General features: G+C 49.8%; 14 protein-coding genes across 14 annotated transcripts in view; 4 read left to right on the top strand and 10 right to left on the bottom strand.

The window, feature by feature from the left end:
* Window positions 1-3,934: 3,934 nt before the first annotated feature.
* B0H18DRAFT_1123314 (uncharacterized protein) lies at window positions 3,935-5,518 on the bottom strand (the record flags this gene model as incomplete). Its single annotated transcript, XM_048034674.1, has 1 exon — window positions 3,935-5,518. The coding sequence occupies one exon, from the start codon at window positions 5,516-5,518 to the stop codon at window positions 3,935-3,937; it is 1,584 nt and encodes a 527-aa protein (XP_047888641.1).
* Window positions 5,519-15,044: 9,526 nt separating this feature from the next.
* Window positions 15,045-15,513, top strand: B0H18DRAFT_958148 (uncharacterized protein; the record flags this gene model as incomplete). Its single annotated transcript, XM_048042666.1, has 2 exons — window positions 15,045-15,062; window positions 15,160-15,513. The coding sequence occupies 2 exons, from the start codon at window positions 15,045-15,047 to the stop codon at window positions 15,511-15,513; spliced, it is 372 nt and encodes a 123-aa protein (XP_047888640.1).
* A 1,658-nt stretch (window positions 15,514-17,171) lies between these two features.
* On the bottom strand, window positions 17,172-17,612 carry B0H18DRAFT_958147 (uncharacterized protein; the record flags this gene model as incomplete). Its single annotated transcript, XM_048042665.1, has 2 exons — window positions 17,172-17,440; window positions 17,492-17,612. The coding sequence occupies 2 exons, from the start codon at window positions 17,610-17,612 to the stop codon at window positions 17,172-17,174; spliced, it is 390 nt and encodes a 129-aa protein (XP_047888639.1).
* A 483-nt stretch (window positions 17,613-18,095) lies between these two features.
* On the bottom strand, window positions 18,096-19,176 carry B0H18DRAFT_958146 (uncharacterized protein; the record flags this gene model as incomplete). The annotated part of the gene is made up of 4 exons (XM_048042664.1): window positions 18,096-18,533; window positions 18,560-18,668; window positions 18,714-18,961; window positions 19,015-19,176. The coding sequence occupies 4 exons, from the start codon at window positions 19,174-19,176 to the stop codon at window positions 18,096-18,098; spliced, it is 957 nt and encodes a 318-aa protein (XP_047888638.1).
* Window positions 19,177-19,558: 382 nt separating this feature from the next.
* On the bottom strand, window positions 19,559-20,615 carry B0H18DRAFT_1123311 (uncharacterized protein; the record flags this gene model as incomplete). Its single annotated transcript, XM_048034673.1, has 3 exons — window positions 19,559-20,095; window positions 20,153-20,385; window positions 20,435-20,615. The coding sequence occupies 3 exons, from the start codon at window positions 20,613-20,615 to the stop codon at window positions 19,559-19,561; spliced, it is 951 nt and encodes a 316-aa protein (XP_047888637.1).
* Window positions 20,616-28,116: 7,501 nt separating this feature from the next.
* On the bottom strand, window positions 28,117-29,161 carry B0H18DRAFT_958144 (uncharacterized protein; the record flags this gene model as incomplete). Its single annotated transcript, XM_048042663.1, has 4 exons — window positions 28,117-28,456; window positions 28,527-28,793; window positions 28,825-28,919; window positions 28,976-29,161. 4 exons carry the CDS (start codon window positions 29,159-29,161, stop codon window positions 28,117-28,119), a joined length of 888 nt encoding a protein of 295 aa, XP_047888636.1.
* Window positions 29,162-31,117: 1,956 nt separating this feature from the next.
* Window positions 31,118-31,318, top strand: B0H18DRAFT_863936 (uncharacterized protein; the record flags this gene model as incomplete). Its single annotated transcript, XM_048039744.1, has 1 exon — window positions 31,118-31,318. A coding segment is annotated over one exon (201 nt), but the record flags the coding sequence as incomplete, so codon positions are not given.
* A 178-nt stretch (window positions 31,319-31,496) lies between these two features.
* On the top strand, window positions 31,497-32,172 carry B0H18DRAFT_1123309 (uncharacterized protein; the record flags this gene model as incomplete). The annotated part of the gene is made up of 3 exons (XM_048034672.1): window positions 31,497-31,616; window positions 31,668-31,741; window positions 31,968-32,172. The coding sequence occupies 3 exons, from the start codon at window positions 31,497-31,499 to the stop codon at window positions 32,170-32,172; spliced, it is 399 nt and encodes a 132-aa protein (XP_047888634.1).
* A 3,349-nt stretch (window positions 32,173-35,521) lies between these two features.
* B0H18DRAFT_958142 (uncharacterized protein) lies at window positions 35,522-39,726 on the bottom strand (the record flags this gene model as incomplete). The annotated part of the gene is made up of 15 exons (XM_048042662.1): window positions 35,522-35,782; window positions 35,837-35,925; window positions 36,047-36,463; window positions 36,684-36,701; window positions 36,934-37,040; window positions 37,082-37,137; window positions 37,260-37,365; window positions 37,465-37,634; window positions 37,716-37,734; window positions 37,759-37,809; window positions 37,982-38,611; window positions 38,685-39,064; window positions 39,263-39,389; window positions 39,589-39,647; window positions 39,697-39,726. 15 exons carry the CDS (start codon window positions 39,724-39,726, stop codon window positions 35,522-35,524), a joined length of 2,520 nt encoding a protein of 839 aa, XP_047888633.1.
* A 357-nt stretch (window positions 39,727-40,083) lies between these two features.
* Window positions 40,084-42,331, top strand: B0H18DRAFT_958141 (uncharacterized protein; the record flags this gene model as incomplete). The annotated part of the gene is made up of 7 exons (XM_048042661.1): window positions 40,084-40,460; window positions 40,603-40,637; window positions 40,709-40,782; window positions 40,873-40,982; window positions 41,020-41,159; window positions 41,398-41,738; window positions 41,903-42,331. The coding sequence occupies 7 exons, from the start codon at window positions 40,084-40,086 to the stop codon at window positions 42,329-42,331; spliced, it is 1,506 nt and encodes a 501-aa protein (XP_047888632.1).
* Window positions 42,332-51,039: 8,708 nt separating this feature from the next.
* B0H18DRAFT_958140 (uncharacterized protein) lies at window positions 51,040-53,196 on the bottom strand (the record flags this gene model as incomplete). The annotated part of the gene is made up of 9 exons (XM_048042660.1): window positions 51,040-51,208; window positions 51,376-51,526; window positions 51,580-51,762; window positions 51,810-51,857; window positions 51,921-52,112; window positions 52,172-52,336; window positions 52,402-52,466; window positions 52,778-53,022; window positions 53,047-53,196. 9 exons carry the CDS (start codon window positions 53,194-53,196, stop codon window positions 51,040-51,042), a joined length of 1,368 nt encoding a protein of 455 aa, XP_047888631.1.
* Window positions 53,197-56,332: 3,136 nt separating this feature from the next.
* B0H18DRAFT_862067 (uncharacterized protein) lies at window positions 56,333-56,533 on the bottom strand (the record flags this gene model as incomplete). The annotated part of the gene is made up of 1 exon (XM_048039727.1): window positions 56,333-56,533. A coding segment is annotated over one exon (201 nt), but the record flags the coding sequence as incomplete, so codon positions are not given.
* Window positions 56,534-67,765: 11,232 nt separating this feature from the next.
* On the bottom strand, window positions 67,766-69,315 carry B0H18DRAFT_938117 (uncharacterized protein; the record flags this gene model as incomplete). The annotated part of the gene is made up of 2 exons (XM_048041830.1): window positions 67,766-69,000; window positions 69,088-69,315. 2 exons carry the CDS (start codon window positions 69,313-69,315, stop codon window positions 68,005-68,007), a joined length of 1,224 nt encoding a protein of 407 aa, XP_047888629.1. The 3' UTR covers window positions 67,766-68,004.
* The window catches only part of B0H18DRAFT_851264 (uncharacterized protein), a gene marked incomplete at both ends in the record, with an annotated part of 741 nt that continues 606 nt past the window's right edge, over window positions 69,283-69,417 (bottom strand). Inside the window, one exon of the mRNA XM_048039611.1 lies at window positions 69,283-69,417. This exon is cut by the window's right edge and continues 606 nt beyond it. Coding sequence (XP_047888628.1) covers window positions 69,283-69,417 — 135 coding nt within the window.

Here is a 69,417-nt window from a genome sequence, read left to right as displayed (position 1 = left end):
ACCGTGCTCCAAGTCTCAGTGGCCCCATGCAATGATATAAGAGGTGGCACATGCCAGTCATGGTGTAGTAGACCCTAACTATTTGTGTACTAGTACTAGTACTAGTATACTCTCTGGGACCCATCTCTCCAGCTGACCAGCTCGTCCAGTGCTTGTGGCACACTTTCGGGTATTGTGCCTCCGCAGTAATGAACAACTCCCAGTGCCACCTGTTCACGTTGCACCTGTTCAGGAGCATGCACTTGCACTCCCAGTGCTGCATGGAGCAGTAGTATCACTTGAACTCGAGGATCTTGACCAGCTTTTGCTCGATCTCATGATCTAGTGCAGAGCAGGGGTAAATCCCTGGATACTCCGAGGTATACCCGCACCCGTACCCGTGCAGGGTATGAACCCCGCCGGTACGGGTATGGGTTTGGGCGGGTTCACACGGGTTCATGCAGGTCAGGGGTACTATTGTCGAGACATTGTAGTAACTCATTATATGTATGCATAACCATCAGTCACCGCGCGCACAGATTTCAGCTCCATCATCAGTCTCCACAACCACAATGCGCACATCGTCATCTTCGACAAGCCCAAGTTGGCTCCAGTCACCGAGGCACAGCAGTGCACGGACTGACTGTGCATCAGGAAAAACCTACATATCTTTCTGGTCTTGTACAAGTACCAGAGAACACTTAAGGGACAAAAGGGCCTAGTGTTTGAAAGTCCAGTCCATGGACTGGAAAAAGACTGGGACTGAACTGGGACTGGCCTTGGAAAGACTGGACTGGACTGGTCAAAGTAGGACTGGTCCTACCCAGTCCATTTGCAGTCTTCCAGGGTTCGGCAAATTGGAGGGACTGGTCAAAAGACTGGTTGCAACCAGTTGTGACTGGTCTTTGGCCACCCCCCTAATATGCTGGTGTACATGGCCAAATGGAAGGTTTTGGGGGTCATAAATAGCAGTAATACATAGGATATGCACAACATGGTGGACATATTAATGATGTAACCTATTTAGGCAACATGTATTGTCCATCTATGCACCTCCACCTATGCCTAATTAGTATGGTAGGTATACCTGTCTCACCCTTACTGACATCACATGCCTTGCCTGTATCAGTCATTATGGACTGAACTTGCTGGGGAGAGGGCCATGGCTGGCAGTACGATCCCATTGGTTTAGACACATTGAGGTGTGAAGAATTCAGTATTTCCCATTTTCACTGTCTAGTTGCTGCCTGGCAGCCCAAATACTCTATGCATCCTGTTTATCTACATTGTTGATTTCAGTGCTCCATCATGAGCAATATTACAATTGAGCAAGTAAGCCACCATGTGTTGTGTGTCATTGCTATATTCATAGGAAACTGTCTGTGAAGAGCACATACTTACACTGAGACTTGCACATGGAATCATTATTGCCTTTGCTCAGTATTCCAGTAATGCCTACTCAATGGTCATGGTATCCAGTCATAATTATCATGAACACAAAGGTTTTCAACCTTTGTGAGATAACTTTTGGTTTCATCTGCTGGCTGACACTTACTTCTTTTGTATGCATGCACAATTCACCACCATATTGCTCTTGTTCAACCACCCTCTCAATATATACAGATTCTCTACTGTGTATTTGGAATGGCAGGTACTCCACCAGATATTACCACAATGCACCATGTGTAATAATACCTGCTTCTTGGACCCTCCCATGATATATACAACACTGTTAAAATGGCACACGTGTTCACTCCTGGGTCTATGGTGTTATTGTGTGACTTTCCATATACCATCAAAGAATCCAGCATGAGTAGCTGACATTTTATGCTAACATGTGAAGGGAAATGTTGCTGCCAATGAGAGTGATCCAAAGTCACTTATTATTGACTCGAGATCTAGAAAAGGTCAGTCAGATATTTGCCTAGAAGTCCACTATAAGTATGGTCTGTTGCTGGTTGCCTAGTGGCAGTCTGAGTGACAGTAGACATTGTACAAATAGACATCATCAATACATGGTACAATCATTCCCTGCCAATTATATCACCCAAGGCTCATTGCGTAACTTGAACAATAGGACCTGGTAACACATCAGCCTATAATATGATGGTAGAGGTTAGATATGCTCCAAGCAATTATCATATGAGGGAATAGAGTTGATGTCATCTCATTCTCCACCATTTGTCTAGCACTGTAGCAACTATGAAGGGCTGGGATGTATGGTAAGTCTGCATGTCTAGTTTCTCACCTCATGACACTGGTAGTGTATACAGTTCTCTAGTAAGAGTAGCAAGTGCACAGTACAGTGTCTCTGTGTCACTTCTAGGATCAGTACAGTGTGAACAAATTCTGGAACCCATATTTGTGATGGCTATGCCATTATACAAGGGACATGCAAAGCAAAGTCAATGTTATGAGTGTTTCCAGCATTGAATGGTACCTTTGTGCTGCAGGTATTCATTGTTGAGTGATCATGGTCCACATAAGGGGCTGAGAAGCCAATTACTAGTTACAGCAAGTAGTACAAGGTGGGAATCATACATAACATTTCCTTGTTTTGTCTGCATTTTCTGAGCCCAGACTCAACAACTAATTCAAACTTTCCAGGTCAGCTACTACATAGTATTCACACAATTCATAGGTAATTGGTAAGCATCACAGGAAACACAAACAATGTCAAAGAATGAGTGTGAGGCATGTGCTTTTTATTGTTCTTTGTTGGATGGTGCTATATTAATATGAAAGTATGGGAAGGCATACTATGTACAGACTCTATGACACATTATATGTGACTGAGAATATACCCAATCAGTTTTTTCTTTACATTTTTGGGAGGCCACAGCACAGCAAATACATGTCACTGATGGGCTTGTGGCTGGCATTCAAGCTGAACTCCAGAGTTTGGCAGCCTGTCTGTTCAGGGCCTGTTGAACTGTTGAACAAAACACAACAGCTTAGGATCCTGTTAAGATAGGCCTCACTCATAATCCGTATCTTGTGGGGCCGGGCTAGGCGCACGTGATCTGGCATACCAAATCGGGAAATAATGTGGCTCGACGCTGCGCGGGTGGTGTTGGACAGTACATGCGATGAATGAGTAGCTTGTCGAAGTAGTGGAATGTAGTGTAGTTTATTGTATATACTCAATGATCTCAGTCTGGGTCCATCTGGTCCAACTCGGTGAAGATCGAGTCGGGAACAACCCGGTGTCCATGGTATTTCTTCCCCGCATATGCGGCCTGCTTGCCATTAAGCCCCTTGCGATATGCGTCCATGAAACGGAACGAACGTGTGCAGAAACTATCAGTGAGTGTCAGATTTAGGTATCCAATAGCTGCATGGACACATACGGACGAATAGAGAGGAGAGGCACATGCTCGAGTGCATCCCTGACATTTGGCTCGAGATCAGCCTCTTTCGATGATGGAGGGCAGCGGCGATAGGTCCGCTTTGCGTGGCCCCAGCATTGCTCAATCGGGTTGAGCTCTGGGTGAAACTTCGGAAGAAACAACACATTGAAGCCACGCGCATGACATGCTTCCTCCACCAAGGACTCGACATCAGCAAAGTCTTTCTCGGAGAACAACATCCGGCGACAGCAGCAATCACTGTGCCCCTTCGTGCACTTGAAGCCCTCACACTGGGCCTTGAGCTTCCGGATCGAAGCTTCCTTGCCTGGATAGCGCTCGATAAGAATCTGGGCCATGCCCTTGAACTTCCCTGCGAGATCGGGGTGCTGAGGATAGACGTCGGGATAGTATAGGCTCTGCGATGTCCCATCTTGGAACATCGCATCGCTCATCTTCATGCGCTGCTTCAGCGGCTTTCCGTTCGGGCCATATACAAGGTTGCTGTTTTGATCATTGACCTTGACATCAACACCGAACCTCTCGTTGCCCGCTCGTGCAGGGCTCGGGCCCTTGGGCATCCTCCGTGCCGAGATTGCATCGTCTGCTCACTTGAGATGTGTCGAGGCATTGTCCAGGACGAAGAGGTGGTCTTCATCAGGATACAGCTTCCGAGCGAGATCCATCGCCTTGCCTAACTGCTCCGTGATCTCCTTGCTTGTGAAATACCCATCTCGTTCCTTCCCTGCTCGAAAGTAGACACGCGCGGAATTGGCTGCGTCATCTGAGCCGAGAAACCCATGGTCTGCAGACACAAAGTCCACGACCATCAACGAGACACCCTCTCCCTTGGGCTGCGGAGTTGCCTTCTCGTCCTTGTGGACCCAATAGGTATGTCGGCGATCATTGGCATAGAAGGTGCTCTCATCGTGGAACCATATGACAAGGCGCCGATGCATAGGACGTGGACCTGCATACGGGATCTCGGTCCCATCATCATTATACACCCGAAGGCGATCATCAATGTCCGAAAGCGCGGGGAGGAAGACATCTTGCCGGTAAGTGACAACATCCTCGCGTTCATGGCCATCGATATATTGACCCTTTGGTCCGACCCCCCAGCGGTAATCCATCCGATCCATCCATCGTTGCGCAGTTGCCACCGACGGAGCCCAGCCATCGAGGTCGTACTTGTCCTGGATCTCAGGTGACTGGAAGAAATGGACAATGTCCATTGCTTTCCGATGTTTTCCGACCCCCTGGAGGTGCAGGTGAGTTTCGGCTGCCAGTTCATCGTCATCCATGATTGACACATTCCATGTGCCATACGAGTTGTACGGCAGGTCTGTGCGATCGGCGATGAATGCACGGCAGTATCCCCGAATCGTCTCCGCTGTCGTGCGACCCTGATCAAATGCGTGTGCTGCATCAAGGGATGCTTTCTGCCAGGTATGTCGGTCGATATCGCGGGTGTAATGCCACAACATGTTCTTCATCATCTCGAGCCTTCTCCGCAGCAGATCATCGCCCGAGAATGCTTTGTGGCCTTTCCCACTCGCACGCCATGGCCGAAGTAAGTTGCTGATATCCTCTAGGGCTGCTTTGGCGTCGTGGATGCTCGGAGCAGGGACATATGGGTGACTCGGGTGAGAGGTCTTTGCTTCCGAGTCATTGCTCACTGGTTGACTAGCACTGGCAGCTTCTTCGTCTTCCGGGACATCCTCAACCTCGACAGCATGGTTCTCACACATACCATCACCTGCAGACCCCTCTCCATCACTGCCTACACCCATGTCAATGTTGTGGGCCTCGGACACACGTTCCTTGGATGGTTCGGGTGAATCTGTGGCTTTCGAACCACTCGCCACCTCAGATTCGCCCCATGTCGGCTGCGCGATCTCATTGAACACCGACGACGAGCTTTTCGCCAGACCTGCCAACTGTTTCTTGGCTTTACCGAGGGTGGTATAAATCCGCTTTGTTTTCGGAGTGACATCGGGATTCAGCAAAGCTGGCTCATTGTATGTCAGCGGCGGTGTCTGCGGTGCTTCGGATGGTCTACATTCGAGTGGTAAGTGCTCATTCTCTGGATTTGGAGACTGAACTTGCTCCTCAGTGACTTTTCGCTTTTTTATTGCATGTCTACCCAGATTTACGATAGCTTGCAGGAGCTTGCGCTTTTTTTGTGGCATTTTACGATGGTTTTCCGGTCATCGAGCGACGGCGCTTGTGCGATTGTTACCTGCGCGCCCTTGCTTAGTCAGAGCGCTACCGTATTTGTGCATCAGTCTATGAGACTCCATCACTTACACAGGGCACTGAAAATTAATGTGGACGGAACTTTGTTAGATAATGTCTATTTGAACCACATTTCGGTGGGAAATTACTTCAGAGTCCCTATTGAGTGCAGAGAATGCATTCGCGAAGTATGCACCCGCCAAAACCGGCATAAGCGCCTAGGGGTATTCGCACGTGATGATACGGGTTATGAGTGAGGCCTATCTTAGGAGTTGCCAGTTCCTGACAATTCCAGGTGATACTGGTGGTTACAAGATATACAAAGACTCACTGAAAGAGTGGCTTATATCAGGCCATGCATGGGAAACTCTGCACTATCATAGGTTTTTTACCACATGTGAGCCTCAATAGTGAGCACAATATGAATGTATAGTACTCCTGGATTTTTCTCTGATTTTCCTGCTATTTATCCAGTACTGCAGAGGCCATCAATGGCCAACTTCCTAAATGGGCAGGAGACTAACCATATATGGCAGGTTTCCATGTCTGCCTCAAAGACTCCCCTCATACCTGTGGAGCTCTCTAGTAAACATGCTTACCAAGATCTGCTCATATGCCTCAGTATCACTTCTCATGGTCAGTACTCTCAAAGATACCTAATATGGACACCCATCAGTATCCATGAAGTATCCCATGGAGAAGGAATATTTGGGTATTTATTTGAGTATTTTTGCGCATTTAATGGGGCTCTAGTAAGAGCTGAGTTAGTGTGGCTGAGAGCCATCAAAAAACTCGGCATGAAGAGCTGAGATTGCTGAGATTGAAAGATTACTTTAAAAAGGAATATTTGTCAGCATCCCAGCCAATGGGAATGTTCCAAAATCCCTTTTGAATGACCGGAGTCGTCGACAGGCCGGGAATTCCGGCCTGTCGACGACTCCGCTTCGGCAACGGGCGCTTATTTGCGCGCTTAGTAAGCGATGTAAGTGTGCACTGTTTCTGCAGCAAAACTGACTTGTTTGGGGCTCAAGAAAGTCCCAGAAAATCGGATAATGTTCTAGAAGATCTGTGGAATATCCCTAAGCATCTTAAAAATAGATAGAACCTCAATACATGGTCATTCAGTAGTGGGAAGTCAACACAGGCATGTTATGACAATATTTCCCCACTCATAGCAGTGCTGTGCACATTCCAGACACACTCATGCTGTGTGGACTATGTGCATGGTCTATACAGGTCATATCAAATGTGTTTCAGAGACAACAACCTATTCATATTTGGAATCACTTTGCAATTGTCCACAGAGGTTCTCTTTTCTGGATTATGAATATATAGGCAAGGCATGCTGGTTATAGACTCTGAGGACTCTATACAGAATCAATTTCTTACATACAGCAGGCATCATGGATTAATTCAATTGTACATAATATTCCCAGATTTTATCAGCATTTTCTGAGCCCAGACTGAGCAGCTGAATGGAAACTGCCATTTTTGGAAGGCCAGCTTCCCTATATAGCAGATCCCAGATGTCAGAGAATCAATGGGCAGTCTACAGGCTTTGATAGAGTCACTTTGAAGGTTAAAAGCAGTGCACTCATGTGTACAGAGGCATATGTGGGTTTTTGAGTTTTGCGAATTGTGCCATAACCACTGAAGTTGATGGGCAAGTCACAGCAGCTACAGACTCTATGACATCATACCTATCAGAGAGAATATTTTGGGGATTTGTTGTATTTGTGAAGGCTACAGTACAGCAGATACATGGACTTGAGAGCCTTTGGCCAAATACAGCAAGGCCAGTCAGAGGCTAATTCCCTTAAACAGCATATTTCAGTGGAGTCTGGGAGACTACACTGCAAGATGACTCGTCCACAGGTCAAAATTTTGACCTGTGGACAAGTGAACCTCACATGGCATGTGGCTGAGCCTATTGCACCAGACTCTGTGTTTCTGCTATCCATCTCCTCCACAAGTACTCAGCATCACACATAAGTCCTATCAACCCACAATGGGACAATAGTGTTATCTAATGTTTTGCTCATTTTCCTGCCATTTATGCAACACTGTAAAGGTGATCTATCATCAACTTCCCAAACAGGCAAGGGATCTACCATATATGGTGATTTTTCATATCTGGTAGCCATAGACCCCTGCATAAGATTGTCAGCCTGTAGGACTCTCCAGTAAGGGCAGTAAATGAAAAACAACATTTGTACATATGCCTCTGCATCACTTGCCTTGGTCAGTACACTGTGAACAAGCACTGGGATACCTAATTTGGACCTCCATACCTGTGTGCAAGGAGCATTGCATGGGAGTCAATATTCCAAGATTTCTCCACATTCAATGTGCTCTAGTCAGAGTCTAGACAGTGCTGCTGACCACATTGGGCAAGCCATCAAAAAACTCGGCTGAGATTGAATGATTCCCTTAGAAGGCAAGGTTTGCCAGTGGTTCAACCAATGACATTGCTCCAAAATCCCTTTTGGGTGACCTGAGTTGCAGAGAAATGCAGGGCTGCAGTTGTATACAAGTCCGCTTCGGCAATGGGCGCTTAATGAGCGCTTAGTAAGCGGTGTCAGTGCAGACTGTTACTGTGTCAAGAGGGCTTGTATAGACTTGAAAAAAAAAGCGGAATATTCAGAAGATATTCAGAATGAATGAGGTCAAATCCTTATAGCCTTCCATGATACAATTGTTGCATCAACTAGGGCAGTATACTCAATAACACAGTGAAATTCACATTCAGGGAGCTCATATAAGCCTATGATCACAGTGTCTCTGCAGCATACAAAGCCTGACATCATAGTAGCATGGATACATATGTATGTATGGCCATTATATATCCCCAGATTGTGTCTATGTGTCTATATGCCAGCTACATGCCACAACTACCATATAGAGTAGGTGTCCTGCCCAAAGAGGAAGTAGGACAAGATGTGGTGCCCATGGAGGTCACAAAAATGCAGAAAATCTGTCAAATATACAGAAGTACCCAATAGGAGAATCTGAGTGCTTGGGATTATCATAGACATCACTACACCATGTAGATGGACTACAACATGTGAAAAGAGGGTCAAATGGCTCATTGTGGCTGATTTTGGCTGTAGTGCAGCACCCACTGAGTTGTACAGTGTCTGAATCACATATGTATGTCATTACAGACATATGGAACACATCTGAGGCACAAATAGGCACTTTGACATCTGCAGAGGCACATGTGGATTTTTTTATTTTGCATTTTCTGGACCAGCCAGCCACTCTAGCTACTCAATAATGATAGTGTATACTCTCTGAATGAAGGGCTATCAGATCAGTATACTAAGTCCATTCACAATTGTTACTAACTAGGGCTATGGGGCAGCCTATAAGTGTGAGCGCTAGCAGTGAGCTGCCTGGCTGCCAGTCACATGACATGCTCACCAGTTGCCATATTGGGTGCCACTCGAAGTGTTTCTTGGGCCCTCACCCCAGGACAAAGCACTGAGCCACAGCATTTGTTTGGTGGTGTTGGTGCAAGTCGCGTCGTCTGGGAGTCTGAAAATTTTGAACTCCGCTAACTGACCATAACAAATGTTAACTATACATGGTAAGCTGGGGGCAAATGACTGTACCTGTGGGAAAAAACTGCCGCATTGGGCGCCACTGGAAGCGTTTCAGGCCTGTCCATCATAAGAACGATACCTTCGTACCTCAGGGATCGTAAATATGATGCTCCCATGGGATACACACTACTGCCTACCATTATATACCATATTACAATAGTACAAGAAGCTTTGTAACCAAACATGCAGACATGATTGCTGAACAAACCAGTTGCAACTGGCAAAAGACCAGTCAGGACCAGTTGGGACTGCATGTGCAGTTGCAACCAGTTGGGACCAGTCTTTGGAGGCAACTGGACTGCAAAGGACTGGTCGCAGTCAGTCCAGTCCCAGTCCTACCATTTTGGGGTCAATCTAGGACCAGTCGCAGTCGCAGTCTTTCCTCTGAGGGGTCAAAAGACTGGACTGGACTGGACTTTCAAACACTACTGTTCACTCAGCATGGCCCTGGATATGGTAAGTCATCGGCCGGCCGACACAATCTCCCTTGATACACAATAGCATCCCTGCTCTGGACCATATCCCTGGCTGAGGGGAGAGTTGATGGTGTTTGCATTTTCCACCGCGTGAGTAAATCCCACGGTTCATCCTGTCCATTATCCTGACTAAATGTTGCAGCCACGCCGAGGTAGTGCCCTTCTGACTGAATGCATACACAATCAACTGGTATTTCTTCGGGCATGTGGTCATGTCGGTGACCCATGAGAACAGCTGAGAAAGTGTGGAGATGCCTGATATGGACGGCCGGCTGGCATTCCTCATACCATTTGATTGATACCTGAGTTGATGTTTTCTCATCTTGCTGTCTTTTGTAATTCATCATGCTGTGCTGCCTACTTCTCACAACTGACTTGCTGGGGAGAGGGCCATAGCTGGCAGTACGATCCCTTTTGTTGGATACATGTCAGTTTGTGAGTAAAACATTTTGACTACATCAGAAGTTAAGCTCAGAAAGACTGCTAATATATTGCCTGCATAGAGTACTGACATATCTTCCACATTTTGCACCACCTAGCTGCCATCTCATGGCATAAACATTCAGAGTAGCCTGCTAATTTATTATGTTGTTCTAATTTGAGGAGCATAGTTTGCAATTATGAGCAACATCCCAGTTGAGTAAGTATTTACATATTGATATGAGACTCTCCATTGAGAACACAGACATTATGGATCTATTTCTTACTTGATGAATTGCCAAGTTAATTACCAATATTACCAAAATACTAAGGAACAGTGTTACTGGTTTGTGTTGATATCAACAAAGAGAAAATAGCTTGGAAATGTTGCAAAGAAGTATGCCTCTAGATCAACTAGAACTCAAGGAAGGGGAATCTGGGAGGTTGACTACAGTAACAACTACTCAGCTGGGACTTGCTGTTGTACAAGTATTAGCCCTTGATCAGAGAGAACTTTTGATACAGAAGGATGTCTTTCAATAGATTGTCAACAGTACTTCCCCAAGTACAAACCAATCAACAGTCAACAGAGAAGTATACCAGTAAGAAATTCTGAAAAAAGGCCCTTCCAGAATTGTCATGTTATACAAGTAATACAACCAAAGACTGTCCAGTTTGCTCTCACCATTTGTACACTGAAGTGAACAGTTACCAGGCACTGACCAGTAGTACAAAGCCATACTAAGGTATGTTACTGGATTGGAGCTCAGCCAATAGTAATGGGCTAATGTATGATGTGAATCAATGTACCACCATGGTGAGTGCCATCAAGACTGATAGAGTCATGGGCAGGATTGATCACTGATGAATTGAAGGTACATAAGAGCACAGAAGCAAGTGCTAGATGAGTCAAATGTTTCTCTTAGGGATGCTCCTTTTGTGCATTTCCCAAGTGCACTCCCTCTTAGCTACATAAATACTTCATAGAATCCAAATAGTAGAAGACTCAGTACACCACTTTCCCAGGCCATTCAAGATGCACAATAAGGCTCAAAAAGTAGTGAAAAAGCAAGGCAAGGGTATGTGTGTTTGCCACTGATCATCAAGCATGTGCTCTGTGAAACATGGGACCACATGGATGTTAACCTGAAACACTAGTGTAGCCCTATGAAAACTCAGAAATAGTGTACAGCTTGATGAGCCACTCATAGATTGCCTGCCACCTGGAATATTATCATCAATATTCTGAGCTAATAGTCACCCAGTAACAGCTTTCAGATCATCTGGTCACAAGGGGCCTAAGGAAAGTACTCGGAGCCTGGTAATAGTCCAGTCAGTACATACACAATCAAGTGCTACAAAGCATGACAATGTGAGAAACAAAAGATCACCTGAATGTGGTGAGAAGGCACTGTGAATACTACAGTGAAGTCCATTAAAAGGAAATCAAATAAAGATAACAAAATGCAGGAATGATAACAACTGCTGCTTATCCTATTCAAAGATCACATACAGTCATCTACCCCCTGGTGAGTTGCTACCCCCCAGTGGGTTGATTCCCTTACGTGGGCAAGTCTGCATCCATTTGAGGGAATTTATTCGCACGCCTGGTCACGAGACACTGCCCGAGGATGTTATCTTGTACTGATAAGATTGCTCACATCCATATATGGCTCTTATCACCCGCAATAGGCAGTTGACCCACCAGGGGGTAGATGACTGTATGTGGATTTCCTTGTAAAAATGCCTTGTCCCTAACAACAGCCTGCATACTAAGACTTGCACATGGAGTCATTGTTGCCTCTTCCAGGTATTCTAGTAATGCCTAATATCAATGGTCATGCACTCTGGTCATAAGTCAAGGGATTTCTATACCTCCAGACACACTCCCAAGGTAATTAATTACCAGTGCCATTTTCTGGGGGACTGTGTGTGCACATACAATGGTACTATATTGGGATTAGACACCATATGTTGATATTGACATTCCTCTGGCATGGCAGGTACAATCCAGGATGAACTGCCAAATTGGGTGCTAGTAGGCACACCACATATTCATATTTCCAATGCTGTTCATATATCAAACATGTTCACACCATGGTCTAAAGTGCTATTTTTCCATTTCCCATATAACATGAAATGATTGAGCATGAGTAGCTGACATTTTATAATGACATGTAAAAGGAGACAGTTGCAGCAAATGAGAGTACTCCTGAAGGCATATTACTGACTAGAGAGCTATAAAAGGACAGCCTTATATTGCCTCAGAAGTATGGCCTCTTCACTGTTGCTTAATAAGCAATGCAAGTCTGCATTAATTCCAGAGCAACCATGGCTTCTTCTAAGCCCAATCAGAAAGAAAGCTGCCTTTTCTATCTCCACATACCAAGGGCCATTGCATGAGAATAGGATGACGTAGTGCATACAGAGGTTAGATATGTTCCAGGCAAAAGTCATCTGAGGGACTGACAACCAAGCATAGCACCATTATACTATATAATTGGTACTGCTTCATATGGACAAGATTAGTCAAGGACATGCTTATACTGGACTGCTACAATAGAGCTGCTGACATCAGGCTATGTGCATCTGCATTAGCACATGTGAGATGTACTGTCTTGCATTGGCCTACAACAGTCAGCACAATGTGAAGTCATGGGATTGTCTGATTTTATCTTATTTTCTACTATTTATCTAGCATTGCAGAGACCATCAAAGACTTTGATACACTATGTGTGGTAATGTGGTGGCCCCACTTTATGACATTGCTAGCCTATGAAGTTTCTCACAACAGTAGTAACTGCATAACACAACTTGTACAATGTCTTTGTATCACTTTTTAGGATCAGTACAGTGTGAAAAAGATCTGTGGACCCACAATTCTGATGGCTATGCTATTGACATGTGACACAGAGTGAGTATCATGAACATGCTCAGCATGAACTGTGCCACAGCCTTTGTGCCACAGGTGTCCACCATTTTCTGAATACGCTATAGCCTGCCCAAGGGTTTAGACAGAAGCCAATCACTACTTACAGCAAACAGTACAAGATGAGCCTGAGTGGAATCATTCAAAGTATTGTCTTGTTTTATCCGCATTTTCTGAGCCCAGACAAGCAGGTAACTCAGACTTTCCATTTTGGGAATGTAAACTATCACATATAGCAGGTTTGGTCACACAATTCATAGGCAGTTGGTAAGCATCACAGGAAAAACAAACAATGTGAAAGAACCAGTGTTCACAGAGCCATATGCTGGTGCTATATTTGTATGAATCTATGGGAAAGCATACTATGTAAAGCCTCTCTGGCATCATATACATGACTAGAATTTTCCCAATTGTTTTTGATTTTTTGGGAGACCATAGCACAGCAAATACAGTGTCACTAATGAACTTGTGGCTTGCATCCAAACTCAGCCCAACAGCTTGGCAGCCTCCCTTTTCAGGGCCTATTGAATAGCTGAACCAAACAGAAGATCCTGTCTGGAATTGCCAGTCCCTGAGAATCCCAGGTGATACTGATTCTTACAAGATGGACCAAGACTCACTGACAGAGTGGCTTACATCAGGCTATGCATGGGTCATTCTGCATTATTATATGTTTTCTGCCATATTGGAGCCTCAACAGTCAACTCAATATGAATTCATAGTACTATCTGATTTTTCTCTGATTTTCCTGCTATTTATCCAGTCCTGCAGAGGCCATGCACGGCCAACTTCCCAAATGGGCAGGGGACTGACCATATATGGCCGTTTTGTATGTTTGATATCCCCCACTTCACAGAGCCTCTCATACATGTGGAACTGTCCAGTACAAGCATCATACACACACCAAGATCTGCTTATATGCCTCAGTATCATCACTTATGATGGTCAGTACTCTCAAAGACACCTAATCTGGACACTGCTATCAGTACCCAAGGGGCATCCCATGGAGAAGCAATATTTTGGGATTTTTCCACATTCAATGGGGCTCTAGTAAGAGCTCAGGTAGTGTGGCTTCAAGCCATCAAAAAACTCGGCATGAAGAGCTGAGATTGAAAGATTACTTTAAAAGGTAACATTTGTCAGCATTCCAGCCAATGGGAGTGCTCCAAAATCCCTTTTGAGTGACCGGAGTCGTCGACAGGCCGTAATTCCGGCCTGTCGACGACTCCGCTTCGGCAACGGGCGCTTAGTAAGCGATGTAAGTTCAGCCTGTTACTGCAGCAAATCTGACTTGTTTTGGGCTCAGAAAAGTCCAGGAAAATCGGATAATATTCCAGGAGATCTGTGGAGCATTTATGAGCATATTCACAAGTAGAGAGGATTGTCCTGTATAGTTATTCAGTGCTGGGACATCAACACATGCTTGCTATGACAATATTTCTCCATTCGTAGCACTGCTGTGCATGTTTCAGAGACATCAATGTGTTGGAAACTATACACTTGGCCATAGAGGACATCTGTCATGTGTCTCAGATGCAACAGAACACATTCATATTCACAGAGTCACTTCTGTTTTTTATATTAGCATTTTGCTACTCATTCAACCACTTCTTTCAAGAAACTATGATAGACACTATGAACAAAGGGCTATGAGATGAGCTTATGATATCTACAACAGTTGGTTGGAGCTCAGTCACTGACAGTCAGTGTATCCCAGTCAAATGCTATCATGTCTACAGAGGTAGGGGTGTTTCTCTGCATTTTGAATTTTATACATGGGCAAGCCATACTGGTCATAGCCTCTGGGGGTCCTATAGTGGATCAATTTCTTACATACAGCAGGTACTACAAGTGGGTCCGGTTGCACAGAACTTTCCCTGGTTTTATCTGCATTTTCTGAGCCCAGACTGAGCAGCTGCATTGGAATTACCATTTGGGGAAGGTTAGCTACCCTTTATGGCAGGTCTCAGATGTCATAAAGACATACAGAATCTATGGGCAGTCTACAGGCTTCAAAAGAGTCACTTTGAGGGTGAAAAGGGATGCACTCATGTGCACAGAGGCATTTGTGTGTTTTTTTATTGTGTGAATTGTGCCATAACCACTGAAGGTAATGGGCAAGTCACAGCAGCTATAGACTCTATGACGTCATACCTATCACATAGATTATTTTGGGAATTTTCCGCATTTTAGTGGGGCCACAGTACAGCAGGTACAGTGCCACTAAGGAGCCTGTGGCTGAGATTCAAACTCAGCCCAAAACCTCGGCAGCCTGCCTGATTAGGGCAGAAAAGGGGCTGTTGCACCAATCAGAGCAGCTCGGCATCTCTCTCATGCCGTTCGGAGGTGCAACCGTGCCAAATTTCCGCACGGATGCACCTCCGAACGGCATCTGGGCGCTTAGCGCGCGCTTAGTAAGCGATGTAAGTGCGGACTATTACTCTGCTTATATGGGCTTATTTAGACCCAGGAAAAAGCGCAAAAATCAGAGAATATTGGAGATGGACCAGGGAATGTGATTGAATCTGTCTATGAGATATGCTTGACATCAATAAAGGCAGCATTTCCAATAACTGTGTAACATCACTGATGTTACCTCAGTGAGCTTATTCATACAAGCCTGCTACTTGACTGTAGGAACCACTCATGTAGTTGAGGACACCCCATAGGATGGTAGTGTAAGTACAGATGCATATATGTATTCTGTGCTTGCGTCTGTGTGCAAGACAAAGCCAGTGGCTGCATAATTGCCATATGAAGTATATTGCCTTCCCAAAGAGGAATCATACACAAACTGGTGAATCTGGGGCTCAGAAAAATCCAGAAAATCTCCGAAATATACAGACACATCAAAGACAAGTGCATGGTTACTTTTAGTCCCAATTTTGGTCATTACATGGTGTCCATGGGCCACAATATGGCAATGGATGGTAAAATGACCCATTGTTGACCTTGGTAGCTCTGTTATAGAAATCACTGAGCAGTACACAGTGCCTAAACCACACATATATATCACAGTGTGCATACAGAACATATTTCAGCCATAAACAAGTACTTTGAATCTGCAGAGGCACATGTGCATTTTTATATTTTGCATTTCCTGGCCTAGCCAGCCACTGTATGCACTCAGTAAAATCCCTGTATACTCTCTGCATGAAGGACTATCAGATGAGTATACTATGTATACTATGCCTTGTTACTGGCTGAGACTATATAGGCCCTACAGTGTGTGAGCGCTTGCAGCATTGAGCCACCAAGCTGCCAGTCACATGATATGTTCACCAGTTTCCTTATTGGTGGAATTGCTAAGGCGTTTCATGGGCCTCATATCCATAACTGAGCGCTTAGCCACTGCATTTGTTTGTATCTGTTGGTCCAAGTCGTGTCGTCTGGGAGTCTGAAATTTAAGACTCAGATAAGCAACCTATACTAACAGTTACTTATCTCTGCTTATCGGGGTGGCTGCATGTCACGTGCACTGTGGGAACAAACTGCCATTCTGGAGGAATCACTAAGGCGTTTCATGGTGGTCCATCATAAGAACGATACCTTCGTACCTCAGGGATCGTAAAACTCATATATTGGATAACTTTTCTAACACCCAGAGACTGAGCACAACTCTCAGCTTATGTCTGAGTTGATTAGCACTGACAATCCCTCCAACTCAGTCAGCGATGACAGTCCCTCTATATGAAATGAGGTGTTTCCATCACCACCAAGACCATAATTGTGCACAGGGACCCGCTTGTCTGTCCCCCCGGCGAAAGGATGCTCTCTCTCGGGCCGGGACTTCGGTCGTTTGCTCGGCCCGAGACTTCAGCGGTTTGCTCGGCCTGAGGTTTCGGGGGTTTGCTTGGCCCGAGACTTCGGTGGTCTTCTCGGCCCCAGAGTTCTGCGGTGTGCTCGGGCGGAGAGGTTTTGCACATGAAGAGACAAGGAGGGCGAGAGTATGTGTTGTGGTCAATGCCATTGAGACATTATGGGCCAGGGTTGGGCTTCTTGGGGTAGCTTACTAAATCTCCTCGGTGTATGTACTCGGTGTTGTCTTCCAGGCAACCCTTCAGCACCATGGTCGGCCAGAAGCTTGAGTGTGCTGCTCGGCAGGCCATGGTTGCAACATACAGTCCTCAATTCAGCCAAAGTTCAATATATTCCTTAACATACACTGCCGGTCTCACTATGTAAAAATGTTCGGGTCAGCATAAACATCCCTATACGTCTGCTGAGCATCTCGGTATAAATGGTCGTACATTGCGGCACACTTCCAGCAGTACGGAGCGAACCCTGCATAATCATTGCCTGGGTGCTGGATAGCCCGGTCCCTCCACATCTCGGCGTGGTGAGAGAAATACCTCCCCACCGAATCAAGTTCCCAGCGTAAGATGCCGGCCTCTTCTTTGAGGCGATCAACCTTGGAGTGTGCGTGGAACCAGTGAATTCGGTGAACTATAATACTGGTGAGACATATGGCGGCCACACATGGAGTGTACTGCTCACTGATTGAGAGTGTATCATTCCTGTCGAGATCTCCTCCGACATCGATATTCCAGACCCATGACGTCAATTTGTGCCTCTGGCCAGGCTTGTTTGGTTTGGTGATGGTGGTGGGTGGTGACATTGAGGTCCTCTTTGCTGAGACACTGATACTTGAGTTGCTCCTCCTCTGATAGCCCGAGGACCACATCAGGAAAAACACTTTTGGCGCCAAATGGTTTGGGATTTTTCCCAATTAGCATGAACTGGGATATGAGCAACAAAGAGCGGTTTATGACTGACAAAACTCGGTTGAGCAGCTCTGCATGCGGTCTACATATGTCAATACATCCATTCTGCAGTTCTTGACACCACTAAAACTACATATCTGCTTCAGTAGCTACTATAAGCACATAATAATTGATTGTACGTCTCAACCGTTCACTACGCTTCACAAGCACACTCGTCTCAAGCTATGGGATTTCCACCACATTTTCAAGCACTGTGAAGAGTGTACATTTTATGTGCCTCATTATAGTACATTGTACATGACTTTTGAGACCTGGAACACTACATGTCTGCACAATACAACCAGTCACAACGTTACACAAGCATCCGCCGCCCCTTCTCACTCCTCCAAACTGTTGCCGTTCTTCCCCTCTGACTCGCCGCCGCCTTCCCCCGTCTCCGAGCCAGCAGCGGTAGTGTCCTCGTCCCAGATGCTGGGACACGTCACGACTTGTTCTTTGTCGATGGTCCACTGCGTGTCGGAGTAGGTCCGCGGGTACTTGAGGTCCGTCGGGCGCAGGAACTCAAGATGCGGCGAGAAGTTCGCCAGCATCGAGCAGAGAGGCGGTAGAGGCAGGAGCCCGAGGGAATAGTCTTCGGCCTCCTTCCGTGTAACTAGCACATCCGTGCACTTGAAGACGGGGAGCTGGCGGAGGGGGAGAGGGATTCTGATGCGGCCGGCTTTCCAGGTGGTTGCCAGGGCCTGAACCCACGACCTGCTGTTGAGGTGTAGTACTCGAATTTGGCCGGCGGGTCGTCCTGACGGTGTTGGCGTTCCCTGTGCCACGGAAGCTCAGGGAACACCTGGGCGGTGATGGGCTGACAGAACTTCAGCGTCAGCATGTTCCCAGTCACCTCAGAAATGAGGGGCAGGGACATGGGCAAGCATTGTCCTATAGTGCGTCCCATAGCGCTACCAGTTAGATAAGCGTAGAGAATGCAGAAATATCGAACGTACCCAGTGAACACCAGCACCTCCACCACCCTCAATTCCTTCTCCTTCCCCTCATCGTCGGCCTTCAACAACTCTGGTATCGTCAGCGGGTGGTAGAAGTCCTTGATGGCCCCCGGGAAGAGCCAGCCCTCCAGTGTCGGAGGGTCCTCGAGCTCTGTCAACACGTCCAGCAGGGCCTCCCGCTGTTGCATCACCGGCTGAAGCCAGTACGACACCAGTGTTGGGCACTGTGACGACGGGAATATTGGACACTTGAAAGGAATATTAGTGTAACCTGAATACAGAAGACGAGGATTATACGCACATAGTCAAAAAGAATGCCAAAGTGTTCGCCCTCCAGGCAGAGAACGGTGATGTGCTTGATCATCTTGCGGTGGGGGCAGACGGGGCTGCGTGAGATAATGCTCAAGTTGGAAAGGACTATCTTGGAGGCGAAGAAGAAGACACGTTTGTCGTAGGAAGCCATGTCGAGTAGCGAGGTGAGAACAGAGTTGAGAAAGAAGTCGTGTTTGAGTAGTCAAAGATAGCGTTTAGAGGTTGAAGAGCATGGAATGACGGCCACAGAGCGTTCGAAATTAAAGTCCCACGAATAGGCACTCAGCCACAGGTGCCGCACCGAGCACGCCATACAGCGCGAAGTCGCAGGTAGCTACACAAAATGACGAGTAGAGTGAATAGAAATGGATACATACTTTGGTAGTCACTCAGATATCACTGTCTGAAGGTTTCCCAAGTCACGGTAAGCTGAATAGATATTTGACGCAGAGTAGTACACGTTGTTCCAGGCTCAGTCTACATTGTACAAGGTAAATTTGTTACTATACTCTACACGCACACGGTCCCACCACTCAAGCAGCCGCAGCCGCATCTGCATCCTCCAGCCCTGGGTCAACCTCCCAGATCTCATGCCCTTCCTCACTGAACCCAGGGCAGGTCGCGATGATCCCATCATCATCACGACCTACCGACCACTTCGCCTTAATGTACAATGGAGGGTGTTTCAGGCCACGCGGCCACAAGAGCTTGATGTGGGGGATGAACTCGACCTTCATCAAGCAAATAGCCCTGAAACCCCTACCGCCGCGCGCAAACTGCTCGGGATGTGGCATGGTCACGATCGACGACGGCTTGAAGATGGGAAAGTGGCGAAGGGGAAGGGGAAGATAAATCATGTTGTCCTGATGAGTTGAGGCCGGGACACGTTTCCAGGTTTTGAGTTCGAGGTTGAACATATTGAACACCTGGGGACGGTACCGCAGGGACAGATTCCTCCACCAGCAGAGGCCGTAGAAGACCTGGGCGGTGATCGGCTGCTGGAAATAGAGCCGCAACCTACCCACCTCTACCTCGACGACCAGAGGCAGGGAGATAGGAGTTGTGGCCTCCTATAATTTGTTGTGAGTTATGCAGAGAGTGGTAATTTGTCAAGATACTAGATGCACCCTGACGTATACTAACACCACTATCACCCTTCGTTCAAGTCCATTTCCTCTGAGGCTAGGTGGCAACGAATACTCCCCAAATGCCGACTTGATAGCCCCAGGAAAGAGCCATCCCTTGAAGTTCGGGGGCTTCTCCGCCGCCTCCAGTGCATCCCTCAATGCCAACCGCCTTGCCTCCTGCGGCTGCGCTTGGCAAGCCCTCATGGGCAATCCGACGTAAGATGCACTGGACACTACAACCAAGGATTCAACGGCCATTTTACAACAAGGAACTGTTAGTACTCACGTAATCAAAAACCTTCCCAAAGGACTCCAAGTGCTTGTCCAAGCAGAGGACCGTGACGTGTGAGATCGTGCGCTCCAAGTCCTCGGGGCATGATCGAGCGAAGATGGCAATGGCTTTGAACCGCTGGATGTAATGCCAGATGATGTGGTAGAAGTGGTAGTCAACGAGGGCGGGCATTGTGGAGAGTGAGATGAGTCAAGAGAGTATGGTTAAAGAGTGGTTTCAAGAGCGTTGAGAGTGCGAAATGACTGCCACAGCACGTTGAAAAGCTCCCACGAACAAGCGCCCACGGCCACACTGAGCGCACATTGTTGAGAGAATCAGGACCGGAGACGGGAACACGTTGCGAATGAGCAGCATAGTATAAAATCATGCAGGTCCAATACATTGTACATACTTTTGTCAGACGCAGACCACAGTACTATACACTATTATACCGCCAGTGCATCTTTAGTAGGTCACATGCCATGTTCACCACTTTCCATATTGGGCTCCAAGCTAGATGTTACAGGAGGCCCAAGTCCATAGGGAATTGTCAGCCACAGCACTTGTTTGGGTGTGTTGGTGCAAGTCGTGTCATCTGGGAGTCTAAAATTGGAAACTCAGCTAGTCAACAGTTACTTACCTTTGGTTATCTGGTGCCCAAACAGTCACATGCACTGTGGGAAAAGCCACATTGGGCTCCATGCTAAGTGTTACATCCTCTCCAGTCATAAGAATGTTTCCTTCATACCTCAGGGATCATAATTCAGATTGAATCAATGTTCTGACCTGATGCCAGGAGTCTTGCAGGGTGCCAAGATCCCCCCTTTGTGCCTGAAGGATGTCCCTTGAACTGACATGAGTTAACATGACCCAACTAAGCCCACATTGTACCTGTGATGGGAGGGGCCCAGGCTGAAATCACTTGCCACCCCAACTACTAATCATGTAGGGATGGTAGTATGCTGTACTAGAAGATCAGTACTGATCTGCACCAACACTACTGTGCTGAGAATCATTACTGCCCTGATCTGTGCCAGTGTGTGCATGGTCATGCCAGGACACAACACCAGATCTGACTGGTCATGTACAGCGGCAGCTGCAAATTCACCTTGCATGGCAGCTGCACAAATGGTTGTGTGGGTTGGCTGCAAACTGGCCATGTGGGGTGCCAGCTGCAAACTGTTCCTGTGGGGCAGCTGCAAACTGGCCTTCTTCAGTGGCTGTGTTGGGGTCCTGATCACCAACCACAAACTCCCTGAGTTGTGGCTCTTGCTGTGTGAAGGGGAGTACATTGAATGCATTTGTGAGGCCATCTCAGTGTGGGGCCACAGAGTGGTCGCATTGGCTCTGCACTGCACCCTACACACCCGTGACTCAGTGACTAGTCTAAGTAGGTCAACTTCATACTCACCTGCATCACAGTGGGATCATGACTGTAGTCATATCCTGTCACTGGTGGTGCTTGATCTCTTCAAGTCCAAGTTGAGTCAATTGCAGGTTTCCCTGGATTGAGATCTGCCATGTGATTTGCATGTACATTCTTCAAATTGTCAGTGATCCTGTGTGATCAAGCAGAATATGTTTACAAACACAAGGCTCCTTTAGCCTCACAGGGTACCTATCCTGATGATTGTGTGAGGAGGATGTGGGGGCACTATGCTCTGACATTGTGCTGACAGTGCTGGTGAGTGGTGAGAGACAACATGCAGTTGTGGGTATTCATGACTGCTTCCTGTGACAAGATGAGATGAGATGAGACAAAAATAGCTCATACTCAACTTCAAGTAGTGCATAGCATGGGTATACCCATACCCATCACCTTCAAAGGGACTCTTTTGATGCCTGTAGACTGTCCATAGATTCTGTATGTCTTGGTGACATCTGGAACCTGCCATAAAGGGTAGCTAACCTTCCCCAAATGGTAATTTGTCATGCAGCTGCTCAGTCTGGGCTCGGAAAATGTAGATAAAACCAGGGAATATTGTGTGCAATTGGACTCACTTGTATTACCTGCTGTATGTAAGACATTAATTCAGTATGGAACCCCCAGAGGCTATGACCAGTATGGCTTGCCCATGTATCAAATCCAAAATGCAGAGAAATACCCCTACCTCTGTAGACATGATTGGGTAGCATTTGACTGGTATACACTGACTGAGCTCCAACCAACTGTGATAAATATAATAAGCTCACCTCATAGCCCTTCATTCATAGTATCTGTCATAGTTTCTTGAGAGTGGTTGAATGAGTAGCAAAATGCTGACATAAAACAGAAGTGACTCTGTGAATATGCATTTGTTCTGTTGCATCTGAAACACATGACAGATGTCCTCTATGGCCAAGTGTATAGTGTCCAACACATTGATGTCTCTGAAACATGCACAGCAGTGCTACAAATGGAGAAATATTGTCATAGCAAGTATGTGTTGATGTCCCAGCACTGAATAACTATGCAATCCTCTCTACTTGTGAATATGCTCATAAATGCTCCTCAGATCTCCTGGAATATTATCCGATTTTCCTGGACTTTTCTGAGCCCAAAACAAGTCAGATTTGCTGCAGTAACAGGCTGCACTTACATCACTTACTGAGCACTCATTGAAGTGCCCATTGCCAAACCAGAGTTGTCAACAGGCCAAAATTCTGGCCTGTCACTCCCATGGGCTGGAATGCTGACAAATGTTCCCTTTCACAGTAATCTTTTGTAAGCTTGCTGTTGGAGTGAGCTTCACTGAGAAGAGGCACGTGGTCAATCAGAACAGGACCGTGCTGTATTGTCTGAAGGCGCGACAATGGGTACATATGTAGGTACACAAGAGGAGGATACAAGACTGTCCACTCAAGGCAGAGAGGCCGCACGTATGTACTTGAATGTTACATATGGTACCGTATTGGGTAAGCTGCAGGTAGCAGGCTTACATCTTCCAATCTCAGCTCTTCGTGCCCAGTTTTTTGATGGCTTCAAGCCACACTAATTGAGCTCTTACTAGAGCCCCATCAAATGGGAAACAATCTCAAAATATTGCTTCTTCATTGAGTGCTCCTGGGATACTGACAGGGATGTCCAGATGAGGTATTCTTGTTCTTTTGCACAGAGTACTGACACTGCCATACATGGTTAGTCCCCTGCCCATTTGGGAAGTTGGTGATGCATGGCCTCTGCAGTACTGGATACATAGCAGAGAAATCAGAGAAAAATCAGATGGTACTATGGATTCATATTGGGTTGACTATTGAGGCCCCCATATGGTAGAAAAACTGTGATACTGCAGAGTTTCCCATGCATAGCCTGATACAAGCCACTCTTTCAGTGAGTCTTGGTCCATTTTGGAAGCACCAGTATTACCTGGAATTCTCAGGGACTGGCACCTCCAGACAGAATCCTAGGCTATTCTGTTCTGTTCAACTCTCCAACAGGCCCTGAAAAGGCAGGCTGCCAAGGTGTTGGGCTGAGTTTGAATACAAGCAACAAGCTCATGAGTGACACTGTATTTGCTGTGTTATGGTCTCACAAAAAATCAAAAACAATTGGGAATATTCCCAATCATGTATATGATGTCAGAGGCTGTACATATTATGCCTTCCCATAGACTCATTTGTATATGGCACCATTCACAAAGCAAAAGAAAATACATATGCCTCTGTACACACTGGTTCTTTCACATTGTTTGTGTTTCCTGTGATGCTTACCAACTGCCTATGGATTGTGTGATGAGACCTGAAACCTGCCATATGTGGTAGTTGACCTTCCCAAAATGGAAAGTCTGAATTACCTGCTGTGTCTGGGCTCAGAAAATGCGGATAAAACAAGGGAATATTCTGTATGATTCCACTCACCTTGTACTGCTTGCTGTAAATAGTGATTGGTCTCTGTCTAAGCCCTTGGGGAGGCAATGGCATATCCAGAAAATGGTGAACACCTGTGGCACAAAGGCCACAGTTAATGCTGAGTATGTTCATAATATTGGCTTTGTCTCACATGTGAATGGCATAGCTATCAATATTATGTGTTCGCAGAGCTTTATGACACTGTACTGATCCTAGAAAGTGATAGAAAGACATTGTACAAGTTGTGTTGTGCATCTACTACTGTTGCTAGAAAGTCTATAGGCTAGCAATGTCATAAAGTGGGGCCACCACACATGCAAACTTATGACACATAGGATATCAAAGTCTTTGATGGTCTCTGCAATGCTAGATAAATGGTAGGAAATGAGAGAAAATCAGATGATCCCATGACTTCATATTGTGCTGACTATTGTAGGCCCATTCATGACAGTACATCTCAGATGTGCTAATGCAGAGTTCATGCACAAAGCCTGATGTCAGCAGCTCTATCATACCAGTCTAGTATAAACATGTCTTTGACTAATCTTGTCAATATGAAGCAGTGCCAATTATACAGTATGATGGTGCTATGCTTCATTGTTAACTCTTCATCTGATTTTTGCCTGGAACATATCTAACCTCTGTATGCACTACCATCACTTCATTCTCATGCAATGGCCCTTGGTATGTGGAGATAGAGTAGGCAGCTCTTGGCTTGTTCATATAGAATGTATTGACAATGGTGTCTGTTTGTGCAATGTCTACTAGCACTCATATTGCAGTGTATGCTGTGATTTCTTCCTGATGGGGCTCAGAAGAAGCCATGGTTGCTCTGGAAATAACATAGACTTGCATTGCTTACTAAGCAACAGTGAAGAACTACAATGGACTTATGAGCCAATATAAGCTGTCCTTTTATAAATCTCCAGTCAATAATATGACTTTGGAGTACTCTCATTTGCTGCAACTGTTTCCTTTCACATGTGATGATAAAATATCAGCTACTCATGCTGGGTCCTTTCATGTCATATGGCAAGTGGAACAATAACACATTAGACCAGAGTGTGAATATGTGTGATATTTGAAAAGCATTGGAAATATGTGGCAGTGTGCTGACCAGTACACAATTTGGCAGTTGATCCTGGATGGTATCTGCCATGCCAGAGTAATGTCAATATGAGAAATATGGTGTCTAATCCAAATATGGTACAATTGTATGTGCACACAAAATAACAACCAGTCAGTCAGAAAATGACACTGGTAATTATCTTGGGAGTATGTCTGAAGATATAAAGATTTTTAGACTTATGACCAGAGAGCATGACCATTCATAAACTGTTATCATCGCTGGGCTTTTTTATCTTTATTCTATATCCTTCTAGTAGACTTCAATGTGGTGTTCACAATGCCTTCTCAGTGGATTCAAGTGATTTTTTCTCTCACATTGTTATGCTTTGTAGCACCTGATTGTGTATGTACTGACTGGACTATTACCACATTTCTACTTTCCCTAGATCCCTTGTGACCACATGCTTGAAAGCTGTTACTGGGTGACTATTAGCTCAGAATATATTATCTATTGATGATAATATTACAGCTGGCAGGCAATCTATGAGTGGCTCATCAAGCTGTACACTATTTTTGAGTTTTCATAGGGCTACAGTAGTGTTTCAGGATAACATGCATGTGGTGCCTCATGTTTCACAGACCACATGCTTGATGATTGGCAATTATTACCACATATATTATACCCATGGCTTGCATTTTCCTTACTTTTGAGCCTTATTGTGCATCTTGAATGGCCTTGGAAAGTGGTGTACTGAGTCTTCTACTATCTTGTATGATTCTATGAAATATTTTATGCAGCTAAAAGGTTGTGCACTTGGGAAATGCACAAAAGTAGCATCCCTAAGAGCAACATTTATCTCATCTACCACTTGTGTCTGTACTCTTATGTACCTTCAATCTGTCAATGATCAATCCTGCCCATGACTCTATCAGTCTTGATGGCACTTACCATGGTGGTACATTGCTTCACATTGTACATAAGCCCATTACTATTGGCTCAAAACTATGGGCTGAGTAACATACCTTAGTATGGCTTTGTACTACTGGTCAGTGTCTGGTAACTGTTCACTGATGTGTATCAATGGTGAGAGCAAACTGGTCAATCTTTGATTGTATTCCTCATATGACACTTCAATTCTGGACAGGCCTTCATTCAGAATTCCTTATCAGAATACTACTCCTCTGCATATAGGTTTCATCCTCCATTGTCAATTGATTTTTACTTACAGAAATATGGTTAACAAACCATTGAAAAACATCCTTTTGCATCAGAGTTCCTCTCTGATCAAGGGCTAGTTCTGCATATTGTACAACAGCACCAGTGGCAAGTCCCAACTGAGCAATTGTTACTGTAACCGACCCCCCAGATTCCCCTTCCTTGAGTTCTAGTTGATCTAGAGGCTCTCCTTACTATGAGCTCCCTTTGCAACATTTCCAAGTGATTTGCTTTTTGTACTATCAATACATACCAGTAATACTGCTCATTAGTATTCTGGAAATATTGGGGATTAACCTGGCAGTTACCAAGTAAGAAACCGATCCAGAAGGACTGTTCTCTCAACAGAAAGTCTCAGTTGAATACACAATTACTTGCTCAATTGAGATGTTGCTCATGGGGTCTGACCATATTGGAACAATCAAATCAATTGCCAGGCTACATTGAATGTTTATGCCATAAGATGGCAAATGCATGGTGCAAAATGTGGAAGATATGTCGGTACTCTACACATAGACAATATACTTCTGATGTAGTCAGAATGAATTTGTTCACAAATTGACATGTATCTAACCAAAGGGATCATACTGCCAGCTATGGCCCTCTCCCCAGCAAGTTGACATCTGCAGAGGCACATGTGTATTTTCATTTTTCATTTTCTGGATCAGCCAGCCACTCAAGTTACTCAGTAATGATAATGTATACTCTCTGACTGAAGAGCTATCAGATTAGTATACTATCACTACAATGTGTTACTAACTAGGGCTATGGGGCAGCTTATAATTGTGAGCACTAGCAGCAGTGAGCTCCCTGGCTGCCAGTCACATGATATGCTCACCAGTTGCCATATTGGGCGCCACTCAAAGCATTTCTTGCTCACCCCAGGACAAAGCACTGAGCCACAGCATTTGTCTGCTAAGTGACCATAACAAATGTTAACTATACATGATAAGCTGAGGGCAAATGACTGTACCTGTGGGAAGAAACTGCCACATCAGGCACCACTGGAAGTGTTTCAGGCCCATCATAAGACCAATACTTTTGAGAGAAGCTAGTGATCATAATAATTGATGATGTTCTGCTGCTACCAGCCTCAGAGGGCCTTGACTATCCACCTGTTCTCTGACCCGAGGACTCACTGGCAGTGATCAAGTTGTGGTAATTCTGTGCATTGTGGATCTGGCAGACAACTCAACTGGTGAGTTCTTGCACTCTTGATAGGGTGCCTGCTCTGAGCTGTCCTTGCAGTGTTATTGTTGTGCAACCGCATTTGCCAACCCTCAACCTTGTACCTTCTCCAACGTAGACCACATGGTATGTGACGGGTGCATTTTCTTGAAGACTGGTTGCCATTTTGGGGGGCACATCATGGGCTGGGAAACACTTTGTTCTGTGCTCAAATGGTAGGGTTGTATGGTGTACGATCTATAGCAAAAATAAACCCACCCACATAATACTAGACTCCATACTTATCACAGTTTGCACCCGCCACCCACATAATTATTCGCGCCACCACCCACATCATTGTTTGCACCGCCACCCACATAATTGTTTAGTATCTACTCCAGCATTGAACTATATTCAGTTGTTAACATCTGCTTCCATCCCTTCTCCATACTCCTCTGCTGCCTGTTCCTGAGTGATCATCTGCGCCTTGTACTTCCGCCAGGTCGATGCAAGTCGTGTGCTGCTGACGAAGCTCAAGCCCTGCTGGAAGAAGGGTGGCCTACCACTCCTGCTGCGGCCAAGGCCACCTGGCCCAAGGCCAAGTAAGCTTGTGCCATGCAGCTGGCAAGGCTGCCATGCAATGAAGGTATTTGCGGCTTGGACAATCTTGATCCCATATAAGGCAATGTAGAAGTGTCCGCTGACCTCAGCCATCCAGCCTGTCGTCCAAGAGTACCCATACTTATGCAGGTGACTCTCACGAGTGGATTGGCCTAGGTGGGATTAAATAATAGCACCACAGAAGCAGGGCTACTTGAACTCACCGCGCATAGTTGGAGGCCATGACTCCAGCTGGAGGTGCGAGTGTCACATCCCGGAATGTAATTGTATCATCGCCTCTCTTGATGTAATACTCTCCCCGGCCCCAGCTATCCCCCTCAGCTCCTGATCCCATTGCCCTGCGGTGATCCATGCGGGGAAACCCAATTGCTGTGAGCCACTCCACGTAGTTGCCAAGCACCTCGACTGGGAGTAGGGTGCACATCTTGCTGAAGCTCAGCGCAAATGCCAAGCAAACATTGAGCTCGTGCCTGTGCAGAAATTGATCGCAAGTCACTGCACTTTGGTCCCTTGACATTGCACGCCCAATCCCATGTCCCTCCATTGCGGGACCCTGCAGAATAGCCAGACAGGACAAGCTTGCCTAGATCCTCTTTCTAATGAGGGTTATGAGCCTGCTGTGACTGAGGAAAATCCAGGATTAATGGCTCACCTGGATATCGCGCTTCAGCATACAATCTTTGGTAATCATCTTGTTGACTGATTCGCAAATCTGAGGATCCTTGCAGAAATCCTGGACAACAACTAGAACGAGGTCACCAGTTTTTTTGTTGTGCACCATTGCACCCTCATCTGCTGGAATGATGAGTTTGAGGTTGCGCTCATCAAGAATATGCATCGGCAGGTGCTCGCTGTGCTTCTGTGAGTGCGTGTTGGCTGTTTTTGTACTTGGAGGTCCTGCATCACCTGCTCACCCCTCGTGTATCTGCCAGCGGCTCTTTCTCAACCCAGTGTCTCCAGCCCTCTTGGCTCTCCTTATTCTCGCAAATCCAATGGTCCTTCAGCGGGTATTCCGAGCCAGTCTTGAGCTTTTCGAGTGCGTGCAGCTTGGCGATCCCTGAGGTATGAAGGTATTGTTCTTATGATGGACCACCATGAAACGCCTTAGCAATTCCTCCGGAATGGCAGTTTGTTCCCACAGTGCACGTGACTTGCAGCCACCCCGATAAGCAGAGATAAGTAACTGTTAGTATGGGTTGCTTATCTGAGTCTGAAATTTCAGACTCCCAGACGACGCGACTTGGACCAACAGATACAAACAAATGCAGTGGCTAAGCGCTCTGTTATGGATATGAGGGCCATGAAACACCGTAGCAGTTCCCCCAATAAGGAAACTGGTAAAACTGTCACGTGACTGTCTGCCTGGCAGCTCACTGTGGTAAGTGCTCACATATTGTAGACCACTTGTAGTCTCAGCCAGTAACAAATCATAGTATACATAGTATACTCATCTGATAGCCCTTCATGCAGAGAGTATACAGGGATTTTACTGAGTGCATACAGTGGCTGGCTAGGCCAGGAAATGCAAAGCAAAAAAATGCACATGTGCCTCTGCAGATTCAATCTGCTTGTTTATGACTCAAATATGGTCTATATGTACACTGCAATGTATATGTGTAGTTCAGACACTGTGGACTACTCAGTAGCTTCAATAATACAGGTAACAAGGACTATAATGGGTAATCTGAGCATCTTTTGCCATATTATGGCTCTTGCATACAATGTAATGGTAACCATTGCAGCTCAAGGCAATCATACACTTGTCTTTGATGTGTCTGTATATTTCATAGATTTTCTGCATTTCTCTGAGCCCTACATGCCCCTGTTTGTGTATGATTCCTCTTTGGGAAGGTCACATACTCCATATGGTAATTATGCATCCACTGCTGGCTTTGTCTTGCTCACAGACACAATCTAGGGATACATACCTGAATGTGTACTTACACTACCATCTTATAGGGTTGTCCAGTACATGAGCAGTTCCAAGAGTGAAGTAGCAGGCTTATATATCACTGGGCCAACAGCAACCATCTTACCAGGTTATTGAGAATGCTATCTGATCTGATGTCAAACCCATGCCCTGGGACAAGGGACACATAAAGATAGTAATGACAGGCCAGCAAAGAGAGCACAACCACTGGCAAATAATAGCAATATGCCACTCTGTTTTGACTGGAATGAAGAAACATATAGCTGTGCATTTGACAGTCTGCTGGGAATTTTGCATTGTGTTTACCAAGAACAGAACATGTACTGGCAGCAGCATATAGCTCATCAAAACAAATATCTCTCAGCTTTCACAGACATGTTGCAGCAGGTCCACCAAAACAAAACCAACCTCAACAGTGTCAGGGACAGAATGCATGAGATGCTGCACAATGATGATGCAAACTCATTCCCCATGGTAGCTCCTGCAGGGTCTGATCTGTATGCTCTGTGCAAGCAGATGCTTTCTCATGATATGGACTACTGCAATGAGACAGACCGATGCTCCTCATGCCATGTCTCCCAACATGTGACCACTTCTTCAACCAAGCTATGGACATTGGATGCTGCATTGTGGGATTCCAGGATTGCGCGGGGGCGCCATGTGACAACACGGACAACTTCTCATTGGGTCAAAGCCACCCAGAAGCACAAACTTGGAACTAGATGCCGCTTTTGTAATGCAACTATGATCCATGAAGAAGTTCTTACAACAGCACCCAACTTTATTGCATTTAATGTATACAGGGCAGATTGCACTAGGCTAGAGAAAAAGGTGGACATTAACACTGCCTTAGGTAACACCTCTTACCAACTGTGTGGGGTGATTTACTTTGGTGGATTCCACTTCACAGCAAGGATAATATCAACAAATGGTCATATCTGGTTCAAAAATGGCAAAGAGACAGGACAGAATTGCACTGATGAAGGTATCCTGACTGCAAGTGGTGGCTTGCAACTGTGCAGTGCAGGGAACAGACATATGACAATAGGTCTCTATGTCAAGGTTGCCTAACTTGTAAAAAAGTGCTACAGCACCGGAGGGATCGTACTGCCAGTCATGGCCCTCTCCCCAGCAAGTATCCATGCTTCGTAGTGCTTAACCTACTCTGCTAACTGCCACACATAAGCTGTGGGATGAGCCCGAGCTTGACACGCCTTTCCACAGTGTCATGATTGCAGAGATCATGGCGCGGCAGTGGTGGCTAGGGCAGCACCCAGAAGCCCTTTGCCACGAGAACCGGTCTCGCTTCAACATCAACGTCAAGCTGCCGTCAAGCAATATGATCGCTCTGACCTGCAGCGCAGTGAGTAGCTGGGCTTCTGCATGGGTATCGGATAACCTGACACATTGACAGATCTTAGTTGCCTTCCATGAAGCATTGGCAGGCAATACCACCATCAACTTCGACGAGAAGACTTATGCCACGGAGTAAGTGATACCATGTCCTGCGCACAATTGCTAATAATCTTTGTCTTGCAGGCATGATCACTTGAAAGCCGGCATAGACAGGTTGCGTAAACACTTGGATGCGAACAGCAGAATGTGAAACGAAGGTATTTCCGAGCTCGTGAAGTCAATGAACAACACTATGGTGTCGAACATCATGTAGGTTACTTACATTGCATCGGACACAATCTGTTGACAAGTCGTGTAGCGCATTTGCTGGCATTGCCCATGACAAGAGCCAGAGGGACAAGGGCAGCACCCAGGAAGTCAATGATGGTATTGACATGCAGGCAGTTCTCGGCCGATGGGGCAAGAAGAAGGCACCGGTGTCCACTGTCTCGGGTGTACAGTCACAGGCTGCTCAAGTATTGTATCCCCTCCCTCCAGTCGCGAGCAGCTCCAAGACCAAGTAAGAGGTCGTTGGGACATAAGGTGAGTGGTCGCAGCCTCGCAATATCACTTCCATGTGGGATTGACACTGTGCCGAGTTAGTTGATCTGTTCTGTATGGTAGGATACCCGAGCTTTGTTAGCCATCTGACCTGGTACCTGTAGCTCACTCACATCTCACTGCTCATCTCTACCGTCTCGTTAGTATTATCTAGGTGTTGTATTATTAGGTGTAGGCATTTGTATGTGCTGTGCATGTACTACAATGATCAATAGAATCATTGATGCGACCAACAAGCTTGAAACAGGTCATCTATAATGACTGCTGGGCTGCCAGGTTTGGCATACAAAAGTAATGATCATAAAAAGTGATTCTAGAGTGAGTGACACCTAGCTGAGAGCTCTCGAGAGTACATACCTGGTTTGATTAGTGCATAGCGTGGGTGTACCCATGGGTGTCTGAGGGCATACCCATACCCATACCCACATGGGTTGCATACCCATGCCATGGGTATGGGTTTTGCATGGGTATCATGGGTACCCTTGGGTATGGGTACTATCATGGGTAGATCTATGTGCAGTTCATGGTACTCATAATTTTGCATGGTATGGGATGTGTTTGTCGGTATCATACTGGCCAGGTGAGTTTCACTGACTGCATGGTCAATCACAACATTGTTGGAGCTTCCACTTTTGCAAGCCAGGACACATTGCTTAGATGGGAGTCACTTACATGAGGGCAGTTACTGTACCTATATTTCCAACATATATGGATATTCAGGTGGGACAACCACAACATTTGGGGAATAGCAAGGCTGTATACACAAATAAGTCTTACACATCACAACACAAAATGTATAGTGATCCCATGGGCAGAACCCTCTAAAGCTCATCATATTGGATCACCCAGATGTAGTGGGATTACAATGGTCAACATTGAGCAGAACAAATGTATCTCAGGGTATACAAAAATTGAACTGAAACACAGACAAGATGTTGCATTGTGTCATGAATATGATAATGTCTGTCAGACTAGCCCCTGAGAAGAGGATCATATTAGAATTATTTGAATTTATTTCTTGATCATCATCACTGAATCCTGTCTTATGTCACAGGCTTCCACTAATATATGATAAGTGGGGCCAGGGGATGAATGTGACCAGCCCATTATGCAATTACTTTCATTCAAGCCTAGTTAATACATTGCCAGGTGATAAGTGACACAATAAGGAGCATGATGTCTTATAAAAAGCATGATCATAGACCTACTGTATTCAATGGCCTGCCACCTGCATGTAACTGTGGCCACTGGTCACTCTGCTGAAATCCTCGATTTAGAAAATTAACTAACAAGGCATCTATGCTAAATGTAGTGCTGGAACTGCAGGTCTAGGCTCACCTCAAGGGGTCCATGACCAGTATTCATACTGATTTTTCAAAATTCTAGAGTGGCCCTGTCACATGTACCTAGCAAGAAATTAAGTATACAGTATTACTGGCTGTCCAGCATGGACAATTGCATGGTAAGATTCAGTATGATAATATTTTGTGCCAGTATAGTATCTCAGCTGCACTGGGCTACCAAGCACATGGCACTGCATTTAATTGAGCATAATGGTACATACACTGTAATGCACTTGTTGTTGTCAATAGGACAACCTCAATAGTCTGTGTATCATTGGTTGGAGCATAACAATAAATGACAAAATCTGTCTTCTGGTTACTTATAAGAAGACAGGATGTGGCATAGGCAGGTCTTGCACAAACTTGGTTCCAGTCACTCAGGGTATTGCTTGGGTCAGGAGAGCTAGATAGGTAGATGAGATGGACAAGGAGAGAGTTAGGTTAGAAAGAACAGTGCATTGGTCTAACTACAATGTATAGAGTACTGTAGTTGTTAGTTGTGGGTCAAGATAGATGGTATGTGGAGCAAAAGTGTGTCTTCCATGAGCAAGTTGACACTCCTTATATTCCTGCAGGTTGGCCTTGCTGAATCATCCTCATAATCATAAGTTGAACATTATTGAATGTTTGAAAATGGACTCAAATATATAATGCAATTCTAGCAAGTACCAACTGTATCTTGAAGGCTGACATTACGGAAAGGGAACACTTGTCAACTTTCCCATACTGCTATTGCAAAGTACTTTGAAGCAAGCTTCAGGATCACCATATAGCTGTTGAACTGTGAGAGAAACATAGCACAGACTATCTAATCAACAGTTGCCAAATTTTACCACAGAATTATTACCACAGAAGTCCATGGGTTGCATGGGTACATGGGTCAGATTTTGGCTACCCATACCCATACCCATGCATACCCATACCCATGACCCACATGGGTTATCCATACCCATGCAATGCACTAGGTTTGATTGAGCGAGCTCTCCAAGGGATTTGGGGAATTCACAATGTCTTTGAGATCCGACAGGTCAAATACAACACACTTGAAATCGAAGGACTTGTCTTGCCCAGACAACAGCGCCTATCACAGCTCGAGAGCTGGCCAAATCACTATACAACCTGTTTTATTGTCTCCACAACCACTTGGGGACACGGGTGTTTTTTCCTGATGTAACAGTATCCGGTGGAAGTATTGCTGTTGTGCCTCGAACGGTAGGTGTCACTGGCACAGCCTGGGTGGGCATGCTTGGAGTGGGGTTGTTGACCAACGGAATGTGGATACGTCCAGTGGAGAACCCGCAGAAATCATCAGTCATATCGAGGTCTGAAGAGTCAGTTCGAATATACTGTTACGACCGTGCACTCAAGACGAAGTCTGAGGCTGGAGCTACAAAGTCCGGAGTTTTGGAGCGCAGTGGAGTGAGGACTTGGCGAAGCTATCGACAACACCCTTGGGAGAACTCGATGAGGTCCTCTATTTGGACTTGGACAGAAGTGGACTATGAGGAGTCCAGAGATAGAGTCGGAGGGAGAAGGAGGAGAAGACGAGAGCGAGAGAGAGAAAGAGAGAAGCTAGACAGAGGTCGGACGGAAGGCCGGAGTTCAGACAGGAGTTTGGAGGAAAGGAATTCAGATTGGTTAAACGAGATATTTGAACTGCAGTACAACGGTGCTACAGTTTGTCCTTATATACAGCAAGTCTAATTGTGAATGGAAGACAATAAGATGGAGGAAGGAATACAGAGAACAATAACGGAAGACCAGAGATGTTAGTAACAGGAGCGAATACAATAAGCTAATTGTCCGTGCAAGATAGAGACCATGTGGTACGCTAATTGTAATGCGGGAGAAGATAGGCTAAGTGAATACAATCAAACCAGAGTTTGGAGAAACGGAGACAGAGAGAACAGAACTAGAGTTCGGAGATGGTCTTGATGGCACGGAATGTGACAGGAGCCTCCACCACCAGCTACAAGAACGTGCAGCTACCAGTCGCAGCGTGCGCGCGAGCGGGTTCAGCATCATACTCGCCTCGACCTCCTTTGTGAACGGCGGGCCAACCATCTTGCGCATGAGCGAGTTGCTGATTGCTGTCTTGCCCATCGCCTTGTCTGCCAGCCTGGTGCCTCGCCTTGTAGTTCATGTAGGCAGACAGCTCAAGGGTGCCAAGCAGGTAGCGCGGATTGACGATCAGGCAGGTGCTGCCTACTTGACCAAAGCCGAAGGAGCACTGTTTTGTGGGATTAGATACTGATAGGGATGAATGGGCAGTTCTGCGACTCACCATGACCCCCGCACGGATGCTGCCAGTGAGGATGGACTTTGATGGGAGCATGAGGGACGTGTAGTCCTGAGCAGCTGGCAGCGCTAGTTCTCAAGCCATTGCAAGATTTTTGTGCGGCAGAAGGCAAGCTGGTGGGAGCAATTTGCACTGCCAAGTAGCAGTACTAGGTAGAGGGCGAGGGTGAAGGAGCTGCGAGGTCAACCGGCGCACTCTGGGAGCACCAAGATGGGGGTGTGACTCCAGGCAGCCGTGCGGCTGTTGGGTGCAGCACATTGGCGAGGGTCAGCTGCAGTGCGAGGTTGTCACTCGCCCCGGGGGGGGGGGGCAGAGCAATGCCCCAGACCACTGCAGGCAGACTCGATGCCGCAGCTGACTGCGCATGAGCATTGCACGCAGCAGGCAACTTCGCAAGGGTGCAAGAGCAGGTGAGGGGCCAGGTGCGAGGACAAGGTGAGGTTGCGTGGGCAGGCAGCAAGGGTGCAACAAATGGTGAGGGTGCAGGAGAGTCGAGAGGCATAGTAGAAGTCAAACAAAGCAGCAGAGCTCCTGCGGCTTCAGCTGGGTGCGAGTGAGGTGGTTGAAAGCCAGCAGTGGATTCATAGTTACCATATGGATCCAGTATGTGACCTTCCCAAAGAGGAATCATCCACAGACAGGGGCATATAGGGCTCAGAAAAATGCAGAGAATATATGAAATATACAGATACATCAAAGACAAGTGTATGATTGCTTTGAGCTGTGATGATGATTACATGGTGTCCATGAGTCACAATATGGGACAGGATGGCCAGATTACCCATCATAGCCCGTGTTACCTGTATTACAGAAGCTGCTGAGCTGTACACACTGTCTAAACCACACATATCTATCACAGTGTACATATAGAACATATCTGACTCATACACAGGTACTTTGAATCTTCAGAGGCACATGTGCATTTTTTTGTTTTGCATTTCCTGGCCTAACCAGCCACTGTATGCACTCAGTAAAATTCCTGTATACTCTCTGAATGAAGGGCTATCAGACGAGCATACTATGTATACTATGATTTGTTACTGGCTGAGGCTACAAGTGGTCTACAATATGTGAGCACTTACCACAGTGAGCTGCCAGGCAGACTGTCCCGCGCCAATTGCAACCACCCTGAGGGTCGTCGTAAGGGACAGTGGTCCATTCACACCACAGAACGACATAGCAGTCGTGTCTGTGGCCACGCACAGCGGTGCGTCCGGAGTGCATACACACAATACCGACACGTCCCACCTCTCCACGTCTGGTGCCGCACCGCTATCAAGCTCTACCTTCGATGCAGGTACAGCTGAACATCCTCCTAAGGAGGAATGCAAGTACCTCAGGGTACTTGCATATCCACCGGATCAGCACGCAGAGGGTGCTGCAGATTTGACACGATAGTCTGACTGACAAGGGTGAGTACCGTGAGGTACTTGTCCACCCACCTTCTCCCATTACAGTGCCACTGCTGGGTGACACTGAAACGAGCCTTGACAAAGAAATGGGCAGGCCAGATCCTGTGGATCGCAAGCAGTCGACTGAAGCATCTACAAAGGTAGATGTGCGACAGGCTGCACCCAAGCCCGGATGGCGACTGTCGGGACACTACATGCCACCTGCATGTCGCGCCCACTGGCAGCACCTTGAAGACCAATGTGGACTGGTCACGGCTTACGGCAACGATCACTACACCAAGTACCGCAAGGTACATCAGGAAACCCCCCCTGCGCGAATGTGGTGCAAATCGGCGCCAAATCGGTCTGGCGCGACCTCCCATGTAAACAGCCTCCAAACCGGTGCGAATAGTTCGTAAACACCGCCCAAATGCTGTTGTCACACCTCACTAAGTACTTGTTGATCGACTCACTGGCTTGATATACGTTATGCTGTGAGCCATAGTGGATGCTCACTCATGCCAGGGGATGTACTGCCGCGGCGCAGTCTCAGGTCTCCTGATTACTCTGTACATTAGTCCAAACAGGGACTCAGGGTGGCATGCAACATTCGGGCACGATAGTACGTGAACATGAGTGTAGATAAGGTGGTACATGGCCGCGACACAGACATATATTGAGTTGGAGTAATTGTGCACGACACGTGATCCTCGGATGGCGTGCACAATGAAAGAAAGACCGGGTTGCGCCAAGACAGTGCTCGCGGCGCAACGGGCATGTCGCATCATCAGCAGCGTGCTCGGTGGCTAAACTAAGGTCAGTGTGGACAGGCATCACCGGGACGTCACCACTCATAACAACTCGGACCAAGTGAGAGACACTTGGTGACATCATACTTGTGCTTGGGGAAGGCATCGGCAATGCTGGTCGCGCCAAGAGCCATCTTGTTGAGCGGCGCGTGCTTTTGGTTGGTACGAGGAGGGTTGCAGATGGGAAGGAGGTCGAGGAGGTCGACTCGCTGTTACCCTCACACTCGAAGTCACTGCCCGCCATGCCGGCGGAAGTGGCGAGACCACGTAGACCATGCGCAGCGGACCCCTCAATGTCAGTGTCAACCTTGTTCTCGTGCTCATCAGCCTCCTTGCGCACGCCAAGCTCGACAATAATGCCGTTGATACACTTGGGAACACGCTGGAGGTCGCCAGTCGACTCGGCACGGTAGGTGATCACCGTGCCCTTGTCGGCAGGGTTAAAGGGTTTGAGGTCAAGACCAGAGCATGGGCAGGTCGTTTCGGGGTCAGCGCAGGCAGCGCAGGAGTGGATAAGTTGCTGGTTCCCGGGCACGAAGGGTATGACACAGCGAGGGCAACTGCAGCCTCATCAGATGAGAGGTAGCCACCGGTGTAGACCTCATTCGAGAGCCCACAGTGGGCGATGTTCACGTTCTGATCTGCGGCAACTCCACATTCTTGCATTCGAGGCCACGGTGGACAATGTTGAGAAGGAGGGAGCAGTCAAAACCGGAGCTGATCTGCTTGAAGAGCCACCGCGCTTGGGTGTCTGGTAGCAGCCCGTGCTCGATGGTGCTGGAGCGCCGATGCGAGCTCAGAGGCGTGATCAGCAGTCCTGGCATGTCTTGGCGCAGGCGCTGTGTGCCGGCAAGGCAGCGAAGGACTCCCAGAGTGAGATGGTGGCGCACAACGAGCAGATGCTGGCACGCCACGGGGTGGAAGAGCCCACCAAGATCACCTGAGGGCTCACCGCGCAAAAGGCTGATCGTCCGGCACATGGTGTCACCAGGTGGCAGGCTGAGGGCGGCAGGCTGGTGGTTGCGGGCTCAGTTGATGCAGCTGGTGGGTGTCGTCCGAAGTGGAAGAGTCAGTCCCCGGGGCGCAGAGGGGGAGGCTGCCCGTATTTTGGTCACTCATCTCCAGGTAGCTCGCTGTGGGCTTGCAGGGGGGGCGCAAGGGGTACGTGGAGGGGCAAGGCAACAGGCGGGCAACAAGGAGAGGGCGCACACCGGAAAGTCTGGCCCATGAGGGTCGAGGCTGGACTGAGCATCGAACAACATGAAAGGATAGCAGGGCGACAAGGCGGGGGCTCTGTCCTTCTCACGAGGTGATGAATTTGAATGGGACATATATGACCTATAATTTAGGAGGAATCAGCCAAGGTGTTCCCACAACGACTCGGAGGACACTGAGCAAAAGTAGAGGAAGGCTGAACTGGTGCTGCCCGCTCACAACGTGCGATGATACATGCCTGCAGACCGCGGATGTGTCACCCGGGCCAATCCCCAACGCAGACATCAACACGGGTCTGCAGGGGCAAATTATTGGTGCGCACTTGTGAACGGGCGGCGGAGGCGAGGTCGGAGAACAAGGGTACACGATGTGGCAAGCATACTAGGCGAGGGGCCCAAACATCCAGAATTTGAGGGAGGCGGGTACTTACGGTGCCTGGCTTCTCCCACCACCGCGGCATTGTTTTCATGGCCATTCACGGCAGTCCTATGTTGGTGCCAGACATAGCAATGCCAGTGTCCTTATAGCAGGACACAGCCTCCCTTGGCGAGCTGCAAATGCGGTCACCTGGCATAGCCGAAGCATGCATCTTGCAACTAGCCTCAGGAGATTGTGTCGCCGCAACGAGGACACCGACATGGGTATCGACTCAGTCATCAACGCCAGCAACTTCACACGGGGTAGTGGAAATGGCTGAGGGAGGGGGTGCATTCATGCGAGCGGACGTCTGAGCATATGTACGAGTCAGCATGGCATCACAGGAGGATGGCCAATACACGCACCATGTTCCTTCTCTCGCGGTCCTGAGCTGAGCTCCATGCCCTCTCTCGCGCTTCTTCATTGGCCACCTTCACCCTTGCCATTCTTGATTGGTGGATTCCACTCGCCTGATGCAGATGTTGCGCGTTTTGACGGGCATCCGGATTGCAAAACGTGCGGGGCGAGTCGTCGGGCAGTGCACGTCTTGTGTAGTGAGATTGAGGGTGAATCCCAGTCATTGGTGAGGTGGCAACATCAAGGCGAGATCACAACGTGGAATAAGGGAGATGGAAGCCGTGCAGCGAGGGCAAATGAGTGTGTAGCAGCCGAGGTGACCAAATGGAATGGCAGCAGGGGTGGTGAGCGCAGAGACGAGGAGCGAGTTTGGAGCGAGTCACATCCTGGCTGGCCACAAGTCGACTTAAGCGCCGAAATGTGCGCTCGGGCCTGAGCTCAATTGAAGGATTAGTTCGAGGTATGGTGTAATGTTTTTGAATATGATGTCGAGATTCAGGGATTCAAGCAGTATGTGTTTGAGGCTTTTATTCCAGATGCAAAGAGTGCAGTGAATGACTAGTGAGGCCCGCAAATCGGGCACTTGCGCCAAGCACAGTGAGTATGGTAAAGTGCAAGACTACACTACAGTTATGTATGTATGCCTGTTGGTGAACAAGTTTACATAGAAGTTTTCGCAAAGATCGAGGACATTGTTGCTGGTCCATTCCGGCGGCTTGACAGGCCTGAACTTTGGCACGAGGTGAATGCTCCGCTGGAGGTCCTTCAAGGGGATGATCGCAGTGACGCGTTCACCTGCTTGTGATTGGTGCCGTTTGACAGTGTAGAATAGATGGTTGGGCTCTGGCCGTGGCTTGAATCGGCTGAACCATTCGAGGTAGACAAATTGCGACGGGGCGGTGAGATCACCATGGAATACATTCTCATGGGCTTTCTTCGACAGTGAGAAGATCGCACAAACCTGGGCGACGCTGTGTAGGTTGCGAGTCTCCCGGGTCGGAAAGAGACCGGAAGGAATCGATGGTGTCGGTAGAAACGACGGGTGGGGGCTGTTGGCAAGCGGATGGGAAGGGGATGTGACGATTCGGTCCTGGAGGGGACGTACGAGCTCAGATACTCGTAGGCAGCACTGTAGCGCGGTCGGAGGAGGGTGGTGGAATCGTCCCACAACGCAGGGACTCGGGCTGAACGCGTAGAAACTCGTTGAAGCTGGATGAAACGCAGAGAGCCGGAAGGAAACGCGGTGCTCGTTGAAGGTGAACGCGGTGATCTATTCGCAACGCAGTAAACACAGGACGCAGTCAGAAACGCAGGGAATCGCAGTTGAGCTCGCTCTCTACTCCTAGGTGGTAGGTAGGTAGGATCTCCCCCGCCCGGTCCCCGGCTCCCTCCCTTATGCCCCCTCCGGCTCGCTATCCCACGCCCCCGCCTCGCTGGCACCCCTCTCCGTACCCTCCCGTTCCCTCCGGTTCCTCTCGGGCCCTCCTCCCGTCTCACTTCGTCCCACCGGTTCCCATCCTCCCCCTCCTTCGTGCCATGTCATCCTCCGTGCCCCTCAACCCGCTCGCGACTGTCCACATCCGCCGGTACTTCCTCCTGCTGGAGGTGCTTCGACATGAACGGGCCGCCGAGCCACGCCTCGATATGTCCTCGCCCAGGACCTGGCTCGTATGGGGTCACGGCGTCCGCTGGCTTCTGGTACGCATGCCCCCGCTTGTCCCTTCCGCCGCTTGACTCTCGACCTAGCGCATGCTCTTCGACTCGTTCTCCCTGGCTACGGCCCACGGCGATGCGTCGCTCCCGTCCCCCGCAGCGTTCCCTCCGTGGCCTCTCTGCTCACCTACGTTGACGCCGTGTTTGAGGGCATTCCCTCCGATATCGGTACCGGGACCGCCTTGTATCCTGCCATCGCGTGGTCCCCTCACAGGGTCCATGCCGACCCGTCCAGCGGACAGCCTCCCCCGCCATCTCCCCCTCAGTTCATAGACCCTCCACTCCGCCTATCTTCCCTCCGGCTTGCTTCCGATAACCAAGACTCCCTTTATGCTTGGATGGGCGCGTTGATGAGCGAGCAGCGGACCTCTGCCGGTCGTATCCGTAACGACGTCGGGTTTGTAGTCCGCGAGATCTACGACTTGGGCCGTTCCGTCCGCCTGATCACCGAACCGGAAGGTGCTTTCGGGGGTGCTGCCGGAGGGAACGTCGATCCGGAGGAGAGTTCGGTCGGAGGCCCGGAAGGTATCGACATCACCGTTCCGGAGATGTTCGACGGAGGGAACACTGTTTCGTAGTGTACCCTTGGGCTTGTAGTCATTCGTAGCTCTTTGAATGAACAGCCGGTCCTTGTGCCGTTCCTTTCCTTGTACTATATGTTGCCTTACGGGGCTGGGCTACGTCCCTGCCCCACAACGCGGTAGCCTATTCATCGGTAAGTTGCTGGGATTCCTTACTGACAAATGTAGTACTTACCGTCGACTCCTACGTGCCCGCCACCTCTTTTGTTGACCAAGGCAGTGTCGAATCTTCCTGGGACGACTCGACCTTGGGTGTCTCGGTAGTTTGGTCGTGCATGTATAACATCGAGGGTCTCAGGTGCATCCCTGCACCTGAACGGATCCTGATTCCAAATTGTACCTTGTGCCACACGGATACGGCATGGAAAGGTAGGTCGTACACTGAGACGTGTTCCGCGAGCTTGCGAGCCAACAACTCGGGATGCTTGTGATGGACTATAAATTCCTTGAGGAGGTGCTCGAAGTTGAAAGCACCATAGCGCGCCTTGAGGGTCGAAAAGCCTATAGAATTGTGCGTTGGAGTGCGCGTGAGATGGCAGTGGGGCTTATGAGGAATGCGGGATGGGGCGGATGCAATGTCAGGTCAACCATCAAGCCGCCATTGCAGGTAGAGTGCGTGAGCGTGGATTAGTTTGAGGCGAACAATGGTCGTGGTCATCTGCGGGTACTCGTCCTTGCGGTTGGACTTACGCCACGGATCCTTTGCGAGTGAGATGTGGAGGTGTTCAGACACTGAAGTGTTCGTACCATTGGCGGTCCCAAAGAGCTTGATCCCCAAGGTGTAGTGCTAAAGGGAATGCAGCTTGGGGAAATTGAAGTGGTTGCAAATGCCGAGGTCCTCAAACACCACTTTCTTTGCGTGGAATCGAGCGAGGGTGTCGTCGAGCTGCCCAGGGTTGTTGAGGTGTGTGCTGGGAGTTGTGCGAGATAGACGAAATCAAGGAGAGCGCGGACGGAGCGGATGAGGCGAGTGGGGTTATACCCACCAGGTAAACGGAGGTCGACGATGGTCCCGAGTAGGACACAACATATGTCTTCATGTTCTGTGCCAGAGACGCAGGACAAATGTGAGATCCCCTTCGAGAAGTGGTGGAGGTTGTGATTAGGAGGAAGAGCCTGGAATCGGTCGTCAATGACATGAGCTCCATAGGCTGACTTGATCCATAGAATGACGTGCTTGACCATCCCTTGGTAGAGTTGATGCAGGATGTCGGGGGCAATGAGGCATAGATGTTGACGTAGGGCAGTCCTTTCCAAAAGGGGTCCGTCAGGGGTTTGATGCCTGCAGCCTGGCAAGCGTGGACGTGGGCAGCTGCTGAACCCGTCCACTCAAGAGTGTCAAGGGCATACAAGATTGCGTTAAGATCTCGCTGGGTACAATAGACAGGCTCGCCCAATGACTCAGGATCAACCACGCCCGCTGGGCATTCACCATTCTTCATGCCGGTGACGAGGACGATCTCGGGGTAGTCCCCGACATAGGCGGCGAAGATAGGGTGGCAGCACTGGGCAATACTGTGGCCAGTCGTCGTCACAGTGCCGTGGCGTCCAGCTTTCCGAGTCGGTGCGAGGGCCTGGCGTAGACAGGTGTGAAAAAGGTTGCTACTTGCCCGGCGCCAATTTTCCTCACTCTTGATATGAGAGAGTTGAGTGACAGGCAGATAGCCTATGAGGAGTTGCGCCTGCCTACTCGATTTACGACGAATCTCCTTGGGGATACTACCGATCATTAGATAAAGAGGGTAGCACGACCGGTTGCGAAATTAGGTCAGTTGAGTCTTGTCAGATGAAATAATGAGGGGGATAATCGTTGTGCCAGCTTGCTTGGCTTCGAGTTTGTGCTGCAATGAATTGATTAACATTGGGGCACTGCTGCGAGCACGTAGTGAACGGAAGGATACCTGCAGGCACCACCACCAATCTCCGGTGTGCATATCACCATACACATGTGTGGTCTTGGTGCGATCAACGTAGTGTTTCTTGGGCGCAAGGATGATATTGGGCGCCCAATTGGATGACCCAAAGAGAACGCGGATGCACTCCATAGCGTCCCACAGCCAAAAATCATACTTTTCACCGTCAACCTCGAGAACATGATGAACAAAGCTCGGCCGGGGAGGGAGGGAGGAATCAATGAGCTTATTGAGTTCCTTTGTGTTCTTGAATGAGGTATCTAGGTGATTGAGGACCTGGTTAATCGGTTGAGAACAGTGTCATCAGCCATGCACATAGACGGAAGATCAAGCTGTCATACCCCATCAATGGTGAGCAATTCGTTAAATGCAGTTGCGGATGGACCTCGTGTCTTGGCCCATTGTGCGATGTGCCAGTCCATCTCTGAGGCAAAAGGGGCGAAGACATTTGCGTCAGGTGCTGCACCCAAAGCCGCCTCCTACATCACAAATGGATTCTGGGCAGCACCGTGATCGGTGTCATCCCCACGACGCTCACGACGGAAGGGTACTACAAATGGGTCGTGAAAGAGGAAGTCTTCATCCTGAGGCTGGATGCCTGGGAGCTCGTGGTCTACGTCCATATCATCATTGGTGTCAGGCTCCGCGGGTGGCATTGGAGCATTGTCGAGTCTTTGATCCTCGTCGGCGAGCGGGCGATTGGAACCTGCAGACGGAGATGGCGACCGCCTTCCCTGAGGGGAAGGCGGCCAGCTGAGTGGCCGAGGGATGTTGTTGTAGTCCCTCTCATCTTTGTCAGACTTGCTGGGGAGAGGGCCATAGCTGGCAGTACGATCCCTTTGGTATGATACATGTCAATTTATGAACAACTTTTATGCTGCCCACATCAGAAGTCATGCTTGGCAAGACTGCTAGTATATTGCCTATGCATAGAGTACTGACATATCTTCCACATTTTGCACTTCAGAGTAGCCTGCTAATTTATTAGGTTGTTGTCATATGAGGATCATAGCTTGCAATCATGAGCAACAGACATTATGGATCTGTTTCTTACTTGGTAAATTGCCAAGTTGCTTATCAATATGATCTGAATACTAATGAGCAGTGTTACTGGTTTGTATTGATAGTAACATAGAGCAAATAGCTTGGGAATGTTGCAAAGAAGTAAGGAGATCCTCTAGATCAACTAGAACTCAAGGAAGGGGAATCTGGGGGGTTGACTACAGTAACCACTACTCAGTTGGGACTTGCTGTCAGTGCTGTTGTACAAGTATTAGCCCTTGATCAGAGAAATTCTGATACCAAAGGATGTCTTTCAGTAGATTGTTAACAGTACTTCCCCAAGTACAAACCAATCAACAGTGGAGGATGGAACCAATATACAGAGGAGAAGTATACCAGTAAGGAATTCTGAAAAAGGCCTGTCAAGAATTGATGTGTTATACAAGGAATACAACCAAAGAATGTGCAGTTTGCTCTCACCATAAGTGAACAGTTACCAAACACTGACCAGTAGTACAAAGCCATACTAAGGTATGTTACTGGATTGGAGCTCAGCTCCTGAGTCAATAGTAATGGGCTCATGTAGTAAAATGTGAAGCAATGTATCACCATAGTAAGTGCCATCAAGACTGATAGAGTCATGGGCAGGATTGATCACTGATGAATTGAAGGTACACTGGCATAAGAGTACAGAAGCAAGTGGTAGATGAGATAAATGTTTGGACTTGCTCATAGGGATGCTCCTTTTGTGCATTTATGCACAGCCTTTTAGCTACATAAAATACTTCATAGAATCCTACAAAATAGTAGAAGACTCAGTACACCACTTTCCAAGGCCATTCAAGATGCACAATAAGCTCACAGGCTCATTGTAAGGCAAGGGTAGATGTGCCAATAATTCTCACTGATCATCAAGGATGTGCTCTGTGATTCATGACACACCACTTGCATGTTGTCCTGAAACACTAGCACAGCCTTATGAACACTAGTCACTCATAGATTGCCTGCCAGCTGGGATAATATATCAATAGATAACATAGTCTGAGCTAATAGAACCCCAGTAATATCTTTCAAAGCATCTGGTCACAAGGGGTCTAAGGAGAGCACTAGAAACTTGGTAATAGTCCAGTCAGAACATACACCAATAGGTGCCACAAAGAATAACAATGTGGGAAAAAAGATCACTGAAATCTGGTCAGAAAGCATTGTGAACCCCAAATGAAGTCCATTAAAAGGATCTGAATAAAGATAACAAAGCCCAGGAGTGATAACAATTCCTGCTGCCTACCCTATTCAAAGACCATATCTATGGAATTTCTTGTAGAAAAAGGGTTTTCAATGCCTTGTCCCTAAGAACAGACTGCATACTAAGACTTGCACATGGGCCTTTCCTGGGTATTCTAGTAATGCCTACTATCAATGGTCATGCTCTCTGATCATAAGTCCAAGGATTTCTATATCTTCAGACATACTCCCACGATAATCACCAGTGTCATTTTCTGGCTGACTGTTCATTTTGTGTGCACATACAATGTATGGTACTATATTTGGATTAGACAATATATTTTTCATGTTGACATTACTCCAGTGCAGATACCGCCCAGGATCAACTGCCAAATGGTGTACTGGTAGGCACACTGCCACATATTTCCAATGCTGTTCAAATATCACACATGTTCACACCTGGGTCTAAAGTGTTATATTTCCACTTTCCATATAACATGAAAGGACCCAACATGAGTAGCTGATATTTTATCGTCACATGTAAAAGGAAACAGTTGCAGCAAATGAGAGTACTCCCAAAGTCATATTATTGACTAGAGATCCATAAAAGGACAACCATATATTGGCTCAGAAGTCCATTGTAATATGGCCTCTTCACTGTTGCTTAGTAAGCAATGCAAGTCTGCATTATTTCCATGGCAACCATGACTTCTTCTGAGCCCAATCAGGAAGAAATCACAGCATACACTGCACAAACAGACACCACTGTCAATACATTTTTGCCCATATGAACAAGCCAAGAGCTGCCTATTCTATCTTCACATACCAAGGGCCATTGCATGAGAATAGGATGATGGTAGTGCATACAGACATTAGATATGCTCCAGGCAAAAATTATATGAGCCATTAACAATCAAGCATAGCACCATCATACTGTATAATTGGCACTGCTTCATATTGATACAATCAGTCAAAGACATGCTTATACTGGACTGGGACAATAGAGCTGCAGACATCAGGCTGTGAACTCTGCATTAGCACATCTGAGATGTACTGTCATGCATTGGCCTACAACAGTCAGCACAATATGATGTCATGGGATCATCTGATTTTATCTCATTTCCTACCATTTATCTAGCATTGCAGAGACCATCAAAGCATTTGATCACCTATGTGTGGTGTCCCTACTTTATGCATAACATTGCTAGCCTATAGACTTTCTAGCAACAGTAGTAGATGCACAACACAACTTGTACAATGTCTTTCTATCACTTTCTAGGATCAGTACAGTGTCATAAAGCTCTGCGAACCCATAATATTGATAGCTATGCCATTCACATGTGAGACAAAGCCAATATTATGAACATACTCAGCATTAACTGTGGCCTTTGTGCCACAGGTGTTCACCATTTTCTGCATATGCCATTGCCTGCCAAAGGGTTTAGACATGAGCCAATCAATACTTATAGCAAGCAGTACAAGGTGAGTGGAATCATACAGAATATTCCCTTGTTTTATCCGCATTTTCTGAGCCCAGACACAGCAGATAACTCGGACTTTCCATTTTGAGAAGGTCAGGTACCACATATGGCAGGTTTCATTCAGGTCTCATATAGCCACACAATCCATAGGCAGTTGGCAAGCATCACAGGAAACACAAAGTGAAAGAACCAGTGTGTACAGAGGAATATGTATTTTATTTTGCTTTGTGAATGGTGGGTGCCATGTTTATATGAATCCATGGGAAGGCATACTATGTACAGCCTCTCTGACATCATATACATGACTGGGAATATTCCCAATTGTTTTTGATTTTGTGGGAGACCATAGCACAGCAAATACATTGTCACTAATGAGCTTGTGGCTTGCATTCAAACTCAGCCCAATAGCCTGCCTTTGCAGGGCCTATTGAAGAGTTGAACTGAACAGAATAGCCTGGGATCCTGTCTGGAGCTGCCAGTCCCTGAGAATTCCAGGTGATAATGGTGCTTACAAGATGGACCAAGACTCATTGAAAGAGTGGCTTGTATCAGGCTATGCATGGGTCACTCTGCATTATTATATGTGTTCTGCCATATGGCCTCAACAGTCAACCCAATACAAATCCATAGTACTATCTAATTTTTCTCTGATTTTCCTGCTATTTATCCAGTTCTGCAGAGGCCATGCATGGCCAACTTCCCAAATGGGCAGGGGACTAACCATATATGGCAGTTTTGTATGTTTGATATCCTCCACCTCACATAGCCCATACATGTGGAACTGTCTTGTACAAGCATCATACACACACCAACATTTGCTTATATCCCCAGTATCACTTGCCAAGGTCAGTACTCTGTGAAAAACAACAAGAACACCTAATCTGGGCACCCCTGTCAGTACTCAAGGGGCATTCCATGGAGAAGCAATATTTTTCCGCATTTAATGGGGTTCTAGTAAGAGCTCAGTTAGTGTGGCTTGAAGCCATCAAAAAACTCGGCATGAAGAGCTGAGATTGAAAGATTACTTTAAAAGGGAATCTTTGTCACCATTTCAGCCAATGGGAGTGCTCCAAAATATCCTTTGAGTGACCGGAGTCGTCGACAGGCCGGAATTCCGGCCTGTCGACGACTCCGCTTCGGCAACGGGCGCTTAACCGAGCGCTTAGTAAGCGATGTAAGTGCATCCTGGTACTGCAGCACATTTCACTTGTTTTGGGGTCAAGAAAATGCGGATTAATCAGACAATATTCCAGGATATATGTGGAGCATCCCTGAGCATATTTACAAGTGGAGAAGATTCCCTATATGCTCATTCAGTGCTGAGACATCAAAACATGCATGTTATTACCATTTTTCCCCACCAATAGCTGTGCTGTGCAACTTCCAGACACATCCATGCATTGTAAACTATGCACATATCTATACAGGTCATAGGCAATGTGTTTCAGGGACAACAGGCCATTCATATCTGCACAGTCACTTGTGATTCTCTAAATGTTGTCCTTTGTTCTTCATTCCTCCAATGTATGATTAACCCTTGAAATGATGGGCTATCAAATGAGTTTATCATCTCTATAACCTCTATAAGAGTTGATTAGATTTCAGTCAGTGTATCCCAGTCAAATGCCACATTCATGCATGTGTTTCTCTGTTTCCTGAATTTCAAACAACTGGGCAAGTCATACTAGTGATATATTGTGGGGGCCTCCATACAAGATGAATTGCCTTCATATACAATGCAATACAGATGAGTCTGATTACACATAATATTCCCTGATTTTATCTGCATTTTGTGAGCCCAGACTGAGCAGGTTAAGCAAAATTACCATTTTAGGAAGGTCAGCTACCCTATTTAGCAGGTTTGAGATGTCAGAGAATCTGTGGGCAGCATATAGGCTTCAAAAGAGACTTTTGAGGTGAAACGGGATGCACTCATGTGCACAGAGGCATTTGCATGTTTTTTTGTTTTGTGAATTGTGCCATGACCAGTGAAGGTAATGGGCAAGTCACAGCAGCTATAGACTTTATGACATCATACCTATCACAGAGATTATTTTGGGAATTTTCCGCATTTTAGTGACAGCAGGTACAGTGCCAATAAGGAGCCTGTGGCTGAGATTCAAACTCAGCTCAAAACCTCGGCAGCCTGCCTAATTAGGGCAGGAAATCACCTGCTGAGCCAATCAGAGCAGCCCGGCATCCCTCTTGTGCCGTTCGGAGGTGCAACCGTGCGGAGATTTGGCACGGATGCACCTCCGAACGGCATCTGGGCGCTTAATGGGCGCTTAGTAAGCGATGTAAGTGCGGACTGTGAGTTACTGTGCTTAAAGAGAGCTTGTATAGGCTCAGAAAAAAGCCTAAAATTCACATAATATTCAGAATGATCCAGGCAATGTGAGTGAAGCTGTCTATGGCATGAGTTTGACATCAAATCAGATAGCATTCTCATAAGATGGTTGTTGTGGCCCCAGTGAGCTTATATAAGCCTGCTACTTCACTCTTGGAACTGCTCATGTACTGGACAACCCTATAAGATGGTAGTGTAAGTACACATTCAGGTATGTATCCCTAGAATGTGTCTGTGAGCAAGACAAAGCCAGCAGTGGATGCATAATTACCATATGGAGTATGTGACCTTCCCAAAGAGGAATCATACACACAGGGGCATGTAGGGCTCAGAGAAATGCAGAAAATCTATGAAATATACAGACACATCAAAGACAAGTGTATGATTGCCTCGAGCTGCAATGGTTACCATTACATTGTATGCAAGGGCCATAATATGGCAAAAGATGCTCAGATTACCCATTATAGTCCTTGTTACCTGTATTACTGAAGCTACTGAGTAGTCCACAGTGTCTGAACTACACATATACATTGCAGTGTACATATAGACCATATTTGAGTCATAAACAAGCAGATTGAATCTGCAGAGGCACATGTGCATTTTTTTGCTTTGCATTTCCTGGGTTAGCCAGCCACTGTATGCACTCAGTAAAATTCCTGTATACTCTCTGAATGAAGGGCTATCAGATGAGGATACTATGTATACTATGATTTGTTACTGGCTGAGGCTATATAGGCCCTACAGTGTGTGAGCGCTTGCAGCAATGGGCCACCAAGCTGCCAGTCGCATGATATGTTTACCAGTTTCCTTATTGGGGGAACTGCTAAGGCATTTCATGGGCCTCATATCCATAACTGAGTGCTTAGCCACTGCATTTGTTTGTATCTGTTGGTCCATGTCACGTCGTCTGGGAGTCTGAAATTTCAGACTCAGATAAGCAACCCATACTAACAGTTACTTATCTCTGCTTATTGGGGTGGCTGCAAGTCACTGCACTGTGGGAACAAACTGCCATTCCGGAGGAATCGCTAAGGCGTTTCATGGTGGTCCATCATAAGAACGATACCTTCGTACCTCAGGGATCGTAATGAGGACTCGGAGTCCAAAGGAGAAGGTGGCCGCGGGAACCCGTTGGGTGGTTGCCCTGGAATGTCATCATCTGCGCCATCGAGGGCATCCATGCTGTCCGGGTCGAGGTATTCAACTGGCCCGTCAACCTCCATTCCTGACATGCAGTTATTGAGTGAGCACGCTCACGGCCGACGTACCACTACACACCTTCATTTGCGTGGTGATTGGCATTTCTCGCCAGATGAGATGGCACATCATCACGAGCATTTGACGGACCTGCAACAGGATCTGCCGGACCGCGTGGTGGTGCAAGGCGAGCCTGCACACGTTGGTGTGCCAGTTCCATTGCCTGTGTGACGCTTGCCTGGCATCGAGGATCTGCTGATCGAGCTACATGACGTGACAGTGCATGCAGTTCAAATCCGGTCATGCCACACCTGGACATTGGTGTGAAGTGCACGCGCCCACGCTGAAGTGTGAGCCACCTGCGAAGTCGCATTGGTGATCACTGAGTCGTCAATTGATAAAAAGTGAGAGACAAGACACACCGGGGATGGTGACAGTCATGCAGACGTGTGCAAGAGCTCCCACTCCGGGTTCCCGCATTGATTGAGTGCCGTTTAGATAGCGAAACAGATTGCAAGGGAGCGCAAGACTGACGGACTGAGCCAGTTCACGAGGCACTCCTTTGGCGACAAGCAACTGCCTGAGATCTGTGACAGTGGTGCAGTCAGATACGACTGCCCAGATGTCAGTGAATGGACGAGAAACACAACAGTCATAAGAAGACAAGACCAACCTATGGGTATACTCGGCCCAGCACAGGGGTGAACAAAGATGGTGTATGTTGAGTCTGCGGCGATCCGCCTTTGATCGTGGAGCGGAAGATGTGTGAAGTGACCTCGGTGCCGGTGTATTTTGACCATCCAGCTTTGGAGTAGGCTTGTGATAGGATTGAGAGTGGCTGTCGAAAGCAGTTGGTCATCAGTTCCACACAAGGCCAGTTGCAAATTTGGGACTCGGACTCACTGCATACTATCGCCAGAGAACAAGATAGCCATACACCGACACCCAGTGTAACACCCATGCCACGTCTGAGAGCCCAGAGCCAGAAGTGATTGAATCAATGTGTTGTCTTCGTAGGTAAGCACTGAAATGCAGGACTCCCAGTGCTGGCGGGGGCCCCGTGCTGACCACAGAACCTGAGACCGTCGACAGATGGAAGAGCCATTGATTGATCAGTGCCGGCAATAAAACAATGAGCAGGATATTGCACACGATGCGTGATGCATGTGCAGTGATTGCAGCGGGGCTTGGTGGACACAGGCTCGCCAGAGCTTTGTTGCGCCATCCTCTCCGGGGAGAACACCCGCCTTGGGGGAGAATCAGCATGAGGTGATCGTACTGCGAGGTAGCAAACAAGCTGAGCGTGGGCGCAAAGTTGAACTTGAGACCGTACACTGGCAGAAGGTTCACAGCCTTGACCGTGAACTTAACCAACACCGTACGATGTGACGCACAATGTGGGCCAAGAGATCGCACGGGTGCAATGAGGGAGGTGGCACCCTCGGGCCGCAGTGTGCAGGCAGAAATGGAGTCCCGGTGGCGGGCTTGGTAACCCATCATGGCGTTGTCTGACGCGGGGACACCCTAAACCACCGCCCGAACTGGTACCTTGAAAATCCACGAGGCCTGTGCGTCCAAGCCCTTGCCCCTCTCCTCCTGACCACCATCACCGTGCCTGTAGAGGAATTTTTTCGGCCCATCCCTCACTCGCTGCAGCCCCCGGTCATGCCCGCGGCACCCACCAGCAAGAAAGGACATGGTGGGAGGAAGTGGACAAGGTGGACTCCCCTGCAGAGACTAGTGCAGAGCACGGGTACACCCGCAGGTGTCCCGAGGTGTACCCGTACCCATACCCGCCCCGGTACCAACCCGTGACAGCGGGTACGGGTTTTGCACGGGTTCATGCGGGTCCGCGGGTCCACAGGTAAGTAGGCAGGTCCACGGGCAAGTGGGCAATCGCGCGGGCAAGTTGGTGGCCAGCCAGAGGTGCGGACACACGAGAGTGCAGGTGAAGAGTGCATGCGACAGGGGCTGTGGGCGAGAGGGAGTGGCAGTGGTCGTTGTGGTTGCAGTTGCAGGAGTGGTAGTGGTGGGAGCAAGCATAGCATGCTTCGGCTTTCTAAAGAATTCTCTCACTGTCGACGCACGCTGGAGCAAAGGCGCGGGCACAGGGCCTGCAGCATTGGAGTTTGGGCGGGGATGCGACTAAGACTGGAATGTATGTGGATGTGGCCATGCGTAATATGGCTGCACCATAGACTACCTGTCACTCGTCGCGACAGCTTCGGGACGGAAGTCCATGCTCGTGCCAGGGTTTGAGGGCGTGGGCATGCTTAGCTTCTCGAGGGCGAGAGAGAGCGACAAGGGCGAGAGAGAGCGACGAGGATGAGAGAGTGTGACGATGAGAGAGTGTGACGAGGATGAGAGAGTGTGACGAGGACAAGAGAGAGCGACGAGAGCGACAGGTTGAGCTGGGTCCCGTCCGAGTGCGTACTCGTATTCGGTGTCCACCCGATCACAGACGACGGGCTTCACATCTGAGCTCGAGGTGGACCTCGAGGTGGGACGAGCAGGGCGGAGCGCGCTTTCTCCTTTCCCTCACCTTTCTTGGGAGAGGCGGGCATGGACCGAGCGGTGGAGCTCGCGGTGGGCTGGGCAAAGCTGAAGGAGAACAAGCATACCCACCCATCCGCCCATCCACTGCCTTGCCCGCCCGCCCTCGCGCCTGTGCCCACATCCGCCCGTCGGCTGTGTTTGCACGTAAGGCATTCGCCCTACGTGCTCACCGTTGTCGTGTGTGTCACGTCCTCAGGCGTGCGGTCCGGTCGTCGGACGTGTTGGTGGGCTCGGCATTTGCCCTGCGCACTCACAGTCGCCGGGCGTGTCGATCTGTGGAGGAACGGGCGGGTGTTGGGTGGCAGCCAGTGAGGGAGGTCAGGGACAGAGATGAGGGAAAGTACTGTTAGTACTCACTTGCTCATCCGCTCGTGATTCCCGCTTGCCTGGTTTCCCGCCCGCTTGCCCGCCCGATTTCCTGTCCAATCTCCTGCCCGGTTTCCTGCCCCGTTCCCCACCAGCTCGCACACCCGCATGCCCGCACGCCCGCTTGCTCACACGCCCGCCCACTCGCCAGCCCGCTTTCCCGCCCGGTAGCCTGTGTTATGCGAAGCTAGGCGAGTGGAACACTACAAGCCACAAGCTTGCAAGGCTACTAACTTCGAAGAGGAGTTCTGTATCTTAGACCGAGGAAGGATGTGAATCCCTTCGTCCTCGTCGAGTTCCGAAGCGGTAGCGGTATGAGGAAGCTAGCGTCGATTGCTAACCAGGTCGAACTGAAGAATCCGACCTCTACTGTGCAGGTATATATACACTTGGATGAGTCTGAGCCAAGACGTATAGTAAGCATGAGATGCGTCAGCGCTGACGAAGGAAGTGGTAATCATGACGAAGAAACAAGTAAGCAGGGGTCAGCTATCACATGATAGTCCGGGTGCGGTATGGTACATAACCGGTCCTCATGCACGTGAGGTGGTTAGAAATAACAAGTAAAAAGAAAAGAAATGTACGTGACATGGCGACTTGTAACATAAGCCCCTTCCTATGGTCGACGTCCGCGTTGACCACTAAGCTTCAGGATCCTGTTCATCTCCACCGTCGTTACCATCCGCATACATGTTTATGTCGCCGTTGAAGTCCCAAGGAGAGGGTACTCGACTTGAAGGTTGGTCTTCAACCGAGTGAGACTCCTCGTTGGACTCGACCAGCACCTGAAGAGATCCGATGTGAGGGATACTTGCTGATCGCCTGTTGGCACGGATCTTGTAGATAGCGGTGTTGGTGTTTCGAGCCGCAACGGCAGGTGGTACTTCCGAGGGGGTAAGGAAGGCGTGATTGGGATCATCGCTATTGATACCAACCGAATACCCTACGACTTCCCCATCTGGACCGTAAACAACTTGCAGGATTCGTCGACCGAAGATTTGGTCGACGAGTTCTTCTGCACTAGTGGACGAAGATGCTTGCGGACCTTCTTCTCGTTGCTGAGCGAGAAGTTGGGCCTCGAGCACGAAGAAGCCGTCGGTATTCATGGACGACAATGAAGAGGGTCGAGGTGTCGGTGCAGCGAGGGGTTCCTCTTCGGAGTACGCTGGGGGTTGGGAGTACCTAGGCGGTGCATCCGCCAGTTCTGCACACGTGGGTTCGATATGGAAGTCTTCCTCCGACTGTGACGTAGGAGGCGACGTAATGCGTGATAGGGGTCGGGGTGGAGGGATTCCTTGGGGTCGACGCGCGTCAGGATCGTTGTGTGCAAGGAGCTCTGGGAATCGGGTGTGCTCCAATGTTTTGAGAGCCGTGGTGAGCGCACCGACAGTGTCTCGTTCATATGCTAAGAATTCGGCTACGATGTCCTGTCATAGATGTCTCCTCATCGTGACCTCGGTTATTGTGTCGTACACGCAGACTAGTGCGTCGAGGGTGTCGTGTTGTTCCGCGTTCGTGAGAGGAATCTCGACAGGGGGGTAGGCGAGGTTGATGAGCTCCATGTCAGGATCGAGGAACAGGTGCTGGACCATCCTCCAGTTTACGCGGGTATCGGGGGCTTCCTGCAGTTCGGGTCGTTCAGAGAAGAGTCGACGAGTTTCGGCGAAGAGGGGAGTGGGGAGGATGGGAGAGGGCGTACGGGCGATGGCAAAGCGAGACATGTCGAGTGGAAAGAGGAGGTGATGAAGGTTCAGAGGACTAGAAGTGGGTTATCGTCTTCGTGGGTGAAGTTGATCCGGACGACTCCAATGTGATGCTTGGTCTTATACTCCAAGAGGAGACTTGCTGGGGAGAGGGCCATGACTGGCAGTACGATCCCTTCGGTACTGTAGCACTTTTTTACAAGTTAGGCAACCTTGACATATAGACCTATTGTCATATGTCTGTTCCCTGCACTGCACAGTTGCAAGCCACCACTTGCAGTCAGGATACCTTCATCAGTGCAATTCTGTCCTGTCTCTTTGCCATCATTGAACCAGATATGACCATTTGTTGATATTATCCTTGCTGTGAAGTGGAATCCACCAAAGTAAATCACCCCACACAGTTGGTAAGAGGTGTTACCTAAGGCAGTGTTAATGTCCACCTTTTTCTCTAGCCTAGTGCAATCTGCCCTGTATACATTAAATGCAATAAAGTTGGGTGCTGTTGTAAGAACTTCTTCATGGATCATAGTTGCATTACAAAAGCGGCATCTAGTTCCAAGTTTGTGCTTCTGGGTGGCTTTGACCCAATGAGAAGTTGTCCGTGTTGTCACATGGCGCCCCCGTGCAATCCTGGAATCCCACAATGCAGCATCCAATGTCCATAGCTTGGTTGAAGAAGTGGTCACATGTTGGGAGACATGGCATGAGGAGCATCGGTCTGTCTCATTGCAGTAGTCCATATCATGAGAAAGCATCTGCTTGCACAGAGCATACAGATCAGACCCTGCAGGAGCTACCATGGGGAATGAGTTTGCATCATCATTGTGCAGCATCTCATGCATTCTGTCCCTGACACTGTTGAGGTTGGTTTTGTTTTGGTGGACCTGCTGCAACATGTCTGTGAAAGCTGAGAGATATTTGTTTTGATGAGCTATATGCTGCTGCCAGTACATGTTCTGTTCTTGGTAAACACAATGCAAAATGCCCAGCAGACTGTCAAATGCACAGCTATATGTCTCTTCATTCCAGTCAAAACAGAGTGGCATATTGCTATTATTTGCCAGTGGTCGTGCTCTCTTTGCTGGCCTGTCATTACTATCTTTATGTGTCCCTTGTCCCAGGGGCCTCTTGCGCATGTTACCACCAGTGTCTATACTCACAGTTGCAAGCTGTACAGCCCCTTTGGCAGGAATATACTTGGCTGCCTGCAAATCCTGTTGGGAGATCTGTTGTGTATCTTCACTTGCTGCTTGCTCAGCAAGCTCATCTGTGCTTCTTTGTTTTGCATTCTTCTTCTTTGGATGCTCTACTATATCCCACTCAGCTTCCTTGTATGGAGCCTCAATGTCAAAGGGCTGCTTCTCAGACCATCTCAGTGCAGTGTGCATGGTCTTGGGCATGTGTTTAGCACCCTTTGTGTTCCTGTAAGCATGGATGAGGGCTACACGGGTGACCCCTTGTACTGTTCGAGACAATGTTCCTTCATATCTCAATTTTGTGATCTCATCTAGCAGCTCCAGTTCTCTGAATTCCTGTCTGAGCCAGCCAGTAACACCACCCATGAATTTAGAGTTGTCAAAGCCCTGGACAATAATGGTCCCCTGATAGCTTGAACCCCTGGACAGACACGTGTACACAGATTGGTGATTTTTGCAGTTCTGGAGGTCCACCACATTGTATGGCCTGGTACGGCCTTGGGAATTGAAATCAGTCATGGCAAAGTTGGGTATGAGAGCCACTTGAGTTCTGTGGATAGTCAGTGTGCGGTCATTGGGCATCAAGCAGGGAATCTTTATTGTCTGAGCAGCAATTGGGACTACATTCTCTGGTAAACCATCAAGTTTGACAGGAGTGGGAGCAGCAGTAAGCTTCACAAATACCACATCCAGCATTCTCTTGTCTCCTGTGAGTGGCTTGGATTCCCATCCTACAACTACTGCCTCTGCTCCATTGGTGACATTGCACTCCGTGGCTTCATTGGCTTTAATCATGACAGGAAGTCCTACACAGAGGGATATTATCCCTGGGTAATTATTGGAATTTTTATTTGGCAATGCCCAGAGTTGATTTTGCAGATGAGGATGGATCTTGTCCACCTTGCGCCTGACATCCGCATTTTTCTTCATTTTGCGTGTTTTTTTACTCTCCTCAGGACTCCCATAATGGTCTAGAGAGTAAAAGGTTTCCAGAGTCTGGCCTGTGTCCTTTGCAAACCTGGCTACACCAAGTTCATTGATTCGGTCTCTGTGGGAATTGTATGACAGTATGATAGACACATTCCGGAAGTTGGGATCACTAAGCTTTGGTTTGCCTTTGCCCCGGCCAGCTATACGGCCTCGCAGAAAATTCACATCTGCCATTGTGCAAGCTTTGTAGCGTAAGTTGTCCAGCAGTTTTCTGAATTTTGCATCTTCAGCACTCTGAGACTTCTGTCTCATATTTTGTCGGAGAATCACAACTGTAGTAACTTGATGCCAAATTGCCTTCCCAAGGGACGCCTCCTGTTGTCTCCAACTTGACGTAGAGTGTCTGACACTGTTGACCTTTGCTGAGAACAGAGAGTACCCCGTTCCTGGTGGCTCAAGCTGTGCAAAATCACCAGCAAAGATCATATTTTTGCCACCAAATGGCTCACCAGTGTTGCTATATATGCGGCATAGACGTGCAGAAATATCATAGAAATGGTTGCAGTCAACCATGGAAATCTCATCCAGAAATATGTAGTCCACATCCTTCAGTCTGTCACGGACATTCCGCAGAGTCCCATTATTAGCATCACCATATTTGGAGAATCCCAGCATGGAGTGGTATGTAGATCCAGAGATGAGGGATGCTGCAGAGCCAGTGGGAGCCATGCATGCAAAGCGATAGCCTTCATTGCGATCTTGGAAGAACCTGATCAAAGCCTTGATGACCTGAGATTTCCCAGTTCCAGCCATTCCTCCAAGATACATCTTCAGCTTCTCTGCAGGAGGCTGAGTTGCATGGTTAGCAATTACACGAAAAGCCCTTTCTTGCTCCTCATTCAATGTGAAGCTTTTCACTATGCCATCAATAAGTGACTGGAGCTTATCATCTGCTGCTCTGAATTTGACTGACATATAGTTGTAGTCTACCGCCTTCACATTATCCACATAGTCTGCAGGTTTGTCATTGCCATTGTTGTGGCTACCAGGTTCATCTCTGGGCTTGCTTGCTGCCTGCTCCTCTCGCTGATGGAGAATATCTTCCCGCTTCTGGCTGAGAACACTTTTCCACTCTGGTCCTGTCATGGTGCTCACGGGCTGGAACCGGTCCATTGGTAAGAGTGATGCTTTGTCTTTGGAGTCATCAAGCCAGCCACTAGCTGTTACGGATAGATAACCCATTATCTGTCCCTTAGATTAGATTATGAACTGATAGTGTACATCTCATCTTATCTCAATGTACCTAGCGATCTGACTTCCATTTTGGGAAGTAATCTACTCTTCTACCTGAACTACCACCTCGTCCGAGTGCGAACTCTTCGCGCCGTCCGAGTTAGTTCCCCTGTCCTCGGCTAGGCTCGTCGCCCCGCCTAGGAACTCCCCTCGGCTTAGGCTCGTCGCCTTCGCCTTGGACCCCTCCTCGACCTGGCCCAACAGCCCGTCTAGGACTCCCTGCTTGGCCCAGCTCGTCGCTGGCAACCAAGGACCTCTCCGCGCTCCCGAATAGCAAGGCTCGTCGCCCTGCTAACGACCCTAGCAGGTACTCCTCACCTTGCTCACGACCCCGAGATCCTCCTTTCCCCCCTGGTCGCGTCGCGACCACCAACCATTAGGTTCACGAGGCAGCCCGGCCCCTGAATCTAGGGTTCCGAGCCCACGAGCCCTAACATTGGTGGACATTCAGGGGACCGGTCCACTGCCCTGTGAACACCCTTGTTCTCCTCCAGCTCTCTCGGGATCACTTCAAAGTCGAAATCCATTCTCGAGTACTCTATCTACCACTTTCTATCCTAATGCCTTCTCCCAGCTGGCTGGCCTGCTCCGAATGGCGAGCACTATCACCAATTCGGGCCCCCGCGCCAGCTCACAGCTCGCGCGCCTACAGCGCCCACCTCTACGCCTCGGCGATCGCGCCTCGAGGCTCCCAACCACCTCCAATCGCCACCTGCGGCCCAGCATCTCAAGCTGCACGGTCCGAGTCCGTTCGGAGACCCGTGGGAGTTCCGTCCCCGCGCGAGCGCCCGGACGCGTCGCGCGCTGAGTCGCTCGCTCAACGCGTCGACCTCGCTCCTCCTTCCATCTCGCGCCTCAACTCCCCCGCTATCCTCCGACCTACTCTCGCGGGCAGCCTACAACACGAGTACCGAGCCGTGCGAACTCTTCGCTCGCTCGGTACAAGTGGCTGTCCCGCCGGCGACAGCTCAAGGCAGGAGGTCGAGCATCCGCGCGCCCATCCTCTGCGCGACGGCAAGACCGACGCGCCGACGCGTACGCTGAGGCCCCGACAAGAGGTTCCGTCCACGGCGCAGACGACCAACGCGCTACGCGCCCGCAAGTCCTACGAACAGGTCACCCCAGCGTGCGCAAGGGCAAGCTCGGACAAGGCCCCGCGAGACTCGCAGACGAAGAGCGCGTCCCGCGCCTGCGAGCCCGCCCTGCAAGACGCGTCGACGTGCCCGACCAGGCACCCAAGGGATGCCCCGACGAACGCGTGGACGAGTCACCGCGGAGGGACGAGCAGAGAGGCCGACAGAGAGGGAGGAGTCCGATCGACTCCGGTGAGTACCACCGCCCCTCTCCTGCCATTACCCTCTCCCTCTTCCACGCGCTACGCACCCTCGACTTCGTCATCTCCGCGTCCACCGTCCACACTCGCGCACTCTTCCGATGCACCCGCCTCCCCGCGCTATCCTCGTCCATCCGCCTACGTCCATCCGCCGCTCCCTTCGTCGATCGCCGTCCATCCGTCGCCGCCTTCCCACTCTAGTTTTCAGTCGCGCGAGGAAGCTGCGGCCCTCGTCCGCGCTCATCACGCCAGGGAGACGGCCGCAGCCGAACGGGCGGCATTCGCGCAAAGGTACGGGAGGGACATCCCGCCTGTCTCTTTCCTCGACCACCCATCCACCTACCGGACGCCCTCGCACTCGCTCGACGCGCCCTCGCCTCCTCCCTCTCCTCTCGCATTGACCGCGGCACGACTCACGAGGGCGGCCTACAAGACGAGTATCGAGCCGAGTGGAACGTCCGCTCGCTCGATACCAATGGCCGCCCCGCCTTCGCCAATGCAAGGCCCGAGGTCGTGCAACCACACGCCGGACCTCAGCGCGATGGCGAGTTCGACGCGCCTGCCTCCTCGCGCTGTGCTCGTCCGTCCACTTCCGCCCTCTCGCTGCTTCCCCCTCCGCTCGCCGTCCACCCTTCGCCACCTCCGCGCCTTGGCTCTCCCGCCATCCGCCGACCCACTCACGCGGGCGATCCTCAAAACGAGTATCGAGCCGAGTGGAACGTCCGCTCGCTCGATACCAGTGGTCGCCCCGCCGTCGTCGACTCAAAGCCCGAGGTTGTGCAATCACGCGCTCAACCTCCGCGCAACGGCAAGCCCGACGCGTCTACGGCTACGTCAAGACCCCGACTAGAGGTCCGTCCACGGTGCGGACGACCGACGTTCAACGCGCCTGCAAGTCATACGAACAGGCCATCCCGGCGCGCGCTAGGGCAAGCACGGGCAAGGCCCTGCAAGACGAGCAGACGAGCAGCACGCGTCGCGTCGGCAAGACTTCGCCAGACGCGTCGACGCATATTCCAAGGCTCTCGGAGGACGCCTCGGCCAGTTCAAGGAGGAGCTGCGGCGAAGAGACACGAAGGGAGGTCGATGGGCAGCAGCACAGAGCCGGACCGACTCTGGTAAGTACCACAGTCCCCCGGCTTCCACCCTCCTCGCCTCCACACACAAGTTACGCGCCTCCGACCCCGTCCTCTCCGCGCCCTCCTTCCAGTCACGCGCCTTCGCTAGGCGGGCTTGCGCCTTCGCACTACGCCCGCGCAACCGCCGCCGCTCTTCCGCCTACGCCTACGCCGCGGCTTCGACAGGAAGCCCCGTCCACTGCGCGGACGATCGACGCTCGACGCATCTGCAAGTCCTATGAACAGGCCGCCCCTACGCGCGCGAGGGCGAGCACAGACAAGGCCCCGCAAGACTCGCAGACTAACGCCCGCGCGCCGTCCGCCCGCAAGTCCGCCGAGCCGACTTTGCTAGAGCTGTTCGAGATGGGCATAGAGGCTGCGCGCCGATCACTCGCAAGGACAAGCAGCCGCGAAGGACTACCCAAGAGTCCGAACAACACGACTTGGACGGAAACGGAGGGATTCCGAGGAGAGGAACGAGTCGCAAAGACTCTGATGAGTGCGGCCGTCCCTCTCCCTCCTCCCTCTGCTCCTCAGCACACGCGATACGCGTTCCCGCCCTCGACCTACGCGCCCCCGTCCTCGTTCAACATTTCTACGACCTCTCCTCGCGCCTACTCGCTTGGATGTCCACCTGCGTCCCTCACACACGGACGACTCGCCCCGCCGAAAGTTCCTAGCCCGGCTACGTCCTCTGGCCATGCCCCTACATCCGCGTTCGGCACGCCTATCCCCATTGGACATGACTTCGCCGTCCCTCCGCCTCTCCGCTCGTCCGCGCTCCCGTCGACATCTCCGCGCTCCGGTTACCCGACTTCTAGCGGTACCAATCACACGGACGGACTGCAAGAGGGATACCGGGTAGTGTGGAACGTCCGCGCACCCGGGAGCCACCCCGCCGTCTCTGTGGCAGAGGTCGAACAACCGAGCGCTCGCCTTCCGTGCAACGGCGGATCCGACGCGTCTACGCGCACGCCCAGGAACCCGGCGTACCCCTCGGACAGTGAGAGGACGAGCCGCCTCGATGGAGCAGGCAGAGAGAGAGAGGCAGACGATATGGGAGTCGAGGGAACTCCGGTGAGTGCCCCGGTTCACCAGCCCTCTCCACCCTCTCCTCTTCGCCTTCACTCCGTGACCTCTCCCTCGCTCGATGAGCCTACGCGTTCGCGCCACGCTCACCCAGCCGCCTCCTCTCTTCCGCCGTCGCTTGACGCGCACACGCCGCCTCCACTACCGAGCACCTCGCGCCTGCCCTCATCCGACGTGCCTACGACCTCGACCGGATCTATTCGCGCGGACGGCTTACAGGGCGAATACCGGACCGTGTGGAACCTCCGCGCGTCCGGTAACGACCTCGCAGCCTCGGGCGCAGCCGTCAACACAGCAGCCAAGTCGTCACCAGCCGAAGACGAGTCAGTGGCGTCGTTTCGCGCAGAGACACTCGAGGACGGGGCCTCGCCTGTCACTACGGCAAGCCGACAGGAAAGCTTGAGTGGGGGGCACCCTGGCACGAGCGAGCGAGGTCAGGCAGTCCGGAGAGAAGAGACACGAGTCGAGTCGACTCCGGTGAGCACTACCGTACCTCGCCCTCCACCTTCCTCTCCTCCGTCCTCGCTCGACGCGCTCTCGCCCTCGATTGTGCCTCGTCCGCAACTCTCACGCACCTCACGTCCGCCCACGTTCGACGCGCCCTCGGCCTCGCACGCCTCTCCGTCGCCATCCTCGCGCCTCAGCCACTCGACGACTTTCGAGATCCTCGGCATGGACGACCCGCTGAGCGAGTACCAGGCCGTGCGGACTCTCCGAGCGCCTGGTACAGCTACCAGCTCGACGCACGAAACCGAGCAAGTCGCTCCGACGCGCGCGCTAAGGCCCGAGGACGCCTCGTCAGTTGCTCAAGTAGACAACACGTCGCCAACCTGCAAGGCCGCCTCGCAAGACGAGACGACCCTGACCGATCGCGCCGATGACCTGCAAGGGGAATACCGGGCTGTGTGGAACGTCCGCGCGCCCGGTAATCTCCCCACCCTCGTCGCCTCAACGCGCGAAGCCGGTCAACAGCCCGCCCGCCCACCGCGCGACGCCGAGTCCAGCGAGTCGACGCAGAGGCTCACGCTGTCCGGAGAAGCCCCAGCAAGCGCAAAGGCGAGCCAACACGGACTCGCAAGTGGGGGGCCACCAAGCACAGCAGGTACGGATGCAGACAGAGGGGGCAGGGGTATCGAGGACACTCGATCTCCGTCCTCGTCCGACGTGCCTGCGTCCCCACCTGCATTTCCGCCGCCTCCTCCGTCATACTCGCGCGACGAGCTTGCGCCTTCGGGGCACGCTCGTCCGCCCTCGTCTTCCCCACACTCGCGTCCTACACTCGCGCCTGCTCCCGACACGTCCACGTCCCCGCTTGGCGAATACTGGGCCGCGTGGACTCTCCGCGCGCCTGGTAGCAACTCCACGGTCGTCGTTCCATCGCTCGAGGTCAAGCCCGTCGCGCCAACTCATACATCAAGGCTCGAGGACGAGGCTCCAAGCCCTACCAGTACGAGCAGCAAAGTACAACCATCCAGGGAGCGGGCAGGGGCCAGTCGGTCGAGCAGGGATGACAATCGGGAAGGAAAGCGAGGAGTAACAGAGCTCGCGAGTACTCCAGTCGAACAATCGACACCGTCTCCTTCTCGTACACGTTCTACGCACCCGCATGCTCCCGACACGTCTCCGTCCCCGCTGTGTGATGTTCCGCCCGCGTCACAGCCCTTGTGCCGCGCGCCCTCGTCCGACACGCCTCCGCCATCCTCCTCGCAATTCAGTCACTCGGCGGCCCCGAAGGACCCGTGCTTGGACGTCTCGCTGAGCGAGTACTGGGCCGCGTGGACTCTCCGCGCGCCCCGTACAATAGCCAGCCCAACGAGCAAGGTCGAGCGACCCCAGGGGCACGTAGGGCGTGATGCTGAGGTTACGTCGGCGGTTCAAACAAGTGTCTCGACCGACACACTAACTTCCCCGCCCGGTACTCGCTCAGCTTCGGAAGGCAGCGGTCGACCTCTTCGACCCTGCTCTCTGCCTTCGTGTTCCATACACTTGCCCACTCCCGACGTGTCCCCATCCTCTCTCGACGTGCCTGCGTCTACACACGACCTCGACTCATCCACTTCCGAGTGCAGCGGTCGAACCCTTCGACCCTGCTCTCCTCTCTTGTGTGCCACGCTCGCGCCAGCTCCTGACATGTCCACGTCCCCGCCGCGCGTTATCCCGCATGCTTCGCGGCCCTCACACCGCTCGGCCTGTTCCGGTACCCCACCACCTTCCTCGTACCAGAGTCACTCAGCAACCTCAAAGGTCTCGGGCGTGGACATCCCGTTGAGTGAGTACTGGGCGGCGTGGAGTCGCCGCGTGCCTGGTACAGCAAACAGCTCGACGAGCGAAGTCGAGCAGCCAACCAGCCAAGCAGCAGAGGCACACGCAGGCACCAACGAGGACTCCGGGTCAATTGCGAGGACGAACGGACGCGAAGGATCGCGATGGGAAGCTCCAGGAGTGAGGACCCCAAGCTGGGAGATCGACAGGCAGGAGACGCGAGTCGAGACGACCGCGGTAAGTCTTCCTAACCGTCAACCCTCTCCACCCATCCATCCTCGTCGACGTTCCGCGTCTCTGTCCTCGTCCGTCCCGTCTCTGTGTCCGCCACACGCTTTCGAACCGGCGCCATCGCGGCCTCCCTGCATCCCCTCCGCGCTACTACTCGTCTCTTGCGAGTCCTCGACCGCATCGCTGTGTTCACGCTGCACACCCTCGAGCCCTAGTACACCCTCGCTAGTGTCTCCGTCGCCGACCTCGTTCCTCGGTCTTCCCTCGGCCTTCGGAACTTCTCGTACGGATGGCTTGCAAGACGAACTTCGGACTGTGCGAGACCGCCGCATGCCCAGTAGTTGCTCCTCGCCCCCGCCTTCGCTCGGCAAACATGCATCCGCGCATGTGTCTTCGCCAGCGTCTCCGTCGCCACCTTTGCGCCTCGGCGTCCCAAGGACTCACGGAACCGCCCCCGCGGACGATCCTTCGGACGAAGATTGGACCGAGTGGAATGTCCGCACGTTCAGTACTCGCTCCGCAATTCTGTCCTCGTCTGCGCCTCAGCCCGACGCCTTCACGCACCCACCTTCGGCTTTGGACGATGAGGCCGTGCGGAACGTCCGCGCGCCTCGTAGTCCGCCCTTGTCGAGTTCAACTATGAGCACGGACACTTCCTCCCGCCTTGCTCCTACGCCCGTGCTCGATCTGTCCGTGCACCTGCCTTCGTTCGGCGTACGTGCACCCTCACTCGACTCGTCCACGTCGACGCACGATCATTGTGAGGATTTCGACTCGTCGGCGCGAGCCGCGCTGACTCCTTCCCGCGGATTGGGTGTCGACACCTCGCTCTCGTCCTTCTCGCCCTTCTCGAAATCATCGTCTTCCGAGAGCAGTGGTCGACTTCTTCGACCCTGCTCCCCACTCTCATGTTCCGTCGTGTCCATCTCAGCTTCGTCCATCTCGACCCCGGGTCACTCGACGGCCGCCAAGACTCTTGTCGAGGATGATCTGCAGGATGAGTTTCAGGCTGCGAGGCAATTCCGAGCGCCGGGTAACTACTCTGCTGGTACACCTGCGTCGACGCCTCCGCCCTCGGGTTCCAAAGGCAGTGGTCGATTCATTCAACCCTGCGCTCCACCCTCGTGTTCTGTGCACACACCCGCTCTTGACACGGCGGCGTCCCTCGGACACATCAACTCCGTTCTGTTGACTCCTCCAGACCTGATTGTACACTCATCCTTGCCTTTGTCTAAGTCCTCGTCCGATGTGACCTCGCCTCGACATGATCTATCGACTATGCCTCCATGTCCTTTGACAACACCTCCACTCTCATCACCTCCACTCTCGGCTTCGGACAATGAGGACGTGTGGAATGTCCGCGCTCCTCATAGTCTTCCCCCATCGAGTTCCGCCTCTGCATGCGACAAGCTACCCAATTTCTTCCAACTCTATCGTGCACATAGGGAAGCCCGGGAATGTGTTGTCTACGACAAGTCACCGGCTGCACTAGCTGCACTTGCGCATGCACGGTGGCAAGTAGAAGAAGCAATACGAGTGTCAGATGCCTACGACGAGGAATGCCTAAGCAATAGAGAAAAATAAAGCCCAGCCCACCCACCCCTGCTACTATTCCACCCTTACCTGCTACCATCTCCTCTGCTCTACGGAATCTCGAGCCGAACCTCACCACCGGATCGCTCCAACTCGGGATTGGGGGGCAGGGGGTAGGGGAGGATAGGGAGGTACACCGAGCCTAGCCTACCCTGGCCCCAGGCATATCCATGCCTTCTGCGAGGATGATAGCTTGGGACGTGGTATGCGCAGGACAGCGCATCCTCTGCATGGCGACTACAGTGCAACCGGGATGCCTGCGAGGATGACCGCTCGGGATGCGATACATGCGGCACAGCTCAGCCTCTGCATGGCGGAGCCTTCTAGATGCAGTTTTACTGCCCAAAATTTTTTTCCTCTTCTATGGTCCCTTTCCTTTCCACTCTATGTCCACATCCACTTCTTCTGAGCCATCACCTCATTGTTAATACCCACACTATACGCTTCATAATGGGGGGCTCTGTTACGGATAGATAACCCATTATCTGTCCCTTAGATTAGATTATGAACTGATAGTGTACATCTCATCTTATCTCAATGTACCTAGCGATCTGACTTCCATTTTGGGAAGTAATCTACTCTTCTACCTGAACTACCACCTCGTCCGAGTGCGAACTCTTCGCGCCGTCCGAGTTAGTTCCCCTGTCCTCGGCTAGGCTCGTCGCCCCGCCTAGGAACTCCCCTCGGCTTAGGCTCGTCGCCTTCGCCTTGGACCCCTCCTCGACCTGGCCCAACAGCCCGTCTAGGACTCCCTGCTTGGCCCAGCTCGTCGCTGGCAACCAAGGACCTCTCCGCGCTCCCGAATAGCAAGGCTCGTCGCCCTGCTAACGACCCTAGCAGGTACTCCTCACCTTGCTCACGACCCCGAGATCCTCCTTTCCCCCCTGGTCGCGTCGCGACCACCAACCATTAGGTTCACGAGGCAGCCCGGCCCCTGAATCTAGGGTTCCGAGCCCACGAGCCCTAACACTAGCATGAGCAATGTTCTCTGCCTGTTGCATCTGTGCAATACGGGTCAGGGACTTTCTCCCAAGAACATCCCATTCTGGATCATAGTCAATTGCCCCATCATCACCTGTTACACTGCTCTGCACAACATCAATGTAATCATCATTGTCAACTTCTTCTTCTTCCTCAAAGCCCAGGCCTCCATGTTCTCCTTTGTCCTGTCTGTGCTTGGAAAAGTCATCTCGACTATCATTGCACTCATACTTTATGTGGAAGAACTTCATGACCTCTTGCTGCCGTTCTGTGAATTCATGGCTAGCAAATGCATCATCCCATGTCTGAGAAGTATCCGTGAGGTCTAAGCCTTTATGCCAAGGCTTGAAGAGCATGAGCATGGTCATGCAATATTCCTCTCTATTACCCATGTCTTGATGTGGCAATGTGCCTCCAACAAAGTTGGGCACCCGAGCACAATGATCTGGTAGCATGACAGCCATGTGTGTTTCATACTGAGGATGAGTGGGCTGGAAGCGTGTGGGCTCATGGTAATTTGTGATAGCATCCATTTGCTCATCCTCTCTAGCCTTCTGTGCTGTCTCCTTTGTGAGCAACAATGGGTCATCATCATCAGACTCTTCCTTCCATTTATCCTGGCCACCACCTCTGCGACTAGGCAATGGCTTTATATTTCGTTTGCTCTTGTCCTCATTGTTCTCCAATTTAGCAATTTTCTCATGTACTGGCTTGAGCTTCTGAGTAGCACGTTTCATGGCACGTCCCATGGTTTGTTTGTCACTCAGTCTGATCCAGTCGTACAGACACACTTGGGCATATTTAGTTGGCCTGTACATGTAGTCCATTTGTTGTGTAATGCCTACAAACTTATCATGGCTCTTGCCTATGACTACTTTGGCTGGTTTCTCATTTGGAGTGTACACTGGCTCCTCAGTCGGCCAGGCCTTGAGGACCTCATACATGTAGCTCCTCCAGTAGAAGGGGCAGAATGTGTGGCTGGTGTAATGGTCTGGCTGATTAAGGAGGTACATGCAAGCCATTGGTGCACCTGTTTCTGCACTGGCAGTGAGAGCATTGACAATTTTAGTGATCAGCTTCCGTGCACACACCTTGCGGTTGCCATCTTCACCGGCTTTGAGATCAGGATTTCTGCTGAACACTGTCTTCACAGCTGAGAACATCATATGTGTCTTCAAAGGAGTCTTTGTGATGTAATCTGTAACATATGCAGTGATTGCCTTGATTGCCGTGCCAGACAGTAAGCTTGTGACATCTGTGTTGCA

The sequence above is a fragment of the Fomitopsis serialis genome, assembly GCF_022376445.1.
Source record: "Fomitopsis serialis strain Sig1Antser10 chromosome Unknown B0H18scaffold_95, whole genome shotgun sequence".
In the NCBI taxonomy this organism is placed as follows: domain Eukaryota; kingdom Fungi; phylum Basidiomycota; class Agaricomycetes; order Polyporales; family Fomitopsidaceae; genus Fomitopsis; species Fomitopsis serialis.
Note: the sequence above shows the minus strand (reverse complement) of the source record. Positions and strands in the feature narration are given on the sequence as shown.